This window comes from Coffea arabica, chromosome 6e, assembly GCF_036785885.1.
Source record: "Coffea arabica cultivar ET-39 chromosome 6e, Coffea Arabica ET-39 HiFi, whole genome shotgun sequence".
Lineage (NCBI taxonomy): Eukaryota > Viridiplantae > Streptophyta > Magnoliopsida > Gentianales > Rubiaceae > Coffea > Coffea arabica.
This window is the reverse complement of record NC_092321.1, coordinates 59532980-59605068: the sequence shown is the minus strand read 5'-3', so window position 1 is coordinate 59605068 and position 72089 is coordinate 59532980. Positions and strand designations below refer to the sequence as shown.

The 72089-nt window shown below is 34.1% G+C and overlaps 5 protein-coding genes and 3 long non-coding RNA genes across 9 annotated transcripts; 7 read left to right on the top strand and 1 right to left on the bottom strand.

Moving 5' to 3' along the window:
• Nucleotides 1-1348: 1348 nt before the first annotated feature.
• On the bottom strand, nucleotides 1349-2331 carry LOC113697387 (cysteine-rich repeat secretory protein 55-like). Its single transcript, XM_027216983.2, has one exon. The coding sequence runs from the start codon at nucleotides 2306-2308 to the stop codon at nucleotides 1550-1552; it is 759 nt and encodes a 252-aa protein (XP_027072784.1). The 5' UTR covers nucleotides 2309-2331; the 3' UTR covers nucleotides 1349-1549.
• A 19907-nt stretch (nucleotides 2332-22238) lies between these two features.
• Nucleotides 22239-24531, top strand: LOC113695227 (dynamin-related protein 4C-like). Its single transcript, XM_027214247.2, has one exon. The coding sequence runs from the start codon at nucleotides 22332-22334 to the stop codon at nucleotides 24354-24356; it is 2025 nt and encodes a 674-aa protein (XP_027070048.1). The 5' UTR covers nucleotides 22239-22331; the 3' UTR covers nucleotides 24357-24531.
• Nucleotides 24532-37503: 12972 nt separating this feature from the next.
• On the top strand, nucleotides 37504-38871 carry LOC113696271 (F-box protein At5g07610-like). Its single transcript, XM_027215708.2, has one exon. It carries the CDS (start codon nucleotides 37504-37506, stop codon nucleotides 38869-38871), a length of 1368 nt encoding a protein of 455 aa, XP_027071509.1.
• A 4817-nt stretch (nucleotides 38872-43688) lies between these two features.
• On the top strand, nucleotides 43689-44938 carry LOC140009689 (uncharacterized). Of its 2 annotated transcripts, none has more exons than XR_011817209.1 (2): nucleotides 43689-43808; nucleotides 43948-44938. It is a non-coding gene; the product is annotated as an uncharacterized lncRNA (long non-coding RNA). The 2 variants fall into 2 exon arrangements; XR_011817210.1 differs by having other exon boundaries at nucleotides 43754-43867.
• A 1899-nt stretch (nucleotides 44939-46837) lies between these two features.
• On the top strand, nucleotides 46838-49241 carry LOC113696273 (uncharacterized). Its single transcript, XR_003449723.2, has 2 exons — nucleotides 46838-47618; nucleotides 47727-49241. It is a non-coding gene; the product is annotated as an uncharacterized lncRNA (long non-coding RNA).
• Nucleotides 49242-52118: 2877 nt separating this feature from the next.
• On the top strand, nucleotides 52119-53480 carry LOC113696899 (F-box protein At5g07610-like). The gene has a single exon (XM_027216287.1). It carries the CDS (start codon nucleotides 52119-52121, stop codon nucleotides 53478-53480), a length of 1362 nt encoding a protein of 453 aa, XP_027072088.1.
• Nucleotides 53481-55936: 2456 nt separating this feature from the next.
• On the top strand, nucleotides 55937-57515 carry LOC113696272 (F-box protein At5g07610-like). Its single transcript, XM_027215709.2, has 2 exons — nucleotides 55937-56357; nucleotides 56848-57515. The coding sequence occupies exons 1-2, from the start codon at nucleotides 56207-56209 to the stop codon at nucleotides 57321-57323; spliced, it is 627 nt and encodes a 208-aa protein (XP_027071510.1). The 5' UTR covers nucleotides 55937-56206; the 3' UTR covers nucleotides 57324-57515.
• Nucleotides 57516-62968: 5453 nt separating this feature from the next.
• Nucleotides 62969-63867, top strand: LOC140009688 (uncharacterized). The gene is made up of 2 exons (XR_011817208.1): nucleotides 62969-63441; nucleotides 63579-63867. It is a non-coding gene; the product is annotated as an uncharacterized lncRNA (long non-coding RNA).
• Nucleotides 63868-72089: the final 8222 nt, after the last annotated feature.

Here is a 72089-nt window from a genome sequence, read left to right as displayed (position 1 = left end):
GCCATTTATATTTTTCTTTGTACATCCCACCAACCTACATTCACCCAAATCAAGTATTTAGTTAACAAGAATCACATAGTTGATTACAGGGAAAGGCCACACACTAGAATTCAAAAAACCCAGATCAATGCAACACAAAGATATCGACCCCATAAAAGAAAAAAAAAATCTGATAATGCTGATCCAAATCATGGACTATGCAGAGAACAGAATAGTTTGCCAAGATACTAACCATGAAAAGATGGCAAGCACAGGTGCAAGGGGAGATTATATTGTTACGAGGACATTAGGAGCAATTTTTAAATTTTAGTCAGAGAAGAGGAGAGAGAAAATTTTGAGAAGCAAAATAACGTTTGAGGCCGTAGGGTTTATAAGATTTATTCTTTTTTACTTGAAAATTTTAATTTTTTTATATATATATAAGTTAGAGAACTCGAATCCAAGACCTTTTACTTACCCTCTCTTCCCTTCTAGAGTTTATAAGATGCTTAATTATTTCAAAACATCGGATGAAAAACATGCTTAATCATTTCTTGCGAAATTTTGCAAGGTATACAAGATTCGTCCCAAGCACTGCAAAACACCAGATTTAAAAAAAAAAATGATCATTTCCATTTTTTCCGTGTATTTGCCTGCAAAAAAAAAATATATAGCGGTGAAATTCCACACAGCACTTAAAAATAGGCTAGATGAAACCCTCCGATCCACCATACTTTTGGACTTACTTTGGATTAATAATGGCCACAACAGATTGGACAAATATCAGGTACAACCAACCCAATTTAGACACTAGGCTTGTCCCAGATGAATCAAATTTTCTTTGTTTGGACTTTGGACTTTCGAAGCCTCTGAATGACCTCGTGGGAGTAAACTTTATGAGTAAATCTTATATACACTGATAATGTATACACTATTACTAATTGATTCATAATATGCGTAAAAGTTGAATTTCAAATTTAAATTTCATATGGTTATCATTCATCCAATGCGAATAGTGTATACACTGTCAGTGTAAGAAAGATTAATCCAAACTTTATAGCTTTGCTTTGAAAAAAAAAAATAGAATAAAGAGAGAGTTTATACATGGCAAACGAGAAATTCACGAAATTTGTAACTTTCAAATTCTCCCAAAAGAATAAAAAAAGAGTAAATCTTATATATACTGATAGTATATACACTATTATGCTTGGATACATGATTTATGAGTAAAATTTGAATTTTAAATTTAAATTCATATGAGTTATCATGCATCCAATAATAATAGTGTATACACTGTCAGTGTATAAAAGATTAATTCAAAAAAAAAATTTGTTTCTTTGAATGTAAACTCTTATGTACTTTATTAGTGTTTACCTTAATGTAATCTCTCCATTTATTTGCAGACATGTAATTTACACGTAGTAAATCAAATGTAAGAGATACTGAGAGAAATGATTAACACGGTACAGAATACAATTTCTTGATTTGACTCCTCTTTGGCATCACCTTTTAGTTCAAGGTTTAGTGAACTCTGGAGGAATTTTATTTCTTTTTACACTGACAAGGGCTCTCACGAATCAAGAGGATAGTAAAACTGATATGTTTCATAATGAACATAGCAGCCGGTAGATGCAACTCGACATCCTACAGTTTTCTCGTTGTTGCAGAATTTGAGTAAGTTGCCAGTGACTATGTTCAGACAGTCGTTGCAAGAATGCTGGGACAAATCCCTGGTGCACTGGGCCAAGGCATAAATAGTAGCATTAGATGCGACACTGAAACTCCTTCCCTTGCCAACCGCTTCATTTGCAGGCACAATAGCCTCCGAGCTGACCTTACTTATAAGAGCATCTAGCTGTTTCTTGAAAGCAGTGGGATGTTGTGGATGATCACCTAGGTAGAAGTTGGTAAAGGTAGATGGATCAACTATTCCATAGAATTTGTTCTCGGTAAACCTTAGAAAGCAGGTATCATTATACCACATCCAGACATCAGCCCGGTTTGCACAATATGTGCGAATGGTTTGTGTTGTATTATGAAGGCAGGCTGTGCAATCTTTACCATTCAAGTCTCTTCTGCATTGTCCCAAGCCGTAAACTTGGTCTGTACCTTTGCCATAAGTGGCAACACTGAAACGATTCTGAGAAGCGCTTGATGCTAGATGAGCCACCAAGCTATCAATGTTTGCTGACATTTGAGGGGTTGATATTGTTGAATTTTCACTGCAGCTATAAACGCTAACAGCATTAATATCAAAGAGAAAATCTGCAAGTACTGCAGTGCAGCTGCTGAGGAACAGCAAGAGAACAAGGCGAAACAAAGCCATCATGTACTGATCTTAGTTATCAGCGATTTGCAGTTGCACTTGCTTTCTAAATGCTATCCAATTTATAGGAGAAAATAACAATGTGCGCCCGCGTCCCTATTGCTAGGTTAGCTGGAACATGACACTGGTTGCAGATTTTTCTTGAGGTCAAAGTAAACTATTCAATCTTTTGGAAATCCTTCCTATCCTTCCTATCTAAAAGAAGCAATTGGAGTAACATTTATTACATCCAACAAGCGATATCCTTCCTATCTAAAAGAAGCAATAGGGGCTGGCACGTTTCTGCTTGGTCCACAGAACATATGGGTTCGGGCCATTGAAAAGTCTGGCAAATAATAAATCCAGCATAATAATTATACAGTTAAAATACTGGAGACTATGGGTGCAAATGAGTTAAGCCGAACCGAGTTTTGATCTAATCGAATCGAATCTTGATACAAAAGAGAGGGTTGGCACGCTCCTGCAAGGTCCACACGCTTCTAGGGATGATAGCAGACCAATTAGAAGAATCAGACAGGACGAGCAATGCCCCCCACAGCCAAATCTGACACAACCATTGTTTTCCTTCAAGTGGCATGGTACCGACAGCAAATTTTCTTGACTTGCTAGTCAAAGTAAATTATTCAATCTTCTGGAAATCCTATCCAAAAAAAAAAAAACTAGCATTATATCCAACAAAAAATCAACTAGCAAGTCAAGAAAATCTGCAACCGGTATCATGCTCTAGCAAATCCAAAGAGAAGGGCTGTGTAATTTCATTCATGCTTCTGCTAGGTCCACAAAACATGGATTTGAGTCACCGAAAGGCAAGCAATATATATATATATATATTGTAAACATGGTTATTTACAAACCCATTCTAAACAAGAATTTATAAATTTGCAGCTTCAAACCTTTTCTTAAGCTTTAGAAGTAGCAAAGAGAATTTATAAATATTAACAAAGGTTTAAACTATAATATTAAAACCTAGAGGGGGAAGTAGGGTCAATGTGTTTGCTTATTTTATTTTTATTATGCTAGGACACTTGTTATGTTATTTTTTCACCCCTAAAATCATTAACCAGCTAGAGTACAAATATGTCTTTTTGGAAAAAAAAAAAAAAAAAAAGTAAAGTCCATAATGAACTTTCAAGTGAAATCAAAAAATTTCAACAATTAAAAAAAAATTGACCAAATATTAAAGGATTTGACAAAAGTATCAATATTTTGAATGGTATATACAATGTGCATACTCCTTATTACTTCTTCTAGTTTCTTCCTTTTTCTTTTTGTGCCATAACAAACAAATTGAGATAACACAATTAAAATAGTTTGATTTTAAAATAAATATATGAACAATTTTTGTTTCTCCTTTGGAGTTGGATAACCCAAACTCACGATAAACAAAATTTAATTGTTTGCATGTTCTACCATTACTATTTTTCATGTTAAGTGAGTTGAATTTGGTAGTGTCTTAATGAAATTCCTTAATATGAAGTTACGTGCATAGTTTTTTCAAAAATAAAAAAAGATGTATAAACTTTCAAGTTCAAATGTTTATATTCTTTTGTGTGTTGTTTTTATTAATAATGGAGTGTAAATGATTCACCACATATGAATTTTTTTACCTAACTATTCAATTTTTTTATTTGAAAATTCATTGGTAGAGATAATTGATTTTTGTCATTTCTCTTTTGTTTTCTTTTATTGTTTTATTTTTTTTTTTGGACAGAATATAACACAAAGCACAAACAACAAGTACTATGTTATTTCAAGAACACCATGTTTTAGTATCAATAGCAAAATCTTGGATGATTTATAAATTGGATTAGATTATGACTAATCAAGAATGTTAAATTGAAACAAAAACTAAAGATGGAATGCAAAAAGACAGATTAAATTGGAGTGTCTTATTTTGGGAATAGCAAAGAGAATTTATATATACTTATAAAGATTTAAACTATAATACATTAGGATCAATATATCTGCTTATCACAAAGGTCCATGGCAATTATGAACAAATTCAAACTAGGTACGACAAAAAAGGAGCACATCAGAAAACAACAGCAACAAGGCATTAAGGGACATAGATGGGCAAATTGTAACGCACTCATTGATGATCAAAGCTAACCTGAAGAGTTCTCGTGGCAAATTCAACACCAATCGTGGGTTTAGATTCCAAACAGAACTCATTTCACGTAAACCTAGAAAGTAAGTTTGATTTTCCAACACCAGAATTTCCGATCAGCACAATTTTAAATAGGTAATCATAGTCATGATCCACCTTGTAAGCCATTTATTTTTTTTCTTACAGTTGAATTCAAGAACCAGGATCAATGCAACACAAAGAGATCGATCTTCAAGAAAAAAAAAACTGATAATACTGATCCACATCCTGGACTATCCAGAAGTAGGCCTAGTAGAGAACAGAATAATTTGCCAAGACACTAACCATGAAAAGATGGCAAGCAACAGGTGCAAGGGGAGATTATTTTGTTACTAGGAAATTAGGGGCAAGCCTTAAATTTTGGTCAGAGAGGAGGAGAAAGAAAATCTTGAGAAACAGAATGACCGCAAAAACGAGAGTCTTTATGCATGGCAAACGAGAATTCATGAAATTTGTAACTTTGAGATTCTCCCAAAAGAACAAAAAATTTCGTCTTTGAATGTAAGTTCTTGAGTACTTTAATTAGTGTTTACCTTAAATGTAAACTCGCCATTTATTTGCAGACATGTAAATCACACTTAGTTAAATGTAAGAGATACAGAGAGAAATTATTGATACAGTACAGAACACAATTCCTTGATTTGACTCCTCTTTGGCATGACCTTTTAGTTCAAGGTTTAGTGAACTGTGAACGGATTTTATTTCTTGTTACACTGACAAGGGCTGTCGAGCATCAAGAGGATAGTAAAACAGATTTATTTCATAACGAACATAGCAGCTGCTATAGAAAACATGATATCCTACAGTTTTCTCATTGATGCATAATTTGGGGAAGTTGCCAATGGGTATTTTCAGACACTCGGTGCAAGAATGTTGGGATAAATCCCTGGTGCACTAAAACTCCTTCCCCCGCCAAGCCCTTCATTTGCAGGTACAGTAGTCTCCTAGCTGACCTTACTTATAAGAGCATATAGTTGCTTCTTGAAAGCAGAGGGATGTTGTTGATGATCACGGCAAAGCTAGATCGATCAACTGTTCCGAGGAATTTTTTGCTCTGCAAACCTTAGAATGCAGGTATCATTATACCAAATCCAGGAACCAGTCTGGTTTTGACAAAGTGAGTGAATGATTTGTGCTGCATCTTGCATGCAGGTTGTGCAATCTTTACCATTCACAATCTCCTCTGCATTGTCGCAAGTCGTAGACTCCGTCTGTACCTTTACTATAAGTGGCAAGACTGAAACGATTCTGAGAATTGCTTGATGCTAGTTCAGCCGCCACCAAGGTATCGATGTTCGCTGACATTTGAGTGGTAGGTAATGTTGAATTGTCACTGTTGTAGCATTTTAATAAAATATTTAATTTTTATGTTAAATGCATAAAATAGAAGGAGAGAATATGGTAACAGTTTTTTAAGAATTATTAGTATTTGACTAATGCTCATGAATTCACCTTTGTTGGTAGAAATTAAAGGTTTTCAATTGCAATAAGTCTTGTAACCTACAATTCTAATTTAAATATAATTTGAATAGTCAATAACTCCTACATTTATCTTGCATATTATGCAACTTATGGCTTTTGATTAACTTTTCATTACCTATAAATATGTGTAGTTGAGATAGAAAAAAATACTACTACAACGACTTATGACTTGTGAGCTTAAATTTATATAATTACTATTATTTTCTATTTCATTACTAGGTAAGAAAAAGAGGTGTTTGTAGATTTATACTCTCTTAGTTGTACAGACTAATGAAAATGATATCAAGTGTGGCTGGACTATTGTATCTTAGGAGTGACAAACTAGAGATCCTACTGCATTGAAGTTGATTCTTTCGCAGAAACTTGAATCACCTTAAAGAGAGCCAAATATCCATGCCTCAACCCATTGCATTTGTTTATTTTTATATTATTATCACTTGCAATTTTTTTACATTTGATGTTATTATAGCTAATTTTGTAATTATTATAACTATCGTTATAACTACTGTTAATTTTTCTATTTGACATTTGTATTTTTCTATTTGTCTGTGCTTTTAATTACTATTTCATATAAATGATTGATTCAAAATTCAAGACAGGGGTATTTTTGTGTAGTTAGCAAAATTAAAAGTTCTATGTGAATTTTTCTTAACAATAAGAGAGTTCCATTATCAGTTTGTAACTACACACATAGTAAATAATTGACATAAATAAAAGTACTGGTAGGGCATTTTTGTCCAAAAAATCAAGGAGTGCGTTTGTTAAAGTGCCTATTGTCTGAAAAATCAAAAACGAAGTAGTGTTAAAGTGTCTATTAAAAAAGTTTAGGAGATAAAAGTGCAACTAGAGTCAAAGTTCATGGTGGTTTAATGCATTTAACCCTATCTATTTAAGCTCAAAGTGCCTATTCAGCAATAGCAATGCCATTTCCATCAATTCTAAACCATAGTTATTAAACTCGACCCGATAAGGAACTTGCAGTGGGACTAGATCAATAGATCACTGGTTCAACCAATGGGTCATTGGTTGAACCGGTGAGTATTAATTTAATATTTATAAATATAAAATAGTAATTTTAATATACATAAAATATATAATAAAGTGCTTTTAGATACTAATTATTATACTTAAAATATATATATAATAAATACATAGATACTAATAGAAGATTTAACTTCATTTTATTGTACTTTTAAATAAATAAATAATATAGTGCAAGTATAAAAAAAATTATATCAGCATTATTTTTTCATTATTTTATTTTTTGTTTAAAAAAGTAATTTTCTAACTAATCAAATATTGCCAGTTTAAAAGTTAAAAGGACTGATTATATAATAAAAAATAAACAAGTTTATTAAAAAAAAATTAGTTATCAAATAAAAACTAAACAAGTGGTAAAGTCCTATACATATTTAAATGAAAATCCAATGCACAAATTTTATTAAAAGCATATATACATTTTGTTTAAAAAAAAAGGCCACAATTATTAAAAACAAATAAAGGTAAACCAGATCAATTGAAAAATTGAACCGGTTCTCGGTTGAATCACTAGATCAAACGGGTTTGTCCGAGTTTGACCAGGTCAATTGCTTATCCAGTTAAACTAGAAACCCAGCCCGGTCTAATGCCCAGGTCACTAGGCCAGACCAAATTTAATAACTATGCTCTAAACTCGATTATGGGCCAAATTTTTGGCTTTATTGGTTTTTTTTTTCTATATCTCCTAGAATGTAAAATTCATTCGACTTGAACAAGATTTTGTGGAGATCAATAAAGTCGACTTTTAATGTGATAAATCATCCAGGGTTGATCACAAAGCTTGAGTTTCATTGTTTGTTATCAAATTTTATACTAGCTGTAATAAAGGAAAACATTCAATGAAGGATAAGAAAAGTATAGATTCTGAAAAAATTGAGTGCTTGCCTAATGCCAAACACCTTCTTCTTCTAGGAGCAACTCATTGATGTATAATTGCAACAGCAGAAAGAGGGTCTATCAAAAAAAAAATAAGGACCATGAAATTTAGGCCCTGTTTTGAATTAGTTTTAATTCATTTTTGCTTTTGTCGAAATTCCTACTTCCTTAAAATTTCTTGTAAAGTACAATGGACAGAAACAAGCAGGCGTACTTTGTCTTGTTATCAATTTTATTTGTCAGAAACTCTTGAGAAAGAGGTACAACGAGGACTCATCGTTTAACTAGTCCTAACATATCCTCCATTTAGGACAACGTATTAGCACACTGAGACGCAACTTAGGGAAACTAGTGAAATTTCCATTTCTGTGGTTTATGAAGAAGCATTCCAACTCAATGAATCAAATAACTGAAAGAGATAGGGATGAAATTGAACATCTAAGGCTTCAAACTAATATAGATTAGGCCAAGAAAAATCCTTATCCCCAATGCTTTTATCGTCAACTGCTCCAGTTGGTGGAGAAGCTACACCTCTGGCACATGCTACCAGGATAGATCTTGTGACCTCGAGGTCAATACGAAGCTTGGCCAGATCGCATTTAGCTGCGATGTTAAAGATAGCTCTGCAACAATTCTTGCTCAGTGCATATTGGTTGGCGTTCTGGCGTCCCTCAAGAATGTTCAAAATATCAGCACCGCATTCTGCAATCGCCGGCAGGGCAGCCAAACATTCCAGTATCCTGTTAAAGTCAGTTGGCTTCACACCCTGAATTACTAGTTGTTGCTCTTGGTCTTGGGCTAGTCCCATTTGAAAGTACGTGGCTAAAATACCCACGATCAAGAACATCTGCATTGCTGCTGAAAATGATGCCATCTTATGATTGTGGCTGCAGGTGTTGTTAAAAACCACTAAGAGAAAACCAGTACAGCTATGTAATAATTTCTATTGATAATACACGGCTACTGGTGCTTGCTAATTGTTGCAGACTGAAAATGAAAGCGTGAGATTTATACTCGCATTCAGGATGGATTAGCAAGCGTACAAGTGCGTATTTTTCTCCCTTCGGGAAGTCTATGTAAGGTCACTCAATCTGTGTTGGACGATTTATGGTAAGTTAAGGAAACCAAGGATATACGCATTAGATCAGATTTGTTGCAGCTTGGGAAGTTAAGGAAACCAATCTCCAATTGATTGATGCAACGGATCTTCTGTCCCATTTTAGCTACTGTACCTCAATAGCCAAAATGTGTGCATGTGCTCGAATCACAAAGGAAACAATTATCTCATGTATGTTATTTTCTGTCTCATTTTTTATTATATTGCTATTTTTTCTGCATAAATATCATGTTTTAGTTCTTTTTGTTTCTTTAAGATCCAATAATGATTAACTAAGTAATACAAAAATTTAACAACTCAAAAAATCAAAATTCATAAAAATGAGATTTTTTATGAATTTTCTGATGTATTTTTTAATTTTCTACTATATATATATTACTTTATTGAAGCTGTTGTATTTATTTTTTATTCAATTAATAGTTATTGAATCTTAAGGAAATAAAAAAAGAACTAAAACATGATGTTTATATAAGAGAAATAGCAATATAATAAAAAGTAAGACAGAAAATAGCATAGGGTGTGGAACATAAGATCTCTTGGCCGTTTCGACTATTGAGGTACATGAGTGCACGCAAATGCATGCTCAGTTTTCACCTTATACTTACCATAAAGAAAGAAATACTATTTATAGAAGAATAATCTTGAAGCAACGAGACACAAACAACAGCAGAATCCAAGGTATGACAGTGGCCTCCACCTCCTTGTATTGGGAAATACAGAGCAGATTAGGAATCATAGACTGCATTAGCAACAGAACATTTATCTGAGCTCCTAAACTAATGGGACAAAAAAAAAAAATTACTGGCAAGTGATTGTACACTCACTCAATTAATGCAACCCCTTATGGTACAAACGCAATTCTGCTGCAAAATTTCACCACGTAAATTGGAAAGACTTAGGAGGCAAATTTACATATTTAGCTGCTCTAGAGTCCATACTTGCAAAGTTCAAAATTTCCGGAATTCCTTGAAGTCATAATTTTAGGCAACCGAGAAAGTCTATTACTGGAGTTGAAAGAGAAAGAAACTGCCAGAACCTAATCCATTAGAATTAGCGGAGGAAAATCCTATCCTTTCTTTTTCTTTTTTTTTTCCAAACGCCTATCCTTTCTTTATATCGTGGAAACTTGTGTTTCTTCCAACCTCCCTTTACCTACTTTCTGAAACTATATACTTCTTTTTGGGATAATTTCACAAACCTCCTCTGAGATTTTTAATAATTGCAGAGAGCTCCCTTGAAGTTTTATAAAATTATATATACTTCCCTTACTTTTACTATTTATATAACAATGTAGGTCCAACAAGCTAGATCTTCTCTCAAAAATCCTAAATTATCCTTTTCCACAAAACTAAGAAAGAAAAACATAGTATATTCAATCGTTTTCTTCCATGTTTTACACAAATCGACAAACTTAATTCCTAACAACCATCCAACCATAAGTTCCAAATCTAAATAGATATCTAAAAGATTTCAAATTGCATATACAATATCAATGCTTGCCATGCAAAAAAATAAAAATACAATACAAAAAATACACAAATAGAGACACATACCATTGACAACCAATTTTATACCCCAATATTAAATCTCAATACTCAAATATCTTTTTAATACAAGCTAATCTAGCCTAAAACCACCATTTCAAATATCTTATGACCTGAAAAATATTAATATCTCAAAAGCAGAAAATAAATTCTACCTCCACAATAAAATCATAATAAAAAATTTCTAATTCAATTGAAGAAATCCTTATGCAATTATTGACATTTTACAAAAAAAATTTCTTGCCAACAAGCAAAATATGACAAATTTCACATCTTTGGTTTTTCTTCCTATTTCAATAATTAATTTCATTATTTATTTCTCTATTTCTGCGAGACTTTTCATTTCTCTCTAGTTTGACACATAATCTGCTCCCTTTGTTAATTTTGCAATTTCAATTTGCTAATATCCATAAAATTGAAGATAATAAAAAAGGGTATAGTAGTATATTAACTAGAAAAGAAAGGAGCAAAAATAGACAAGAAATAGAAAAACAATTTTTTTTTTGGGTTTTGTAAATCTATTGTTTTAAATTGAGAATTGTCTACCAAGTGAAAGGTATTTTAGGTACTTTACTATGTTAGGGGAGGTAAGTGTAATTTATTAAACCTAAAGGAAGCCGAGTGAAATTGTTTGAAACTTTAAGGGAGGTTTCTGAAATTATCCCTTCTTTTTTTTTTTTGTGTTGTTAACAGCTACACAGTAGGTGTATAACAACGGGCAAGACATGTCGTACACATGAAATTGCATCCTCAAGCAAAACGAGCTTTTTTTTTTTTGGGGTTAAGGGAAGTAGCGAAACGAGTTTAATTACTTTCTATCCGTTTATATACGGCAAAGAGGATGATGTAGGAGAAATGGATAGATGTATGAATGGTTTTTGCACCATATTTAATCATACTTTATAATGATTAAAGCTCTTTAATCTTTCAAACAAAGTATCCACGCTCAAGAGTTTTCTGCTTTGCGATTAATCTATTTACTTTTTGCTGCGTTAGGATTTTAATGTTAGCCATTTATACAAGTGCCATGCAAAAAACAAAAGGTCAAAACAAATAAATAAGCTAATGGTATACTTTAATAGTGTACGCCTTGTTTGGATTGCATTTTTCTAGATTTTTTATAAGATAAAAAGATGATTGAAAAATATGTTCAAGAAAAACGTAGCAATTTTTCTTGCTGTCCAAACAAAGAGAATCCTTCACCTTAAACATTTAGCTAGGTATAGATAAACGCAGAATGAATAAATAGAGGAAGTTAAATGGAGAGAATCGATCAATTGGCAACCCCATATTACTAGCTCATATTTGTCCATATTTGTCCCTTGTCCATATTTGTACTAGCTCATAACCTTACCAGCTAGTCTTTTCCCAATAAGATAACAAGTTTGTGGGCATCATTCAAGATCAAGGCGAGCCATATGTTTATTTCACGACTTCTTTTACTTACAGCTCCAAGATTTTGATTCGGTGAGCTGTCAGAATTTGTTCAGGAAAAACAATTGAATATGAGATTAAACCAAAAAAAGGAACCAAGTTTATTTATATGGGAGGGAAAAAGGATTTTATAGTATATATGGGACCATTTTAGAATTTCACCTTTATACTGGGCTAGTTTCAAAACAAATATTATTTTGAAAAATAATCACATACGAATACCAGAAGATCGGCCCCCTTCTTTTTTGTCGTAACCAACATTCAGCAAAACCTCTAATCAACTATATTCCTCTGGACCCTCTTCCAATTTGCTCCCCAATTTTCCAAATTACAACACTTAACTCCATCTAATTTTCAATTTGGTTGAAATGATTTCATCTCACGAGTTGTACGATAGTTAATTCACTGAAACTAATTTATACTATCAAAATTACCCTTAACATTGAGCTCTCTTGAATTAATATTAGCATCAAATCTTTCTTCAACGGAAAATATAAACAATAAATAGACTAAATTTTATTATATACACTGACAATACATACACTATCATCGTTAGATATATGACATATATGTAAAAATTAAATTTAAAATTTAAAATTTACATTAGTTATTGTCATCCAACGCTAACAATGTATACACTGTCAATAGAAGAAAGATTAATCCTAATAAATACATAATAAAATACTTATTTAAATTACAAAAAACAACAGTCGTTAACGCAACAAATCATGAAATATAACGTTTATATTTTTTCCATAGATGTTCTTTGAAGAAAGAGTAACAAGATGGTACACTTTGTGAATTTGGCTCCAAGAACAACTGTGATTGCAAAGGCTAATTTCAATCAATTAATGAATCAGAGCATTTTGGTACTATCAAATTATGAGGGGTTAGATATTGCAATTGAAAGGAAAGAATAAGGGGTTAAAGTGGGATGGGTAGATAGTTGAAGGTCTTTTAAATACGTCCTTCCAAAAGTGCAGCTCTTCATTTTTGAGCGATCAGATAATTTGGAACGCGGCTTTAGCGATCACACTCCACCACCGGCCACCGCTCCAAAAATGCTCTCCGGCGAGGCAGGAAATGCAGATTCTTCAGCCGAATCGTCGCAAGAAGAAAAAGCAAAATCTTCAGCCGAATCATCCCAGAAAGCAGGATCAAGAGGGCGTTTCATTAGGCACCTAAGCAGAGCCAGACGAATCTCTCTATCTTCTCAACCGCCGGTTCCGCTTCCCCTCGAACCAGCGAGCAAACTCTCACCATCAATACCAGAAACCCACCACTCTCAGGCAGCAGCGATCTTTATAGCCAACAATATAGATATCTTGCAACAAATTTTGCTTTATTTGCCCCCAAAATCCCTCCTTCGCTTCCAATGCGTCTCCAAGCAATGGCTCTCCATCATCTCGGACCCTGTCTTCCGCCGTCTGCACTCGCGGTTTTATCCCACCACCGTCGGGACTTCCTCTTCTGCCTCCGCTGCCACCGAAGCACTCTTTGTGTTCCCGTGGACATACAACAAGACCCCACAAGAGCTCAATTTCATCTCCCTCTCGGATGGGTATGTAAATCCAATGGCTAAAATGGTTTCCCACTTGAACAATTTCTTTGATAATGGTGCAATTGTGGATTTTCATTCATGCAATGGGTTATTAGCTCTGGTGTTCAAGTTAGATGATTGTGACGATCATAGAGAATTTGTGGTCTATAATCCTACTACTTGTCAGCATAGACTTATTCCTAAGTTCAATGGTTCTAAGCCCAATGATCCTCAGCTCAATGATCCTCATTTCAATGATCCTTATTATGATCCTTACTTCGATGATCCTCATTTCTATCATTTTCAAATAACCCGTCGTTTTGAGGCTTTGAATATTGTGTTTGATCCTTCAAAATCTGATCATTTCAAACTTGTGTATATATGGCGGGATGATTACCATGGTGACACTTGGGATAGATGTGGATTTGCTGTCTATGCATCTGAAACTGGGATTTGGAGGGAAAGTATGGACACGTTGGAGATGGATCCTCCTGATTTACCTACTACTTATTTCGGGAATGGGGTTTTGTGGAATGGTGATCTCCATTGGCTCAACGATTTTAAGTATATGATATGTTTTGACTTGGATAAAGAATGCCTTCACCGAGACATGCCGTCACTTCCTGTCGAGTTCAGTGAGTGGGAATTTTGGTACTTTGGGGAGTGTAATGGGTGTTTATATGTTATTGAGGTCAACAACCCATTTGGGTTGTTGTTTGATGTTTTTGAGATGGAAAGGGACTATTCTAAATGGGTTCTGAAATACCATATCGATCTTGCTCCTCTAAGAATTCTATATCCATCAATGGTAGTTGAGTTCGTTGATCGTGCTGATAGGAGGCAATGTACATTTGGACCATTTGGTATGCTTTTTCTCCTCGAGGATGAGAAAGAGAAGAAAGCCAGCCTTGTGACAGCTTTTCCAGATAAGGTGATGCTTTACAAAATTAATGATGCTGTTGTTATAGAGGTTGCTGAAGTAGGGCCAGTGGACTTTGGGTATAGTTGGAAGAGTCACCTTAATCAATGGAAGGACATCTATAGACATATGGAGACCCTCGCTTATGTTTAATTTGGTCGTAAAATGTTACTATCTTCTCCAATGTACTTTGCTTTTGCCTACCAATTAGATATCCCAAAGTTACAGAAACTTTTGTGGATCTTAATTATGATAATTCTGTTTGTACATATGGTAATGAAGTTATGGTTTCAGAATGCTTTAGAAATCAATCTTAAGATTATATCTTGATACTTTCATATCCTCATATCACCATTTATTCCAACTGTTCTTGAATAGTTTATGCAAATAATAGGACTAGCTGGTTGTAAGTTCTAAAGAGTTTGTTTTCAGGACACTTATCTTGCTGTTTGCTAAATGGTTGTGATTTTCTTGAATGCGTGATTTAGCTATAGATTGCTTAGATATGTAAAGATTCTGTTTTGTGCATTGCTAGCTTTTTGGCCTGCTGTGCCACTGCCCCATTTGTTTTAGGCTACCTGAGTTTTGTAATTGATTGCTATCATCTGAATCTTGGATTTTGAGGGACAATACGGACACATAACCAATGGGAGATGTTTGTTTTCCTCCTTATTTTGGGAATGGGGTGTCGTGAAATGGTGATCTGCATTGGCTTAGTGATCAGACGTATAATTTGTGCTTTTGGTTGGATAGCAATGGTTTCATCAGCAGATGCCATCTCTTCTTTCCAAGCTTTCCTACTTATGTTAAATTAGATTTTAAAGTATTATTGGGTTTTCCAAGTAACTTGATGTACCTGTTTTTGCCCACCTCTTAAAATATTTCAAGCTCTGGAAATTGTTGTAGATCTTAACAATGACGTGATTCTGTGTGATACAATGATGGTATTGAAGTTGGGTGATTCTGTGTGATGCAATATTTGGCTTTCTAAGTAACTTGATGTTGCCTGTTTTTGCCCGCCTATTAAAATATTTCAAGCTCTGGAAATTGTTGTGGATCTTAACCCTGATGTGATGCAATTATGGTATTGAAGTTATGTTAAGGATCTCACAACAAATTGTGGAAAGCAGGTCAGAATCACATCTGAGGTAAAATATATCCAACTTGCTAACTGTAGCTTTTGGTGCTGCCCCTTTTGCTTCAGGCAGCATTTGCTTCTGGCTTGATTGCCATCCAGTTTTCGCCTCAGATTTTGGAGCTGCTTTGGACCAATATGTGGGGAAACTTTTGGTTTGGTGCCAAATGATTTACTGCTAAACGATACACCTATAATGTATAGGATATTGGTGGAAGTTAAACTTCTTTGTAGATTTATGAGCCAACTGCCCCAATCACAAATAGTTTCACTGATAGAAGAGGCTGTGGAGAGGGTCTCACTCTGAAAATCGAACGATACCAAACACTTGCCGTGATTTCTCCAGTAATAAATTTTTTGTAAAATTATAGTGTCAGTATTGGCTAGGAGTACTATTGGTTTTCTGGTAAAAAAAAAAAAAAAAAAAAAAAAAGGAGGCTTGTTGGCTCTTAAAACCAGATCATTCTCATTTAAGTCCCGTTTGGCAGGTGAATTTTTTGAGTGTTTTTCTAAAACTTTACTGTAACTTACTGTAGAAATTTTTTAAAAAAAATTTGAAGTGTATAGTTTAAAAAATTTGAAAAGTTTTTTGAAGTTACTGTAGCTAAATTTTTTACAAATTTTGTAGCTAAATTTTTTAAAAAACTTGTAGTAGACAAACTTGACAAAAAATTCAAATGCCGAACAGGCCTTAGTTTATGAATGGCAATATTACTGTAGCAGGGGCTTGACTCCATGGGAGTGAGAATTTGTGTATGAAAGAAGAAAATTGAAGGAGAGATTGGCGTGAGGCCCAAGCATTTAGAAGCTCGGATTCACACCCTTCTTCTTCCTCCTCGCTTCTTAAGTCTCATTTTCTTCTCGCTTTTCAAATCTCACGTCTTCCTTTTTAACAGGAAAAATTAAAGGAAAAAAAAAGAGAAGAAGAACTTAGCAGCATTTCCATGACCAAAAAGGAAAAAGTAGCAGCATTTACAGGGAAACTTTTTTCTTTTTGGTGTATTAAGTCATAAAACGTAATCACATGATATGATGCTGCCTATTACTTTCCTTATTTTTTGACACGTCCTCTCTAGTCTTAAGGTAACAATTCTCATAAGCAATTAAGCATGACTAACTAGAGCTGAAAAGCAAGCAATGTGAAAAAGAAAAAGAAGACGACTGACTATAAAGGGAAGACCACTTTATAAGTGACAAGACAATATGTGAAAAAGAATAAGAAGATGACAATAAGGGAAGACTTGGAACTTAGAGCTGGATCGATTCAACAAACAATTTCCAGCCTTTTTAACTTATATTAAGTGAAAGTTTTAAAAGATTCATGAAGAAAGAAGAATCCAAAGAATTAAGAACAACTTTTAAGAACCCCTTCATTCTTCTCCTAACGTATGATTTATGTAGCATGAACTTCCCAAGCGTATTTTTAGCATGAAAGAAATGTATGGATAATGCCAAAAGGGAATTTTGTAGTTCAAAAAGGGTAAATTACAGATTCTGTAAAAAAAATTTTTGAGGGCCATAAAGTGTTGCTGCATTAATTTATGGATATATAGCCCAAAAAACAAGGGCTATAGACACAAAAAAAATGCCCCGTTTGGGTTGCATTTTTCTGAATTTTTTGTAGAAAAATTACCTGTAGCAATTAGATATATGTGAGGTAAAAAGGTGATAGGAAAATGTGTTCACGGAAAACGTAATAATTTTTTTCTGAGGAAAATCGCAATCCAAACGGAAATATTCTGAGATATACAAAGAAACTGCTAACAAAATGACAGACACACACTCACACACAATAAACAATTTTACGCATTATGGTTTTTGTTTTCTTAATATTTACCTCCTTGGATTCTTCTTCACATTAATCTTAGTTGCATTTTTTTCTCTCACCATTAATTTCCTCTTAAAAAAGTTATAGTTACATTGAATTGGGTTCCGAATCCTCTGCAATTGTCCATGCAACCGCAGAGGACGGTTTGAGAGATCGGATGATTGAGATCAGCCTATCCGAACTTGGGTTGGTCTCGATCATTGATCTGAAATTTATTTAAAATTTTCAATTAATTGTCGCGACCAACCAAACTTGGAATGGATCGATTGCGACTCTCAAGTCTCAACCGTCTTCTGCGGTTGCAGAGGATCCGGATCCTTTGGATTGTGGGATTAAACTGCAGGGCAAGCTTCCGAAGTCATGTTTCATATATATGATCGATTTTCCATGCCTGCCATGTTTACGTACCTTTGTACGATCGAACTCGTTCCTTTGCCTTTGGGTTCGCTTAAGCATTTCCAGAGAAGTCAATTGACTCCAATGCCGTGTTTCCACTTTCCACCACAAGGAAACATATATACACTGTAGTTTCAATTGAAAAGCTGAACAACTAACAAGACAAAAAAGAAAGCAACTCACATGTTCATGCAACTAACAAACCACTGGCCAATGGCTCACCAGGGAGGGGCTTAAGTCCCTCTTTGAGCTGTAGGTGAGGGGTCAAATCTCACCTGTAGTAAAAAAATCTAAGGATTGTGTCAGAACATTCCTTAATTTAGTTGGGTCTGTATACCCACTAGCCCCCTACCACTGCCTCCTTAGGCTCCCCCTTCCCCCTAAATTAGGATAGAGTAGGTTATACAAATGTATCATTGCTGACAAAAAAAAAAAAATGTTCATGCAACTAACAAACATGCAAGCAACTTAGTTTTAATTGAAATGACAATTCATGTCACACAAATCCAAGCAAACAATGAAAAATTTTCTTATATTTCACTTATAACGAACTAACTAATTTTGATATCACAATTAGAGTTATTTCTTCTAAAACAAAAAGGAAAAAAATCTATGGATTAATTTAAATGTACATATTAGCACGGAAAAGGAATGGTTGTTGTTTGTGCTTTATGTTGCATTTGTTTTCAGACAAAATTATAAAGACAATAGAAGATAAATAAAAAAGGAGAATACTCAACTACATCTGTCAATGAAATCTCAATCGATGACAATGAACATTCACATAGAAATAATTAAATATGATGGATTGAAAATACCCTTGTGAATCAAATAAAGAGTCCATATACAAAATGTATATATGTAAACAATTCAAAAAATGGTGCAAAAAAATTTAAAAAAAAAATAATACAGCTCACTTCATACTACTAAAGAACTTCATCAAAAAGCTAACTAATTCAACTCATATAATATGATAAATAATAATCGTCTACTCATCAAAAAGACTTAGGTTTTATACGAAATGAAAATTATAGAAAACCTAAGTCTAAAGAAATAAGAAATACCATCATGTATTATATTCTTATATAATTAACTAATTGTAATTCTACAATTAAATAATCAGTAATCATAAGTATTGATATTGCAAATACTATTCAGGAAGTGTTTAATAATTTAACCAAATCTTAGTTTCTTGGTTGTTAAAATCTAAATAATTTCACTAGAAAGTCCATCATAGATTTTACTTTCAATAGGAAAAAGACATATCTAGACAGATTACTAAGCTTGCAAAAGCATCGAATGAAGGAAAGTAGATGCATAGTACAGTAATCGGAATGTTAAAAGTCTAACAAGTCAATTCATGTTGTATTCTAATGCCCCTTTTAAAATTTTAATAGCACTCAAATTAGATTTGCCTCTCCCATGCTTGATATGTGCATATATATATATTTCCTTCTTAATAACATTAGTTTGAACTATATAAAAATGTGCAATTTTATAATTTAAGGGTAATCACAACAACCTTGATAAAACATGATAGTGTCAACAATTGTTATCAAAGTTCAATCCAAATTTAAATCAATAAAAGCTCAAAAAAAGTTCTAATAGCTTGAGGTCAAAGAGTTCAAATTTAAATAATGTTTGTAGCCAAAATTAGTTAAAGAAATTGAAAAATATACATAAGTTTATTATGAAGTAGATAATCAACAAATTTTAGTAGCTACAAAAATACTAGTAAATTTTGATTACTATATTCACATGCAAAGCATGTGTAGTATTTACTAGTATGTGTGTTATATATATATATATATATATATATATATATATATATATATATATATATATATATATATAAATTCATATCCACATGTTTCACTTTATATTGTGACATTATTAAAGATGTCTATACGTATACCATAGGAAGCCCCTATACCAAATTAGGTGAACAGACTTAAATGAAAAAAAAAATAAAAGTAAAAACTAGTCGTAAATAATATTATTCCAAATAATATTTTGCTTGCATAATAAACATATTTCCCAACCCACCTTTTTATATTTTCAACCATCTTTTTATCTCACATACATCAAATCACAAAAAATGTTACGGTAATTATTCCAAATAATATTTCAAACTATCCAAACAAAACTCTTGTTGATTCATCATAAAATACAAGAAATCTTTTTGGTGTATTAAGTCATAAAACGTAATCACATGATATGAAGCTGCCTATTACTTTCCTTATTTTTTGACACTTCCTCTCTAGTCTTAAGGTAACAATTCTCATAAGCAATTAAGCATGACTAACAAGAGCTGAAAAGCAAACAATGTGGAAAAGAAAAAGAAGACGACTGACTATAAAGGGTAGACTTGGGAAGACGACTTTATAAGTGACAAGACAATATGTGAAAAAGAATAAGAAGATGACAATAAGGGAAGACTTGGAACTTAGAGCTGGATCGATTCAACAAGAAATTTCCACTCTTTTTAACTTATTTAACTTATCTTAAGTGAAAGTTTAAAAGATTCATGAAGAAAGAAGAATGTAAAGAATTAAGAACATCTTTTAAGAGCCCCTTCATTCTTCTCCTAACGTATGATTTATGTAGCATCAACTTCCCAAACATATTTTTAGCATGAAAGAAATGTATGGATAATGCCAAAAGGGAATTTTGTAGTTCAAAAAGGGTAAATTACAGATTCTGTAAAAAAAATTTTTGAGGGCCATAAAGTGTTGCTGCATTAATTTATGGATATATATCCCAAAAAACAAGGGTTACAGACACATAAAAGTATGATTCTGAGATATACAAAGAAACTACTAACAAAATGACATGTATATAAATTAACTCATATCCACATGTGGCACTTTAAAGATGTCTATACGTATACCATAGGAAGCCCCTAATACCAAATTAGATGAACACACTTAAGGCCATTTGGGATTGCGGTAACTTATTGAAAATTACTTTCCTAACAGAACTTTTAATAAAAATATTTATTAACTGAATGCTTTTAAATATATTGTTTTATCTCTTTATTTGATTCATAACATAGGGTAAAATGATTAAATTTGATGTTTTATTTTTTAAATCACAAAAGATACTTTAAAAGTACCAAATTTGATCTTTTGTTAAAAGTACTTTTAACATAAAAAGTTCAACTCTTATTTTTATGGGATGATACTCACCAAACATTTTAAAAGTATTTTAGCACCTAAAAGTATTTTTTTTAAACTAAAAGTATCGCAACCTCAAACAGGACCTAAATAAAAAAAAAATGTAAAAACTAGTCATAAATCTTGTTGATTCATCATAAAATACAAGAAATAACAATCTTATAGAAAACAATTCAATTTTATGCATTATGGTTTTTTTCCTTAATACTTACATCCTTGGATTCTTCACATCAATCTTAGTCGCATTTGAAAGATTTTCCCTTCATTTTTTCTCTCTCCATTAATTTCCTCTTAAAAGGTTTTATACATTATCGAATTGGGTTCCGAATCCTCTGCAATTATCGATGCAACCGCAGAGGACGGTTAGCAGATCGGATGATCGAGATCAACCTATCCGAACTTGGGTTGATCTCGATCATTGATCTAAAATTTATTTGAATTTTAAATTATTGGTCACAATCAACCAAAGTTCAAATGGATTGATCTCGGCTCACAACCGTCTTCTGCGGTTGTAGATGCAACCGCAGAGGATCTGCATCCCCTAGATCGTGGGACGAACGTGCAGGGCAAGCTTCTGAAGTCATATTTCATTTTTCCATGCCAGCCATGTTTACCCACCTTTGTACGATCCAACTCGTTCCCTCACCTTTGGATTCTCTTATAGTTAGTTTGGGAGTTTAGAATAGAAAAGAAAAGAAGAGAAATGATAAGTTAGAAAAGAAAAGAAAGAATCAAAAGTTTCTATCTAAGTTATCTGGGAATTTTAAAAAAGAAAAAAAAAAAGTGAGTAATTTTCTTTTATTTAGAAGTTGAATACAAAAGAAAGGAAAAGATACTTAAACAAATTATTTTATAAATATGCCCTTTCTATAAACAAATGTGAGAGGAATTCATCCAGTATTAAAATGTTTTATATCAGGATTTTAAGGGTAATTTGGTCATATTGAAAAATTTACTTAAACTTCTGTCCATTCCTTCCCTTTCCGCCCAATATTGGATGAAAAGTTTTCCAAAAGATGGAGGGCAGTGGAATCTTTCCTAATCTTTTCTTTTTCTTCTCATTTTAACTCCCAAACAACCTTCTCATTTTAACTCGCAAACAATAGAAAAACTTTTTTATCCCTTTAAAACCTTCCTTTTCTTTTCATTTCCCAAACTAGCTATTATTAATTCTTAAGTCATTTCCAAAGAAGTCAATTGACTCCAATGCCGTGTTTCCACCACAAGGAAACACCAGTACAGTAATTATTGGATCCCTATAAATTCAGCCACAAGTCCCCATTTGCTATCACCTGACCTAGCTCCTTTCATCTCTTTCCTTCCCTCTAAACTTTCCGACCTTTTTCACCTGCAACATTACAGTCGAAATTCTGAAAACCAACAACCACAAGAAACATGGGTGCACTAATCAATGGCTCCGATTTTGCTTCTGAAGAAATCACCAAATCCCTCGTTGAAGTTGATCATGATCAACAAGAACCACTAGCAATCCAGGCCCCCATTGTATCATCCTACAATGAACGCATTAGGCCATTGCTTGACTGCGTAGACAGGCTGCGAAGCCTCAAAGTCATGCAAGAAGGAATCCAGCTTCCAACAATTGTTGTTGTTGGAGATCAATCTTCAGGAAAGTCTAGTGTTCTAGAGTCGCTAGCAGGCATTAGCCTGCCCAGAGGACAGGGGATTTGCACGAGGGTTCCCTTGGTTATGAGGCTGCAAAGTCATCCCAGTCCCCAGCCGGAGCTGAGCTTAGAGTTCAATGGAAGAGTTGTTTCAACCGATGAGGAACATATTGCTGAGGCCATCAGCGTTGCAACTGACGAGATCGCTGGCAGAAGTAAGGGGATATCAAATGTTCCCCTGACTTTGACTGTTAAAAAGGATGGTGTCCCTGATCTTACTATGGTGGATTTGCCTGGGATTACTAGAGTTCCAGTTCACGGGCAGCCTGAAGACATCTACGAGCAAATTTCAGCAATCATTATGGAGTATATCAAACCAGAAGAAAGCATAATACTTAACGTTTTATCTGCTAGTGTCGATTTTTCGACCTGCGAATCCATTCGGATGTCCCAAAAAGTGGACAAAACCGGCGAAAGAACTCTAGCAGTTGTCACCAAGGCAGACAAGGCCCCTGAAGGCTTGATGGAGAAGGTAACAGCCGATGATGTGAACATTGGCCTTGGATACGTCTGCGTGAGAAATCGTATTGGCGACGAATCATATGAGGAAGCTCGAGCTGAAGAAGCTATGCTTTTCCAAACACATCCGCAGCTGTCCAAGATTAGCAAGTCTATAGTTGGCATCCCTGTTTTAGCTCAGAAATTGGTGCAAATTCAGGCAACTATAATTTCAAAATGCTTGCCAGATATCGTGAGGAAGATCAATGACAAGCTAGCTGCAAGTGTAGCAGAGCTGAACAAGTTGCCACAAAAGCTGAACTCAGTTCCTGAAGCGGTGACTGCTTTTATGCGTATCATATCTTCAGCCAAAGAGTCGCTGAGGAAAATACTTGTCAGAGGGGAATTCGACGAGTATCCAGATGAAAAAGAAATGCATTGTACTGCAAGACTGGCAACGATGCTGAGCGAGTACTCTGACGAATTGCAGCCCATCTCTATCAAAAGCGAACAGAAGCAGAACTTCTTGGAGGAAGAGATTAGCATCCTGGAGGAAGCTAAAGGTATAAGCTTACCTAATTTCCTTCCTCGCGCTGCTTTTCTAGCTTTACTGCAGAAAAGGGTCAAGGCCATTTCTGCTACACCAGCTGAATTTGTGAACAAGTTCTGGGAGTATTTACAAGGGGTGCTGGTCCCTGTCTTGATGAAGCACTCTGACAACTACCCACCACTCCAATCTTCAATCAGAAGAGCTACCCAAAATCTTGTTTCCAAGAAAACGGAGCAGTCAGTGGATTGGGTACTGCAGATTATAGACATGGAGAAACTCACCGATTATACCTGCGATCCTGAATACTCTGCAACCTGTCATAAACTGATGGAAAGCCAGGACACATTCATGGAACTTATTAATGATCAATGGAAGCCAACAAGCATGGAGATCGATGGTTTTGGTGTGGTTGAAATCGGGCATCTAAGAAATCATGTGCTTGTTGCACGACAAGCTTTTGATCTGAAAATGAGGATGACTGCTTATTGGAAGATTGTTCTGAGGAGGTTGGTTGATTGCATGGCTCTGCATTTACTCTTCAGCATCCAAAATCTGGTGAACAAAGACATGGAAGCTGAAATGGTGAACGACTTGATGGGACCTTACGGGGGTGGAGTGGAGCGGATGTTGGAGGAATCTCCATCTGTTGCTGATAAACGTTGCAGATTGAACAGAAGCATCAAGCTGCTGAGGGAGTCTAAAGAGACTGTTGCAGGGATAATGGACGGTATCGCTGCTTATGGCGATTAGATTGATCATAAATCATATTTAATAAGCATTGTTGCTTTGTTGCCTTTTTTCTTTTAATTGTGGTTTCTTGGATTCCCAAGAACTTGAATGGAGTTGTTAGTACTGGTACAATAGAAGCTACTGTATTATGGTATCTGCAGAATTAATATAATTTTCAGTTGGGCAATTTAATACATATTAGTTGATATGGTTAATATAATATGAAGTCGTCTAATTTGTACTGCTGCTTTTAAGGATTACTAGTTACCGGGGGAAGCCCAAATAGAGCTTGAAATTGTTCAATTACACTAAAACTGGACTGTAATGGGGACTTGTCATTTGCCTTTACTTATATGTAGTACAAGAGATGCACATAAATTCGAGCGACAAGAAACACACAAAGCAGAAAAATCAAAAGGGCAATTACCTTGTCAACTAGATCATCCAAAAAAGGCCCCAATCCAAGGAAAGATATGGCGAGCTCACCAAGAACACCAGTTCCAACTTTGTATTTCTTGATAGGGCAAAAAAATCTCCGTTAAACTAGTGCTCGTATCTGACTTTTGACCATCAAAGGGGACAATGGCAAACCAAAATCAAAGCCTAGGAACGATAGGAAACCAACTGGAAGAATGACAAGCAAAACCCCACGCCAAATCTGACACAATGCCTTTTTTCGGTCAAATGCCATGATAGCGGGTGCAAATTTCTCGGCTTACACGTCAAACTAGCTTTAAATCTGACAGAGAAACAATCAGCAAGTCTGCGACCAGTACTGCGCTCCAGCAAATCTAAAGAGCAGGCTGCAAGCAAGATCATGGATCATTGGTAAGGAGGAGGGGGGAGGGGGTCGGGCCGTCGGGTGGGGTGTCACTAACCCACATCGAAACATCGCAGGATCTTTATTTTACATTTAAGGTCTATCTATCATTAATTGATTAAACATGAATTTTTTGTAAGATTTTTTAGATTATTTTTAGATCGAGTTAACTCCTAATTGTTTCTAAACTAATTAATTACATATCTTCGAAAAAAAAAAAAAACAAGATCATGGATTCGGAGCATCCAAAAGGGTAGCAACATATATATATATATATATATCGGACGGGACGGGACAAGCAAAACCCCACGCCAAATCGGACCCAATGCCCTTTTTCGTTCAAATGGTATGATAGTAGGTGTAAATTTCTCGCTTGCTTGTCAAACCAGCTTTAAATCTGACAGAAAAACAATCAGCAAGTCAACAAAATCTGCGACCAGTACTACGCTCCAGCAAATTTAAAGAGAAGGCATGCAAGCAAGATGATGGATTTGAAGCATCCAAAAGGCTAGCAACATATATATATAGGTTAATTACATTTACCTCACTTGAGGTTTGATCAAATAACGAATCGATCCCTGAAATTTGGACAAATAACAGTCTATCCTTTTGAATAACCAGACATTGAACAATTACTCACCTGCTGTTAAGAGATGTTAGTGATTCTACTTGACATCAGGAAAAAGAAAACTCGGAATAACGAAATTGCCTTTATTGTATCCAGCTGTCATCAAGATTAATTATAGTTTCGAAAATATCCTTTTCATTAAAAATATATATATATAATATTGGGATTATAATTCTTTATCATGTACATCCCAATCACGTTTGACTTGCTTACCTTTATCTGTACAAAAAGAGAGAAGAAAAAGACTTCCCCCATTTTTCCCCAAGTTTAACGAGCATAAAACCTTCAAGATAAAATTGGTTAAATAGCGTCCAAAGGAAAACTAGTATGTTTTGTATTTAACATAAATTAAATATGTGAAAGTTAAAAAAAAAAAAAATTACCCATAACATACCAGTTCTTTATAGGAAATTGGCAGGTTTTGTATTTAATGCGCTATTTAACTAATTTTTCATATTTAAACAAATTTACGAAAATTAAAATAATGTATTTGAAAGTTGTGCTTTTTAAAATAACGTATTTGAAATTTACGAAAATTAAAATAATGTATTTGAAAATTTGAGTCTTAAATATGAAAAATTGGTTAAATAGCGCATAACATACCAGCTCTTTATGAAAAACTGGCAGGTTTTGTAGTATATTTTGTACCAACTCTTTATAGGAAACATACCAACTCTTTATGGGAAAAATTGGTTAAATAGCACCCAAAGAAAAACTAGTATGTTTTGTATTTAACATAAATTAAATTAAATATGTGAAAGTTAAAAAAAAGAAAGAAATTGCCCATAACATACCAGCTCTTTATGGGAAACTAACAGGTTTTGTATTTAATGCGCTATTTAACCAATTTTTCATATTTAAACAAATTTACGAAAATTAAAATAACGTATTTGAAAGTTGCTCTTTTTAAAATAATGTATTTGAAATTTATGAAAATTAAAATAACGTATTTGAAAATTTGAGTCTTAAATATGAAAATTTGGTTAAATAGCGCATAACATACCAGCTCTTTATAGAAAACTAGCAGGTCTTGTAGTATGTTTTGTACCAACTCTTTATGGAAAAAATTGGTTAAATAGCGCCCAAAGGAAAACTAGTATATTTTGTATTTAACATAAATTAAATATGTGAAAGTTAAAAAAAAAAGAAAAAGAAATTGCCCATAACATACCAGCTCTTTATGGGAAACTGATGTTGGGATTATGGGGGTTGAAGTGATATTGTTTCCCGCCTAAAGGCTAAAATGGTAAGTACATATTACTATTTTTATGTCTTTAAAAATTGATGGAAATCAATAAGGATTGTTTAGACTTTAGGCTATTTCCGTTCCATATAACTGACAAACTTAGCGTGGGAGAGTAATTTGTTATTTGTCCAAATCTCAGGGATCGATTCGTTATTTGGTCAAAACTCAAGGGAGGTAAATGTAATTAACCCTATATATATATATATATATATATATATATATATATATATATATATATATATATATATATAATAGATTGGTCTTCCCGCCCTTTGGTGCCTGTGAGTTGTGTTTTGTTGCATGTATTAGAAAAAAATTTGAGGATCAATTGAATAGTAAAATGAAATATTTGAAACAATTGAGGGGCAAAATTGAATAGTTTAAAGGCTTACAAAATTTTAAACTTGTCTTTATTTCGTTTTAGTTCTTTGAATTTTTAATACTTTTATTAAATTTGTCTTTTAATGTTGCATAAAGTGTTTCTGGATTTTAATATTGATAAAGTTTTTCCACATGGAAGTTTTAGAAAATAATGGTTTGAAGTTGCTAAGACAATAAGGGTTTGAGAGTGAACTAACCAAAAGTTGAAAAGTGACACAGAGGCAAATCCTCATGCGATTGTCTTAACAATTGAGGTAGCTTACCTATTCAAAATGGCAGTCAGGAACCTGAGGTAGCTTATTTGATTCGTTAGTAATAAATCTGAGAGCCTCTGTTCCCTTAGTTACTTGAGCTGTAATGTAATTATAAATTGAAAGGTCAAGGTAAGTAATGGTATATTTAGTTAAATTAGAAGCCATGCATAAAGTAAAAGCAGTGAAATTGAAAGCCTAATCATATGTTAAGAACCTTTTTTCCTCATAACCTTTTTATTTTGAGATCTTGTAAAGCGTTACTGAGCGGTACATTTAGTTGTAACAAAAATCATACTAGTTAAAAGAAAGTTATTCATACAGAACTACATTTAGCTGTAAGATCAATGAGATCAGTTAAAAGGAACTTATTAATGCAAAAGAGGTAATATAATAGAAACTCAGAATAGGTGTATAATAAACCTTTAATGGCAATATAATTAACTGTCATTGACATTTTGTTGTCTCACATTATTCAGAGAAGGCACTACAGCAATTCCTATAAGAGTACAAATGAATGTATTTGAGGCAATATTTTAAAACAATTGCTAAAGTAACATTGGCTAACAGTACCAACAATGAATGTGTTCATGGCAAACCTGGTGTACTTTGTATTGCATCTGAAAGATAATTATAACAATTGTTGCAGATTGGAGATTGACCTGCTGGATAAGAGTAGTTAGTAAGTAATGACACTTAGAAGATAGAAACAGTGTTACACAGTTAGGCAAATGAACCCGAATTTTGCAGTGTATTGGATTGCAAAGGCTAGATGGAGACATTGCAGTTTTGAAGAAGAACCTAGAGAAGATAAACATGAGCAAATCAAATTCATAGCGAAGAAGCATGGGCTTTAAGCAAGTAAGACATGGTATATTAATTGAAAGTAATATGACCTTGCTCATGTAGTAAAGAGTCAAAAAAAGAAATGTTGAGATTTCCTTTAGACTGCTCAGGAATGGTTGCAATAACCACAAGTTAATAAGTATATAATCAATCATCTGATCGTTATGCAATGGCTAAGTACACTTACGAACTGCTTATAAAAACTATACAATGCATGATGAAACGAATAAATAACTGAACAAAAAACAAATAACTAAGCTTCTGTGTGTGTGTTTCTGTGCATGTAACAGTATGGATAAAGCTTCATTTGCTGCAAACTGGACTTCAGTGGCCTGCAAAACTTCATTCTACAGAAACTTCATCAGACTGTAATTGTCTTTGCACATAGTTGGACCTGATGCAGTTCTGAGAATGGACACTTTCTTCGCAAGACTGCTTATCAGCAGGTTGCAATGCACCTAAAGAAAGAGAAAATTGCAGGTAATTACGATTTGTACACCCAAAATTGAGAGACATTAATTGTCCAACAGTCTAGACATCATTAGATGAAGTTTCCCTTATTCCCAACTAAAATTCTTAAACAATAGCAGAAATGAAATGGCAATGCAGTAACATTAAATCTACCTTTTTTCCAATTAAAAATAGTCTCATCAGTACATAAAGGCATCTTAGCCTGCAGTTGGTGATCAAAATTGTTGCCAGCTGATAAATTCTGAGCACTAATGGATTTTTCACAGCATTTGTTAGGTTGGTTATCCACCACTCCTAACAGAAAAACAATCACACTGAATAATTATCATTCATACAGATGAGAATTGTGATCAATACTAAATTTCAACGAGTCATTACAACGAATAATATCTGTACCTGCATCAGGACTAACTTCCATGTCAGGGCAAAGCAAAATCACAGCTTTACTGCTGGTTTCTCTTCGATAACTTAAATGAATAGCTTTTTTTTTTTTTGCTTTCCTTTTTTGATATGCCTCTCTCTGCTTGAGACGGCTCAATTCTTTCTCCTCAGATGATAACATAGCACATTTCTCCCTCAACTTCTGATTACGAATAGCTTTCGATGCAGCTACCTTATCGCTATCACTATAACTACTAATCCTATGATATAGTTAACTATGCTTTGCTTTATACATATAATTAACAGTGAGTACAAGCACTTTAATATTACTGGCTAAAATTCACAAACGAGAGAAAAATATATTTAGTTAATGCTTCTTCGAAAAAGATGGACAGGAATATAAATCAAATTTCATGCAACCATGCAGATGGAGAAAATCAGAGAAAAAGTTACCAAATATGGGTGAGGAAACATTACCGATCAAAAGATATGCACAAGTATTAAGTAGCTGCTGGAAAAAAGAATAAAAACGTCAAAAACACATGCATGCAAACCATAAATTCACAGTGACCGGAACCATGCATCCAAAGCAAGAGGAAAATAACTGATTAGTAGTTATTTATTGAATAATATGCATACAACAGAAAAATCATCAAAAAAAGTGGATGAGATTGAAGCGAAAATAAAATCTTAACATCTATAGCAAAGAGAAACAAAAAAAAATCATTACGAGCAACGAAAATGCAGACAGGCAGATGAATTTAAGTTGAAAGTAACCAGAAGCAACAGAGCACCCAAAACGTAAATGCTAAAAGAACAGAGCTATATTCATGAGGCACAGTACATCTCTATCTCCGTATTGAGTTTTTACACATATATGATTGTGATTCTGCTGAAAATGGCATTGGAAACAGTAGAAACATGCAAGTGGATACAAAAAAACTAACTTTCCAATTTTACCCTCAATAAAAAATATCATAACCCATAAGAAAAGCATCTTTGAGGAGGAATTAGTAAATTGGGGCCTCAAATTACTGTTTAGTGATTTAAAATAGCAATCGTGTCAAACTAATTGATCAAAAAGCCCACTTCATAAGAGCTAAAGGACCATACAAAGGGATCTTTTGAGAGTATACAAGGAAACAATGAATAAGCAAAGGACAAAAATGTAATATAAGCTTAAAAAATCTATGCTTTTCTTACACGTATAAGACAACAAAATGCACTGGAATCACCAAATAGGGTATAAGGATATATATATACACATATATATAGACACACTCATATATGTCATCTATCTATTATTAATTATTATGGTAAAATACACTTTATCTCCTGTGATTTGGTGCTTTTTCACGTAACTTCTCTATGATTTCAAAAACTATACATAATTCTCTTATGATTTGAACTAAAGTATCAAAACGATAAAATTTGCATTCCATAATAGAGTCAACTAAAATGTCAAAAATACATCTATATAAAGTTGAAAACTATTTACTAAGGAGGGTTATGTATATATTTCGAAAATCATAACGGGACTATGTGGTAAACCACTAAATTATAAAAGAGTTATATGGTAAAACATTGAATCATACGGGGTTAAAATGTCGTACATATTATATTTATATACTTTGCTCACTTCAACCATTTTTATTTTTAAATAAGGATAATTTCGACATTTTCATGAGTTCTATTACATAGGATCATTTCTGCCACTTTAACACTTTAGTTTAAATTTGAGGGGTTTAAATATAATTTTTGAAACTATATGGGGTTATGTGAAAAATTGCTAATCACAAGGGAATAAAGTGCATTTTATCCTAATTTATTATAGGGTTAATCACATTTTATCCCCTTAAAAGATACCCCATTTCTCAGTTTACCCCCTAACCTTTAATTTTGCTCACTTAACCCCCTTTAGGACAAAATTGCCCTTGCATTATTTTGACTTTTCATTTACCTTGTTTTCCTTTCTTTTATTTCTTTTTCTCTTTCTTCTTTATTTAATTCTTCCTCTTTCCCACAAAAAATTTCACCTTAATGATTGAAATTAAAAAAGAGGAATTGCAAAGATCTATTTTCTTCTTAAATGATTAAAAAAATATTCAAATCACTTTCCTAAAATACAATTTTTTTAGCCTTTCAATTCTTTTAATTTTGGATTTTCCTCTTTCCTTTCTAGTTTCTCATTTTATTTTCAAGAAAATATCATAAGATGAAATTGTTTTCCTTTCTTTTATTTTTTTTTCTCTTTCTTCTCTCTTTCATCCTTCCCAATAGAAATTCCATTTCAACGAAAATTTTTGTTTTGAGTTTATAATTGCATATTTCTGGGTGAAGGTTTAAAAGACATCAAAAACTAATTTTGATTTTTTGTATGATGCCACGTGTCACAAATTTCAATTGATGATTATTAATCCGGTCACAATTTCATCTTAAGATATTTTCTTGAGAATAAAATAAGAAACTATAAAGGAAAGAGGAAACCCAAAATTAAAAGAATTGAAAGGCTAAAAAAATTATATTTTAGGAAAGTGATTTGAATATTTTTTTTAATTTTTTAAAGAGAAGATAGATCTCTGCAATTCCTCTTTTTTAATTTCAATCATTAAGGTAAAGATTTTTGTAGGAAAGTGGAAGAATTAAATAAAGAAGAAAGAGAAAAAGAAATAAAAGAAAGGAAAACAAGATAAATGAAAAGTCAAAATAATGTAAGGGCAATTTTGCCCTAAAGGGGGTTAAGTGAGCAAAATTAAAGGTTAGGGGGTAAACTGAGAAATGGATATCTTTTAAGGGGATAAAATGTGATTAACCCTATAATATAATGGTATTCCTTCTCTTTTTTGTGATGATTAATATATCCTCACTTATTGTGGAGTTTTCTAAAATACTCTTGCTGCGTTGTTGCATTAAACACTCATAGATATCCTACATAAAATAGGGTCCTAATTGAAAATTTTTTCTTCATCCGATCATCACTTTATACAACCAGCATCTCTTAGATTCCTACAAGATCAAGACTTCATTTATTCAGTTGCTTCAAAATAATGATTCTTTTACCTTCGTTCTTAAAGCAAGCAACCAGAGAAGAAAAAACTAGTAGAGAGCAACAAGAAGAAGAATAACCCACAGGTTTTTTTCCTTTATTTTTAGGCTTTACTTTAAGAACAAAGCACATAGTTTTTGTGAACTAAAGTGCTTGGATAACAATATGGCTTTTAGGATTTAAAATTGAAGATAACTCCGATGGTTAAAGATTGAAGTGATTCTTATAATGTTTATGTTGCAAAATTGTGACAAGGATTATTATATAATCATTCCAAGCTCGAGTGTTATATCCATGGCTTTCAATAAGCAAAGATGCATCTTTTCAGCTTTTTGATTATCATTTAATAGTTTTTTTCTTATTTTTTGATTATCATTGTTTGAGAAGACGTAGATTTTCTTGATGAGTAAATACTTCATACTTCAAACCATACATTATGTATAATTTATATGTGACCGTTTATGAGTTAATTTACGATCTTTATTTCAGATTTTGGTCTTTTTTTCTATGACTAAGCATATTGTTCCACTTTCATTTAATTCTTCTCTCAAAAAGAAACCAATTACATTTGCTAAAGAAAATAATTTAATTCTTATTGTTCTACTTTGTTGATCCAACTACATTTGCTAGAGAAAATAATTTAAAATTATAGTTCAGAAAAAATAGAATTCTGCAATGTACTTCATACATATATTCACTAGAGGTTGGATAACAAAACAGGGGTTTTATGGGCCTTACTTACTTTCAAATATAAAGAATTTTTTCCAAAATTAAAAATGGACAATTTTTGCTCACTAGATAAACATTTGTACATGGTATAATATCGAACGCAACATATTAATAGACTTCATGCATATATTCACTTAAGGTTGGGATACCATATAAGTTTTGACTAATCCTTAAATGAGCTTTAACAGCTTCAATGGCTATAGCTGGATTATATTGAAAATTGTTACTTTTGTTTGAGTAGCCTTTACTTACTTTTGGATAAAAAATATTAATTGGGTAAATTTTATGAGCTAAATGACGTTTTATAAATGGTGTCCTATGGAACACACCATTTTAATTTTACCTGCATATTTTTTAAGTGAAAAAATTTATCAAGACATAAAGATTGTAAACCTTTTAACATTACCATCTTAGGAACAGTCTTTGCAATATTTCAACTGTTGTCACACTATCAATTGGAGCAATAGCAATAACTAGCTTCTCATATTCTATTATGAGATATGTCTAAACTTTCAAATTTTAAGACACATGAAGTGTTTAAATTTCCATTGTTGAGTTTGTATTAGATATGCTTCATATACATAATGTGTAACGAACTTAATCAATATTTCTATTAAAAATTTTCCCTTCATAATAAGCTTGATTTTTTGCCCCTGAATTCGCTCTCTATTATGTAAATATTTGTATATTTTGTTAACTTTAACTCTCAGAGGAAATCATCTTCAAGGGCTAAAAAGCCTAATCGGAGAGTAATGAGATACAATTACTGCACTCTTTCAATAGAGTTGTCCCTTAATGGTAGCTAGTGACGCAAAATAAGGGGAATTTGTTTGTGATTAGCAATTAAGATTTGAACATCTGACCAAATGAATAGAAACACCGTTTTGCATGGGGTTTCCATAGAGGAAAAGCAAGGAGATTAATGTGGTACTATTTAAGCTGTATCATTTTATGTGGCAAGGAATTTGGTTCTATATTATCTTGTCTAGGTTTTACTTCTTAAACTAGAGATTTTCAAATGATTTTTTAGTAAATTTGCATATTAATATATATTATCTATATTGCAACTTCTAATATCTATTTCAGCGATTTTGCAACTAATTAAGAAGTTGTAATCATAAGTTAAAAGATTTTGATGGTTTTCAACTTAACTAAAATTAGTATGGACAGCACTTATTTTTCTCTCAATAGAAGAAAAAAATCTACAATCAATTACCATAGAAAGCCAAGAAAATGTGAAAAGCTAAAATATAAAATATCAAGCAACAAATTGTTACTGGTCTTAATTTCTCTCTTATTTTTTTTTTAATGCCACTACTCTTAGGTGAACTTAAAAGGTGTCTTAAGATTTATATGGTAAACAATGAAGAGAGGAAAATAGTATTGATAACTGATAATAGTACATAGAACAACAAGATCAAAAAGTTGGAACCAAAATAATTCTAAAACAATTAGGATATAAGCTTAATCTAATTACTAATTTAGTTTTAAACTAATTAATAATTCAAGAATAGACTAAGAAATACTCTCGAGAACCTTTATTTGGTTCATACCTTTTTTAAACTCAATCATGTGATTGGATATTCTATAAAAGGAAGGAAGAAAATAGATGATGACACTAAATGAAGTAGAAAAAAATTATGTAGGGTGGACACTTGGTGCATGTTCCAATTTGAACTTAATGTATTGTTAATACCTCCTGAGCATAAAAGTAGAATTTAGCGGAACCTGTAATATTAGAATTTCTTTGTTGATGTCATATTATCACAGTTGTATATAGGAGTTGCAGGCATGAAACTCAATAATTCGAATATATCTATTGAAATCCTTTCAGCAAATATTTTAATCCATGGATCATTTTTATTAGCTTTTTTATGGTAATAATTAAGTATGATTAACCAATCAATTGTGGAGGTAGGAAAATTAAATGATATTGCGACGACATTGGATATTTAACATATTTAAACCTATTACTTTGAGATATTCTTTCCACTAAATGTTCATTTTCCTTATGATATTTTCATGTCTTTCTATAGTATTGAAGAAATAAACAATATATGCTTTATTTTTAAAAAATTATATGCATTAGTAGCTTTTAAAGTTTTTTATATTGGACTTGAAAATAACTATTATGGGAGTATGAGTGGTAGCATTTTTTTAAGTGCTAATTACTTCAATTAATGAGTTCTTTTCATTTGCTAAGTCTCGACTTATTAGTTATTAGTTAAAACTCTTAAGGTATTACATATAGAACACAATTAGCAACTAAATTAGTTTTCAAGGTTACACTGTAATACTTAGGAATGTGACAAATGAATTTTTAGCCAATAATAAAGAGTAAGATAGGCAAAGGGGTTATATATCAATGTGAAGCTTAAGATAGATAATAAGAATGAACTATTTAGTTTTACTAAGGTTTTGAGAAGATAATTCATATTTGAAGAACCATTGGAATTTGTCTTTATAAGTGTCTTATCTCTTTAAATAAAATACATTTTCATTTACCTCCATCACATTTAAAGTTGTCTTTGAACAATAATTAAAATGTAATAATTATATGCATTGATGAACCTTTTTTTTTATATAGTTTTGTGTAATAGGTCTTAATATTATTACATATGTTTGTAACTTGTAAGGTAAAATAACTAAATAAGCAGTACATAATTAAAAAAAGAAGTTTAAGATTTCTAACAATTGCAGCCACTTCTCTTAAGATTTAAAAAATTACACTTACCTCCCATGGTGTTATGAAAATACTATAATAACCTTGAAAACTTTATAAATTCTAAATGAATATGGGTATAAAGAAAAAAGAAAATCACATTCTACAAATATTTCTTTATCCAAAATCTGTAAGCTCATCTCAGTTAATACATGATATTCAATTCTTAGGTCATTTAAATAGATTTCTTGTTTAGTTGTATAAATAGATTCATTTGTTAAAAATAGTTTCTTCACAACTTAGTAAAAGAAAGAAAAGAAATCCAAACATTAAAAAATAATGCCTTAAAATATGGCCTAAATTTTACTACAAAGAGCTACATTAAAATTTTTTACTTAGCAAATAATGCTAATATTTGATTTCTTTTATCATTCAATTTGTTTTATAAATCAAATAGGGGTAATATAGGATATTCATTAGATGTTTTGTGCTTACATCACTATTTGTCACCAAAATATACTTTTAAGGGATGTTTCTATAATTTTTCAAACATCAAGAGACATGGCTGTAATTATCAAAAGCCTTAGGGGAGGTTTCCGAAATTCTCCCTTTATATAAGGGATAATTTCACAAACCTCCCCTGAGGTTTCTGACACTTGCACTGAGACCTCTCTAGGTTTTAAAAATTTCACCTAGCTCCCTTGCTTTTCAAATTTGGTAATAATTCAGTCCAATTAGGATTAAAATATTACTATCATGATAGAGATGACATTTATATTCCATGTATACCCTCTTCCTCCCTATATTAGTACAAGATTGCTTGTTAAATTTTTAAATTTTTTTTGCTGTAAATGAGATTTGAACCCTCACCTAAGTCCCTCCCTGGTTGCCACTGAGCCATTGGCCCAGTGGTTCAATCGGTTTTATAGCCACTTCTGTACTTCTTTGGGATGGGACAATGGAAGAAAAACCAATGCTTGTATTACCTCTGGTTGCCTGTACTATTGGGTGAGGTGATTTTGTACGACACGGATATGACTTTTAAGAAGCTTCCAGAAGTATTATTGGTGTCCAAGTTAATTTTCTTATTGGCTCAAAATAAATGTCGGGATTAATATAACTCCATTTACTAATACACACATTATGTATCGAGATTGTAACAATGAATTGTTATTTCCTACCTTTTGACGACATAATTTAGGTAAATTATATCATTTCTTTTAATATTATATTTTACCATAATTATAATTCAATAAACTCTTACCACAGCGTTCAATAATTTAAATTTTTAAAGTCATCTAAATACAAATCATCGGTAAAAAAAAAAGTATCGCAGAACTCCCCACTTATATGATACTACTATAAACATTTGCACATGCACAATCGGAACTATTTATGAATTTAAGTCGCTTTTTGAAGTAATTAAAATTGAGTAAATTTTATAGAAACTGATAGTTTATATATTATTAAAATTAAATTTTAAATTTAAATTTTACATAGATTGAATTTCAAAATTAAAATTTTTATAATTGTTATTCATCTAACACACACTAACTATCAACGTGAAAAAAATGAATCCGTTAAAAATTTTAAAAATTTATACTTAGAATATTACATTTGAATGCTTCTAGTATATGCCAAAACCCATTCTAAATCAAAATCCCCAATTCTGCCTTTACACAATAATAGAAACAGAAATTTGGAGCAATGTTTCCCGACGACGGCGGTTCTCCCGCCACAGACCCGTTGACTGGGCACCTATTTGAAGCCGAAGAAACCCTCCTCCGCTCCTCTACTGCTTGGCCGCTTACCGGTAAATCAAGATTCAGCCTCTCACCTGATTCCTCAAACACCCTCAAAAACCCACCTCAAGATTGCTCTCATATATCAGCAGCAGGGATCGTCGTAGCCCACAATGAAGATCTCTTGACACAAATTTTACTTTGTTTACCTCCAAAATCCCTCATCCGCTTCCAATGTGTCTCCAGAGGATGGCTCTCGATCATTTCCAACCCCTCTTTCCGCCGTCTCTACTGTGGCAGCAGCAACACTCGAGCCCTCATTTTGTTCCGCAAAATATGGCGGAGCTGCCCGGAGCTCAAATTCATCTCTTTCTCCGACGAGTATGCAAGTTCAATGGAAACTGCCATCTCCCACTTAAGTAGTAATTTCTTTACTGATGGTGAAATTACGGATTTACATTCTTGTAATGGGTTAGTAGCTGTTGTGTTAAAATTGAGCCATGGTAGTCGAGAATTTGCTGTGTACAACCCCACAACTAGTCAGCATAGGCTTATCCCACAGCTCAATCTTTTGGAAGATAGGCATCCCTTTGTGGCTCTGAATATTGCATTTGATCCTTTAAAATCTGATCACTATAAATTGGTGTGTGTTTGGTTGGGACCCCCCACGATGAGAATCATGAATGTTAATTATGGATTCTCTATATATGAATCAGAAACTGGGACTTGGAGGGACAGTGGGGACATTTTTGAGATAGATTATGCTCATTCACCTACGCATTTCAGGAACGGTGTGTTATGGAATGGCTGTCTTCATTGGATTACTCATTGGAAGGCTATCGTTTGTTTTGATTTAGATAAAGAAGACGCTAACTTCACATTGCCTTCTCCTCCTGTCTCAATGGAGCACTCTGAAATTTGGTACTTTGGTGAGTCTGGTGGATGTATGTACTTTATTGATATTAACAACCCTGGAGAAATGTTGTTTGATATTTTTGAGTTGGCAAGTGGATGTTCTGAGTGGGTTCTGAAGTACCATCTTAATCTTGCTCCTCTAACTATTTTATACCCCTCAATGGTGGATGAAGAGTTCGATCACTCTGATGATTGGCTATGTAGATTTTGGTTAACTTATTTTGTTGAGGATGAGAATGAAAAGAAGGCGAGGCTAGTGATATCTCTTCCAGGCAAAGTAATTTTGTATGACATCAATGACACGGTCGTTAAGGTGCTCGCTGAAGTAGGGCCAACAGATACTGATGATGGCTGTAGAGATTACATTTATCAGTGGAAGGATGCCTACCCTATTATGAAGACGCTGGCCTATGTTTGACTTGTTTCTCAAACGTTCCTGCATGTACTAACTACTAAGTAGCGTTATGTACTTTCTTTTTGCCTGCCTACCACTTGAACACTTTTAACAGTATGGAACCATTACTTGGTTTTAAATGGTGGTGTTTATTATGGATTAATGTAAACTTGGAATGGTTGTGGAATGCTTTAAGGATAAATTTTGTGAACTAAATTAGTCTTGCAGCTTAATTCCCAGATGTTTTAGTTGTAATTTCATTGTTATATTTATTATTCCTCTGATTGCCAAAATTTTGGAATAGGTGCCCTCTAGCTTTATCTGGTTTTCTATTAAAGTTCTTCTTTTGCTTCCTGATAATTGAAAATACATTTTTGAAAGCATGTGTAGCGCTGGATGGTTTAGAATACATAGAAAGTCTGTTAGCGTGGCAACAAGTATTGCATCTTACTAGCTTCTTGATGATTTCCTCCTGCAGCTTTAACCTTATAATTCACCTGTTTGAGATAATAATTTAAGGAAATTTAGTTACACATGCTAGTTTTCATAAATTGGATAGCAGTAAGTATGGTTCAAAAGTACTCTAAGAATCAATAAAATGATTTGAATGGATCTTGTGGCCTTCTTGTGAGATTCAACTGTTATGCTTCTTCTTTTCGTGGAAAAATTTTTGCAACTGGATTCTAGCTATAGATACCTTACAATTATAAATTTTTTCTACATCACAAGGATTTGAGAGGGTTTTCTCCATTCAATTTAGGCAGAAAATATTTCACTCTAGTAGTTTATTAATGATCTCAGTGAAGTTTTTAGCTTATCATCATATTGTAGACCAATTCCTTGATACATTTTTAGATTTCGACAGACATTTTACATTTAAACATGTAATGTTCACCTTTAATGTACTTGAGTTAAGCTGGTTGAGGTTCTTATAATTCTAGCTTTAAAAGAAACTACATTTGTTTCAATAATTCGGCGAGTGCAGCTGAATGTGGATGATAAGCTCAAGTGGAATTCCATTTCTTATTAGTGGGTGTTTTCATGATTTTCGGGAAAGCATATTCATGGTTAGGCTCCTTCTGGCATCACCTGTATGTATCAGATTTATGCTGAAGGTATGCGTGTCCATAAGGCATATCAAACTAGAAGCTGTAAGTTATTCTTCACTAGTTTCTTAAACCAGATGTTTGATTATTTCCTTCAACCCAATTATTTGTTGTATCTTCACACAAGTTGTTCCAAACCCATACATATTCTGAGTAGTTGCATCCCCAGTGTTATGTTGTGAATAAATTCTCTGCTAACGTGAGCATAGGGAGTAGTTGTAACTGGAATAACAAAAAGAGAGGTCTTTTTAACTAATGAATCTAGGTAGAGGTTAGTGTAATTTGCCATATTCCTGAATGCCAATATCCACTTAGTTCATTGAAGTTTGTTTTATTGATCATGTTCACATTGACTATGTACTAGATACTAAGGAGAGGTGTCCGGATCTTAAGGAAAAAGTATCCATGATTAGCCTCCTTTTGAGATCAGTTACATGTTTCTGCACTGCACAAAGTGCTTTATGTCCAGGATGTATGTCTTTGAACCAGAAGCATGAACCTACTTACCTACAAGTATCCATGATTAGCTTCCTTTTTTATCAACTGAATTCTTCATTTTTATTTCTTCCATCATCTCCTTCCTTCATCCATCACTCCCACCACTTCCCTCTCCCTCCACCCCTGCCACCCTACCCCTTCCACCACCACCTCCCGTCATCTGCCACCCCCCTCATTCTCTTCCCCCTCCTCTAGCGCCACCACCCTCCCCCTCTTCCTTCCTCCCTTCTCCTCTCCCCCTCTCCTTCCCCCCCCCCCCCTTTTTCCTCCTCCCCCTCCCTCAGCCGGCGAATAGGAGAGGGAGAGGGGGAGGGGAGGAGAGGGAAGAGGGGGAGAGGAGGGAGGGGAGGGGTGGGTGCTTGTCTTCCACCTCTGATCTCTCTTTCTCAATGCCAGCCAGCCTTCCATTCGTCAATTCATCCAAAATAGTCACCACCAGAAAAACCAAGAAGACTCGTGAGAGTATTAGCAATAGGGTGGCTCCGGTGATGAAGAACGGCAAGACTGTTCTCACGTATACTGTGGGGTGTGTAAGAATGTTCTCAAGTTAGAACAAATTATTTGTGATGCTTTGTGGACTATCAGTTTCCATTTGGCAAAAAGGAAAAAAAAAATGTAGATCCTTGGCTGCGGAAGACAAGTAGTGATGCTGATGCATGGCTTTCTTCGGGCTTTGGGGAGAGGCAATTGATGGGTGTGATGGTGCCTCCATGGTCTAAGCGATGTATACTGCATTGTTTGGTATTAAAGTGGTAGGCTTGAGCTATACTTGACGTGCCTAACTTGTATATTTTTCGTGGAAAATTTTGCATCCGGGACTGCACATGAAGTTGTGAAATCAGGATTTTGGCCTATATTTTTATAAATCAGGATTTAGGGGAAGATGATATTTTTATTAAAATTTATTTTGACCTATAAAGTTTTTTGTTAAACCATACAAATTTTAAGAACACGATTTTGGCAGCTTAAGCTTTGGTAAACCACAAAATGCTTATTTTTATAAAAATGAAAATAAAAGGCAGAAATGAAAAAAAATAAAGATGGTAGCATGGACATTACAATTCTCTCCGTTAATTGGGATGGTTTTCATCCAATTTCCAAATAAGTTTAAAACATAAAGGGGTTATCTGAGGGTTTTTAAATAATGAGGAGGTATCATGGCCAAATCCCAAATTATAAGGGGGTTCTTTTTATATTTTACCTTAATCAATATGATCCTTTGAATTATAAATAGTGACAACTATGGCTTATAAGATAAAATAATACTTTGAAATAAATATACAACAAATATGTTCCTGTATAAATTTTTCTTTTTGCTTTGAGCACTCGATATTTCCACCTTCAGTGAGATTAATCCGGATTCGGCTGGAATATTTCTAATTGTTCATGAGGATGCAAATCGTAGGAATTGTTGCTTGTGAGTTTTGCAAGAATTTGTTTACATGGATTCATCTTTTGCTTTTCCAAAATGGATAAGAATCTCTTGAATGTGAGATTTTGCCACAGGTCACGCATTTCAGCCTGCTGTGCCACAGCCCCTTCTATTCTATGCTACCTCAGTAGTTTTTCATCAATTGCCATCAAGTTTTCACCTTACTTTTCACCTGCTTTGGGCTGATAACAGGGTTCACTTCTAGTTTGGTGGCCAAATGGATTACCTTTAAACCTGTAATATACACATGCAATGTATTTGAGTCAGGAATAGGTCGAAGTTAAACTTGATTGTGGCCTGATGAGCGAACTGCCTCAATCACAAATAGCTTCATTGATAGAAGTTGGGTTCGATGATTTTATTGGCATGCAATACAAGTTACTCAAAAGTACGTATTCACATGTTTTTATGGAAAAAGCCATTCATGATTGGGCTCCTCATTGACAATGCTCATAGTGCATCAGGGCATTACTGTGTCCAGGATATATTTGTCACTTGAAGCAGCAATTACTTTGTGCTGCTTTTCACTAGCAAGTCTGCTTTTGCCTTTTCCTGAGTTTTCATTTTTTAACTCTCATTTGAAAGGATGACAACTGAAATTTTATTACTGAGGTAAGTTTTCAATCCCCATTGACAATGCTCAACAGAAGTTGGTGATGCCCTGTTTTGAAGGTTTTTTTTTTTTTTTTGGTTGACACGGGGGTATCCTGACTTACACCAGACTAATCCCCTGCGGTGGTGCAAAGTTCGCCCCAAAGATGCACCACACGATGGACAAGCAAGAATCGAAACGGTGACCTCCAGGTAGAACTTAGAGAGCCAACCAGCGAACTACCCGCTTGGGGGCTGCCATGTTTTGAAGTTGATGAGTGGTTTTTATGTGTGATGGGATTTGATGCGTCTCTTGAATTACCCATATGTCTTGTAGAAGCTGCAGCTCCAGAAGCAGAGCAGTCCAAAATTCTGATTTCCTAAAGCCTAAAACATCATCAACAGAATAGATTACATGAACTCTGTTTCCTGTTAACACCATAACCTTCTCTGAATAGTTAATGGCATTACTAAAATATACCATCTTAGCTACAAGACTCAATGGATGCATAGTTTTATAAGCACTACAAAATATTCAAAAACAGATTTTTTTTTTTTTTTTTTTGGCTTAGAGACAGGACATTAAATGAACTCTCTTCAAACCAAAAGTTAGACAAACCAACATTATGTAAATGTAGGGAAATTCTTTAATTGTCTTATATAACACCAAATACTCTTTACCAAAATGTAAAATCTACCCATTATTATAGATAATAGGTCTCTTAAACCCAATTAGTCTGTATGCTTAAGTATCTAATGAAATTAAACCCGAAATTGAACTAGAATACCTTTCTAATTTGATCAACACTATCGACTGCATTAATTATTTTGGATAGAAATCATCATTTTATACGTGAAAAAAATTATATATATTATCACACGTCATAGAAACAACAAATCTTAAGATGAATTTTCTCCAAAAAATATTTAGAAAATGCAAAAAAATCATCAAACATGTCACAGAAATAACAAATCTAAAGGTAAAATTTTCTTCAAAAACTACGCAGAAAATACAATCCAAACGGGCTCTTAAGTTTTCTTCAAAAACTATTCAAAAAATGCAATCCGAACAGGCTCTCTCATGTGGATTGCTATTTTCAAGAGTCTTTGTAGAGTAATATACCGTAGAGATTTAATATACGTAAATAAAAAAAAAGATAATTAAAAAAGTGTTAACAAAAATCTAAAAATTTTTTCATGGAAAATCAGGGTCCAAACAAGGTACGGTATTTGCCGCCATTAATGTGGAGTCTTGTGTACACTCCACACTTGACTGGAGTACTTCTTGTCTGTGTAATTGCATCTACCCTTTACCTGTTCTCTGCTGGTTTCAGGTAAGAAGTACCATATTCTCGTCACATTTGTATCTTCAGAAACCAAATAAGCACAGGAGGTAAGCCACCGATTCTTCACCTTCTGACAACCCTTTTGTTTCCTAATTTCTGTTTTTCATTTTTTTCCCCTGTTCTTTAGGTTTTGGATGGGTTCTTGAGACCAAAAAAAGCCAAAAGCAGCAGCCGGAAACCCAACATCTTTGCTGCTGCAGCAGCCCAGTCAATTGCCGGAAAATCAAAACTCATCCTCGGAGCTCCAGGTCATGGACCCTTCTCCTTCTCCTCCTGTTCATCATTTTGCAGCAGCGAGTGTTATAGGCAACAATGAAGAAATCTTAACATGTCTTTTACTTACTTAACCCCGAAATCCCTGGGAAGGATTTGATGTATATTTATTTTGTGAATGGAGTGTTGTGTGATGGTGATCTTCAATGGCTAAGTGGATGGAGGGACCCTCTGTGTTGATCCAGACAAAGAATGCCTTGACAATTTTTTTTCTTCATATGCATTACAGTAAGTGGGATATTTGGTACTTTGGAGTGTCTGGAGGCTGTTTGTATCTTATTGAGGTTAATGACCCACAACGGCTATTCTTTGACATTTTTGAGATGAAAAGGGACCATTCTGAATGGGTTTTGAAGTATCATATAGACCTCAATCCTCTTTCAATTTTATAACCTTCAATGGTGGACGAAGGCCTTATTTCATTTGATGAAGATCAATGTAGATTTTGTATACCTTACTTGGTTGAGGATGAGAAAGAAAGGAAACCGAGACTTGTGATTGCTCTGCTGGGTAAGGTAATTTTATATGAGATCAAGGATATGGTTTTTAAGGAGCTTGTTGAAGTAGGGCCTGTGGATGTTGATCATGAGTGGAAATGTAACCCTTATTACTGGACAGATGCTTGCCGGTTTGTGGAGACTCTTGCTAGTGTTTGATTGTTATCTATAACATGCTATTATATGTATCAAGGGGCTGCCTTGATGTACTAAATAATATCCTCCTGGTTGAATATTCAACAGTATCATTACATTGTAAGTTTGGAATTTTTTGTGATATTGTTTAAGACAGTAAATGTGTTATTTAAGTTATGGTTGCAAAATGCTTGGATATATGAATATTTTCAATTACGTGAGTCTTGTAGCTTGCTGAAATTTTGCTTTGTGATTTCATTTCTTGACTGTGGAAATTATTGTTTACATGCCTCAAGTCATATTTTAATGCGCAATAAAGGATTGTTCTTTCCTTCTATATAATTGAGAAGACTACTTTGGAAACATGTTTCAGCTATAGATAACTGGGAAAATAGGCTAGCTAAAGATTTGCTACTATGCATTACAAAGAGTTCAAAGGTTTCCCCTAGTGATTTGGGCAACAATTATGGCACCTACATAGATTATAATCAATTCCTAATTATGATTTCACATGATTGTTTGCCTGTTGTGAACTAGTGAGATGAGAGATTTTTAGTTTACTGCTAAAATATTGAATGCTAAACAGTTCTAGCACAACTGTGGCATCTTCAAGTTTGGAATCTGCTTGAACTATTCTGGACCATAGGTTTGAAAGCAAACTGATTTTGTCATTGGTATTTATTCATTGAAGTTTGTTTAATTGATCATGTTCACCTGTAATATGTACTACACACTAAGAATTTGCCTCAGAAAATGTATAAGATATGAAAGTTACGTGTCCAGATGTTAAGCAAAACGCATCCGTGATTAGCGTCCTTGTGAGATCATCTATACGTTTCAACAGAATACTTTTAACAACCGCAAAAACCATATCTAAAGTCGCTCTGTTAAGCACGTTCAGATTCCTTCTCCATCTAAATTCTATCTATTTAACGCCTCTCCTATTCCTTTTCATCATTGCCTCTTTCTTCTTCTGCCTAATGTCTCTTTCCTCTCTACTTGTCATCATCACTGATCTTCTTGCTTCTTTTCTCCCTCTGACTTTTCTTGATCTCCAACAACTCATATATTGAGTCTCACAAATTCATGGTCCTTTTTTGCTCAAAGTAAGTACTTTGTTTAATTGATGCCTTCTTTTTGTAATGTATTCGCACCGAATCATTTGATTTATATTATAGTTTTGTGAAAATTGCATCAGGGGTTGTTTTCACTCTAATAAAAAATTAATTTAATTATTTCCTAGCAAGCAATCCCCCTTAGCAAATGATGCAGAGTTGGTCAAAAAGCTTTGAATATCAGCTTGAACTTGATAGCCACAAGTACCGTATTTTGTATGACTTCTCAAACTGTCTTTAGCCAACAAGATTTTGTGGCATAAATTTCTAAATCCTAAAATTCAGCTCATTAATTGTCTGAGTATTCAGATTTCAGAATTAAGATTCAGTTTTATCAAGCGGGCCCTTAATATCAAGACAGTTTTTTGAACTTTTTTGTTGATGTACCTTTGCATTTGTAAGTTGCATATTCCTTACTGATGTTTTTATGACTTATCTTTTTGAAAATCTTTTCCCCTGGACCGTTTTGCAGAAATGCAGTGGATCAGTATTCTTTATTTTTCTGTTTGAGAACTAGGTTGGCAAGGCAGTTGAATAAGTCTGTTGTTCACGCTTGGTTTGATTTCCTAAAGAGCTTACATCTTGATCTTCAAGTTTGGCTTCATGATTCGAGCCAAACTCAAACAAGACTTAATCTAGCCCGGTCGAGATCTGGTTGTTTAATTAGGAGCATATTTTAAGGTTTGTGATGCTTCATGATTTAAGCTGGTGTGATTGAAATGTCTCTTGTGTAGTTATTCAAATTTTGTGTTTGTCAGAATGTAGGGAACATTAAATGCTAGGAAGACTCAGAACCATATAATGCAGTTGAGTTTTGCATACATTCTCCAATTTTTACAGTGCTTGCGCTGTATTAGCTTGGTCTTGTGTCTCAGGCTTGGTAATACAAACATATTCAAGTATCACAGCACTTTTTCTGTTAAGTTGTATGTTATTTGTAGCATTTTTGGTTAATCTAAATATCATCAATTCGGCATGTTTATTCATTGTGCACCAGACAGCTTTCAATGGCTTTCCAAAGAAACCATGGAAATGTATTGTTGGTTAAATGCATTTTTGCTCGCTCAACTTCCTTGAACTTCTAAGGTAGACACTGTATTTTTGTTTTTTCTTTTTCTGAAATTCATTACACATAGATCCTGAATAGCTCATAAAGTACATTATGGTTGATCAAATAAGGTAAGCAATATATTTTTCTCCCCATATAGAGAGACAGCAAATGATGGTAAAATCAAGGTTGCAGAAATAAGACTGTGTGTAATACAGGGCACCCTTTTGGGGGTACTTTTGCCTCCATCAGGGTTTGACTAACATTTCTATCTTACCGTCAATTGAACTTTTTGCCCATTTGCTTCTTGGATTTACATTGTACAACCTGTCGGTGGAAAATGTGGTAGGGAGTTCACATAGTGAAAACTATTAGATACACCATGCATGTTACATGACAATGCCGTGCCATGTACTAACATTGATCATGGATCACAAGTAATAGTGGTGGGCTATTCCTTATTTAAACCCACCACCATTCTTGTTAATATTCGTGGATGATCATGGACCATCCACGTGCAGTGTCACATGGACCATCCGCATGGCAATGTTCGTCAAAGGGACCATCTACTTTTTCTTGTATTCATTACTTTGCTTGCACTTCTTCCTTTGACTACATTGCTGTTGTGGAAATAGTAGTCACACTCGCTTCTTTTAATTCTCTGGATTTAGGTATGAAGTTCCATATTTTCTTGATCTGTGTGGCCTCATATGTCAAATGATCAGAGGAGGTACGCCCACTAAATCTTCAAATTTTGTTAACTCTTTATTTCTTAGTTTCTGTTTTGCAGTTTTCTTTTTTTCTTTTTCACTTTTTAAGGTTTTGATGAATTTTTCAGCTCCAAAACCAATAAGCAAAAGCCAGAACCCCAGCTACTCTGCTGCAGCAACAAACTAGCCAATTGCCCAAAATAAATAACTCAGCCTTGAAACGCCAAGTCATGGAACCTTCTGATTCTCCTTCTGCTCCTCTTAATCATTTTGCAGCAATTATTATAGGCAACAACGAGGAAATCTTAAAGCATCTTTTACTTCACTTAGCCCCAAAATCCCTCATTCGATTTCAACCCGTCTCCAAGCAATGGCATTCTCGATTTTATCCCACCACCACAAAGACAACTTCCTCCTCTGGCACTGCTGCAGACTCTGGAGCCTTTGTTTTCATCCACCACAAGCGGGGGACAGGCTTAATTTCATTTCCTTCCACCAAGAAAATGCAAGTTCAGTGGGTACCACAGTTTCCAACTTGAGCAATTTCATTTCCTTTCAAGATGGGCAGTTTCAGGATTTCATTATTGCAATGGGTTATTAGTTCTTGTGTTTCAATCAAAAGATGATGGTCACAAAGACTTTCTTGTGTATAACCCTACTAGCAGTCAGCAGAGGCATATTCCAAGGATCAATCTATTGGAAAGGGAACGTTGCTTTGTGGCTCTGAACATTGTGTTTCATCCCATAGAATCTGATGGCTACAAAGTTGTCTGTGTATGGTCAGAACGTTACATGCCAAGGAATGACATGAGTCGAACCCCTTTAAGGAGATATGGATTCTCTATATATTCATCTGAAACTGGGACTTGGAAGGACGCTAAGGCCATATATGGGAGGGACTTTGTGTATATTTATTTCATGAATGGAATGTTGTGTAATGGTGATCTTCATTGGGTAAGTGGTAGGAGGGAGACTTTATGCTTTGATTTAGATAAACAATGCCTTAACTTAACCGTGCCTTCTCCTCGTATGCATCATAGTGAGTCGGATATTTGGTACTTTGGAGTGTCTTGAAGCTGTTTGTATCTTATTGAGGTCAATTGCCCACAAGCGCTGTTGTTCGACATTTTTGAGTTGAAAAGGGACTATTCTGAATGGGTTTTGAAGTGTCAAACAGACCTCACTCCTGTTACAACTTCGTATCCTTCAGTGGTGGATGAAGTTTCTGGTCCGTTCGGTGATGGTCGATGCAGATTTTGTATAACTTGTTTTCGTGAGAATGATGAGAAAAAGCCGAGGCTTCTGATTTCTCTGTTGGGGAAGGTAATTTTATATGACGTTGAAGATCTGCCTGTTAAGGAGCTTGTTGAAGTGGGGCCATCGGATATTGATCATGGCTGGAAGAGTAACTAATGGGTGTGGAGTTACGTGTCAAGATAATTTCAAATGCTAATTTCTTTAGTAAGAATAAAATTAATTTGGAAAAGTATCTAAATTGAAGAGGTAATTAATATAATTGTGTATATTCACATTGTAATTTTGTTTGGCGTATGGTAAATTAAGTGTAATTAAAGTGTTGGGAGCACTTGTCAGAAAAACCTTTGGTAAATTGGAATTAAGAATAGCATGAATCATAACATGAAGTCCCAATGGAGGTTAGTATGATGTGCATTTGATCTTACCAACAAACCTCATAAAAAAAGGCTGTATTTGTTTGCATATCGAATTTAAGTAAGTCAGAGAAGCAGAGTTATCAAAATATGAACATCTTTGAGCTTAAAGTTTTTTAGTCTAGAATTTGAATATGGTTATCTCCATGGACTCTAGTTAAAATCCTCACAAGCTTTTTGATGAAAAGTCAACCCATAACCTCAACTCAATATATATCCAAATTCTTTGGTGATGTGCCTTCGCATTGCAATTTGCATATCCCCATCCCTAATTGATGTTCTGATTTTAGCTTTTGCAAATTTTTAATTTCCGATCTGGAAATCTTTATCAGTTGTTAATTTCTTTTACACGAATCTAGTGGCTTAGTTGGGGTTGGTGCTTGGTACTTTTTTGGGATAATTTCACAAAACCTCATGTTTTCGAGGTTTCTGACTATTTCACTAGACTCCCTTCAAATTTTGAAAATTATATCAATCTCTCTTGAGATTTATTATCTTATAATATTTAGGTCCAATCAATAATTAAAAAAGTAATATTATGAAAGAGAAGATAATATGATTCCATCATTGTCTCGCATCTACTAAATTGTTTAATAAATCTAATACCTGCCTAAACATTAAAAGAAAACTCTAGAATTTGTTGTTTATCATCGAGAATTAATTCACATAAAGCATCAAAAATAGTATATCATTTTATATATTTTATTTAATGTAAGATTCAAATTGTTCTTTTTAGTTATAAACTCATTATCAAACATGATCAGCAACAGATAATCAAAAAAAATTGTAACCAAAATATTACAAAAAGTGAACTTTAACCATAAAAATCTCAGCAACTAACCTTAATATGTTGACAAGAATATTTATGATGTTAAAGTTTGTTTTCTATAATATTTTGGTTGCTGATTTTTTGATTATTTATTGTTCACCATGTTTGACAATGGGTGTGTAACTTAAAAGAGTTATTTGGATCTTATATTAAGTGAAAAATATAGAATGATACACTATTTTTTGATACTATATGTGATCTGATCCCTAATGATAAATGACAAATTTTAATGTTTTTCTTTAATGTGTGAGTTGATATTAAATTAATTAAATAATGTAGTAAATGTGGGTATTGATGGAATCATATTATCTTCTCTCCCCTAATATCACTTTTAATTATTGATTGGACTTAAATTTTACAAGATAATTAACCTTAAGGGAGGTTAGTGTAATTTTGAAAACCTGGAGGGAGACTAGTGAAATAGTTAGAAACCTCAGGGGAGATTTCTAAAAGTATCTCTTTTTTTTTTTTTGGTTTAATATGTAGGGCCTAGACGGACAAAGGGAAGTTGAATACAATTTTGGTATACCTAATAAGCTTAAGACTTGATCTTTAAGTTTGGCTTGATAATTACAACCAAACCTAAACAGGATTCAAGCTAAGTCAAACTCATGAAATTTGGTTGTTTAGTATGTAATAATTTTGTTTGATATCAATGATATGGTTGAAAAGGAGCTTGCTAAAGTAGCTCCAGTTGGTACTGGTGATGGCTAGAGGGATAACTTTGGTTAGTGGATCCATGCCTACCAACAGAGAATGATGTTGGCTTATGGTTGGATAGTTAAGTCGCTTGACTTGGGAAGGGTTCAGTTGGATGATACGGTGAAAGAAAGTATAAATGGGAGAAATTATAATTCAGAGGTTCTGCATTCAAAATCTTTCACTCATCAGAAAAAAAAAGGCTTGGTTTACTTCTATTTAGCTACACTGGATTTTTTTTGGGGTGTGGAAGTATCACTTAGTTTGGCTAGGATAAATGTAATTCTCAATTGCAGTTAAAGTTGTAGGTTGGTTTGATTGAGAATGAAATGAAGCTTGCAATTTATATGCCAGACACTATGGCTCTAAATTTATGGTTATGGTTAGATGATTGTTCTGATTGTGAAAGTTAAAGTGAGGGGTGCCATCAAGCTTTGGATCTGGGAAAGATTTAATCCCTGGCCATGTTCCTTGCTTAAAATCTATTAGCCTTACATGAACTTTTGTCTTCTTTCAATTATTGTTATTCCTAGTTTAGTGCTCTTCCCTATAGTTTCAAGACAATAATTTTTAGTAGACGTTCAAATCATTTATTTTGGGGATCAAATGTTAGATGGTAGATAAGAGTTGAATGGTGTGGCTAATGGATAATGTTTTATTATTATTTTTTGAAGGCCTAATTCATATCAATGCACTTTCAGTCCAATGAAATTCTATACTGCTTTTTACTATTTTTCGAAGGAATGTTAGAAGGAAGAAAAGGAAGACTTGAGAGTATATGACACGTCTAATTGGCTAATATTTTTAGATAAAGACTTTTTACTTCTTTACCACTGTACTATGCTTAACTTAGCAACTAATAATATCTGAAGGATTAATCTTAGATTAATTTTTACTATTCTGACAATGTATATACACTTTTATGCAATTATGCATATACTCATAGTGATAAATGATAATTATGTAAGATTTAAATTTGAAATTCAACTTTCGTACATTTGTCATGAATTCAATGGTTAATGTATAAACTGTTACTATGTATAAGATTTATTTATCTAAATTTTAATTTTGAGATAAACATATTGATCCCTAGAATTTAGCAACATCTTGATGCTGGAGTTTAGCAACAAAAGCAGATAAGTTTAGGGTGTTTTCTTTTGTTAAGCAAGGCTTTTGAAATTGCAACCTGCAAGTACAAATAGGGTAAGGTAGGGTTTAGCGTGAGTAGGAGGAGATTGTTGATGCATGCAACACAACCAGCCCAACAGCGATCTCCTTACAAAACCAACCTACGAAATTTCCATCTTTCCCAGCCGGTCACGATGAAATCTTCAGGCCTAAAAGATCCCACAAAAATCTCCGGCGGCTTCTCTGCAACTGTCAAGTCAACTGCCGAAACATCAAAATTTGAAAGCGGAAAACCAAATCAAACCCTCAAAAACAAAGCCTCAGATGATGATGAAACCTCCTCTTTCTCCTCCTATTCATCAGCATCAGCATCAGCATCAGCAGCAGCAAATGTTATAGGCAACAATGGAGACCTCTTAATACAGATTTTACTTTACTTACCCAGAAAATCCCTCCATCGTTTCCGGTCCGTGTCCAAGCAGTGGCTTTCAACCATATGCAGCCCAGACTTCAGGCGTCTCCGTTCTGTTGTTGCCTCTGGAACATTGGTTTTCTTCCTCCTCGTGGGTGACAGGCTTAATTTCATCTCCATCCACCAACAAAAGTATGCAAGTTCAAAGGGTGACACAGTTCCCCACTTGTGCGAGGATCTCAATTTGAATCCAGAGCCAGAGGGTTTACATTATTGCAATGGGTTATTAGCTCTGGTGTTTAAGACTGAACATGAGTATGGATTTGGACCACACTACTTTGTTGTGTACAACCCTACTACTTGTGGGTATAGGCTTATTCCCCGTTTGAAATCTTTATATCTAGATCGTGGAAGCCGGTGTTTTCAGGCTCTGAATATTGTGTTTGATCCTTTAAAATCTGATCATTACAAACTTGTGTGTGTGTGGATGGAAGCTAATTACCCACATATGTCTAGATATAGATTTTCCGTGTATTCATCTGAAACTAGGATTTGGAGGGACACTGAGGACATCTCTTCTTCAGGCACGTGGTCTTGGACGTCTTTCAATAATGGGGTTTTATGGAATGGTGATCTTTATTGGATAGGTGATTCAAGCCGTATTTTGTGCTTTGATCTAGATAAACAGTGCCTCAACTTCACAAGGTCTCCTATACCTCGAATACCGGGGATGCTTTGGGAATTTGGAGAATCTGGCTGCAGTTTGTACCTCATGGAGGTTGTTGGCTCTCAAGCGCCACTGCTCGACATTCTTGAGCTGGCAAGGGACTGTTCTCAATGGGTATTCAAGTATCGTGTAGACCTTGCTCTACTACAAAGTCTGTGTCCCTCATCGAAGGATGAAGTCTTGAATCGGTTTTATCCTCCATTTTGTATTTCTCGTCTTCTCTGGGATGGGACAGAAGAAAAACCGATGCTTGTATTATCTCCGGAGGAGGGTGAGGTGATTTTGTACGACATTGAGGATATGACTCTTAAGAAGCTTGAAGAAGAAGAGCCGAAGGATACTGATCGTGGCTGGAGGGGTAGCTCTTATGACCGGAGGAAAGTCTATCAATTCATGGAGACTCGTGCTTGCGTTTAATTGCTCTCCCTAGCATGCTCTTACATGCATTGGGGACCAGGTCGACATATATGCTCGTGTTGCTCTTCAGGTAACAGTGGCAGAACGCTTGAGGAAATTCTTAAATTATTATGAAAAAAAAAAATTTTTCTACAACAGAGGCTATTTATGGGGTGATTTCTAAAATTAGGTGGTTCGCATTTGCTGAATGCGAACTAGCTTAGCTCGCATTCAGCAAATGCGAGCTAACAAAAAGCCAGGTAGCATTTTTTTTTTAAATAGACCTCGCATTTGACCTCGCATTTCTCAAATGCGAGGTCCTTTGTCTGTCGGTGAAACATGAAAACCCAGCTCCTTCAACCCCAGTCCTCTCTTTGACTCATTTAACCAAAAAACCCAAAGAAACAACAAAATTGGGAAATACAAATTGAAGGGAAATTGCATCCCAAATCCATCATTGAAATCCTCGGAAGTAGCAGCATTCATCAAGAGTGCAGCCGTTGGAGGGAGGGAGTCCAACTCTGGTCATTTTGGAAGCTCTCGCCAGAAAGTTGAAGCCCCGGAAAGCTGCAAAATGGAGACCGGAAAATGTTGAAGCTACAGCCAGCTTTCAGTGAATAAGTTAAGCTTTCTGATGCTATTGTCCAGTGACGGAAGAAGATGCTGAACAGATGCGATTGTCCAGGTAGCATTTAACAGATGCGAGGTAAGTGACCTCGCATTTTTTAAATGCGAGGTCTGGTTTTCTTTTTTCTTTTTTTTTTTTGAATTTTGTGGGTCGAAAATTCAAGGGGACTTCGCATTCAGCAAATGCGAACTCCTGAGCTCGCATTTGTTGAATGCGAAGACCCCTTGGACGGAATTGTATACTCAAAATGCCCCCTTTGTAGAAATTTTTTAAAATTCATCATAATTTTAGAAATTTCTCCAGAACGCTTGGAGGATGGATATTGCCAATTACGGGAATCTTGCAGGCCTGTTTTTGTTTTGTGATTTCGTTGTTTTATTATTTTTGTCTCTGTGGAAATATTCTTAGTAACATCAAGCTTTATTAGCTTGTGAACTTGGGGATTTCTCTTTTTTCTGCTTTATAGTTGAAAAGACTTTCTGATAACAGGTTTCTGACAGTAGTCAAGAATTGATGTCAAAACAATTCACTGAGTTCTTAATTAAGCCATCTTTAGAACTTGCATATTCCTTATCAAATTTCTGATTTTCCCTTGATGAAATTCTCATTTGTGAGTTTATGAAGCTTTGTACCATGGATTGTGTTGCCAACATCCAGTGGATGAATGCTGTGAATTTGCGTTTTGTATCAGGGCTGCAAAAATGTCGAAGGCAAGCGAAACACTATGCTATTCAAGCTTGGAACCGGAACGTTCAAATTTTTTGAAACCCAATGGGTTCGCAGGAATTTCAGTTTTTTTAATCTGCTATTATCAGTTTTATGGTTGAAACTGTCAGATTCTTGCTTGTTTGCTGGTTCAAAGGTTATGCTCCAAGTTTTGTCTGTGCTTCCAAGGATCGACACGAACATATTAAAGCAATATAGCATTCACACAAAGGAGAAAAGAAAAAAAGGAATGGTAATGAGTGCTGATTTTTGATAATGATTAACAATATACTACAATTATTGTTTTTCTTATACAACTTAGGATGGGAAAATTGGAATATGCAAATCACATTCAATTTTCTTAGTGGCTCAAAATAAATGGCCAGATTAATATAATTCCATTTACTAATACACAACTCTTTTTTTTAGTATAAGTAAGTAGGAGAACTCGAACTCGAATATAACATCTCTCATTTATACTCCCTCTGTCAGAACTATTCAATACATCTTTCTCCCCATACTGATACAGACCTTATGTATCGAGATTGTAACAATGAATTGTCATTGTTATTTTTGTAAGTTTTGACAATATAATATAGGTAAATTTTACCATCTCTTTTAATATTATACTCTAGTCATTATAATAATTCAATAAACTCTTACCACATCGTTCAACAATTTAAATTTCTAAAATCATCTAAATACTATTCATCGATAAAAAAAATAAAATTCGCAGAACTTCCCAATTAGATGATACCATAAACATTTGCATATGGTGATACCAAAACTATTTATGAATTTGAGTTACTTTTTGAACTAATTAAAAATAAGTAAATTTTATATAAACTGACAATGTATCCATTATCAAATATGAATTCAACATCAAATTTTTTATAATTGTCATTTGTGCAATGCATGCTAATTATCATTGTCAAAAATATTAATCCAATAAAAATTTTAAAATGTATACCCTTAGAATATTACATTTGAATGCTTCTCAAGAAGCTTTTCAAGTCACATCATTCTCAAATAGTAGTAAACCAAAACCCATTAGCTGTACTAGTTTCTAAATCAAAATTTCAGTTCTTCCTTGTTTCCGTATCCCCAATTCTACCTTTGCACGATAGAAACAGTAATTGGGAGCAATGCTTCCCGACGGGGGCGGTTCCCCCGCCACAGGCCCGTTGATTAGGCACATATTTAAAGCTGAAGAAACCCTCCTCCGCCCCTCTACTGCTTGGCCGCTTGCCGGTAAATCAAGATTCAGCCTCTCACCGGATTCCTCAAACACCCTCAAAAACCCACCTCAAGATTGCTGTTATATATCAGCAGCAGGGATCGTCGTAGCCCACAATGAAGATCTCTTGACACAAATTTTACTTTATTTACCCCCAAAATCCCTCATCCGCTTCCAATGTGTCTCCAGAGGATGGCTCTCGATCATTTCCAACCCCTCTTTCCGCCGTCTCTACCGTGGCAGCAGCAACACTCGAGCCCTCTTTTTGTTCCGCAAAAAATGGCGGAAAAATCCGGAGCTGAATTTCATCTCTTTCTCCGACGAGTATGTAAGTTCAATGGAAACTGCCGTCTCCCGCTTAAGCAGTAATTTCTTTACTGATGGTGAAATTACGGATTTACATTCTTGTAATGGGTTAGTAGCTGTTGTGTTAAAATTAAGGGATGGTAGTCGAGAATTTTCTGTGTACAACCCCTCAACTAGTCAGCATAGGCTTATCCCACAGCTCAATCTTTTGGAAAAAAGGCATCCATTTGTGGCTCTGAATATTGCATTTGATCCTTTAAAATCTGATCACTATAAATTGGTGTGTGTTTGGTGGGGATCCCCCGCTATCACGGATAGATTCGCGATGGGAATCATGAATATTAGTTATGGATTCTCTATATATGAATCAGAAACTGGGACTTGGAGGGACAGTGGGGACATTTTTGAGATAGATTATACTCCTTTACATACGTTTTTCAGGAACGGTGTGTTATGGAATGGCTGTCTCCATTGGATTACTGATTGGAAGGCTATTGTTTGTTTTGATTTAGATAAAGAAGACATTAACTTCACATTGCCTTCTCCTCCTGCCTCAATGGAGCACTCTGGAATTTGGTACTTTGGGGAGTCTGGTGGATGTATGTACTTTATTGATATTAACAACCCTGGAGAAATGTTGTTTGATATTTTTGAGTTGGCAAGTGGATGTTCTGAGTGGGTTCTGAAGCACCATCTTAATCTTGCTCCTCTAACTACTTTATACCCCTCAATGGTGGATGAAGAGTTCGATCACTCTGATGATTGGCGATTTAGATTTTGTTTAACTTATTTTGTTGAGGATGAGAATGAAAAGAAGGCGAGGCTAGTGATATCTCTTCTGGGCAAAGTAATTTTGTATGACATCAATGGCATTGTCGTTAAGGAGCTCGCTGAAGTAGGGCCAACAGATACTGATGATGACGGTAGAGATAACTTGTATCAGTGGAAGGATGCCTACCCTGTTATGAAGATGCTCACCTATGTTTGACTTGTTTTTCAAACGTTCCTGCATGTACTAACTACTAAGTAGCTTTATGTACTTTCTTTTTGCCTGCCTACCACTTGAACACTTTAACAGTATGGAACCATTACTTGGTTTGCAAATGTTGGCATTTATTATGGATTGATTTAAACTTGGTACGGTTGTAGAATGCTTTAAGGATGAATTTTGTGAACTAAATTAGTCTTGCAGTTTAATTTCCAGATGTTTTAGTTGTAATTTCATTGTTATAGTTATTACTCATCTGAATGCCAAAATTTTGGAACAGGTGCCCTTTAGCTTTGTCTGGTTTTCTATTAAATGTTCTTCTTTTGCTTCCTGATGATTGAAATACATTTTTGAAAGCATGTGTAGCACTGGATGGTTTAGAAATTCGATATATGGAAAGTCTGTTAGCGTGCATTCATGGATTTTGGTCTTGGCAACAAGTATTGCATCTTACTAGCTTCTTGATGATTTCCTCATGAAGTTTTAACCTTATAATTCACCTGTTTCAGATAATAACTTGAGGAATTTTAGTTACGCATGCAATTTTTCATAAATTGGATGGCGGTAAGTTTGGTTCCAAAGTGCTTTAAGAATCATTATAATGAGTTAAATGGGTCTTGTGGCCTTGTTCTGAGATTCAACTGTTGTGCTTCTTCTTTTCAGTGGAAAAATTTTTGCAACTGGATTTTAGCTACAGATACCTTACAATTATAAATTTTGTGTATATTACAAGGATTTGAGAGGGTTTTCTCCATTCAATTTAGGCAGAAAATATTTCACTCTAGTAGTTTATTAGTGATCTTAGTGAGGTTTTTACCTTCTCATCCTATTATGGACCAATAACTTGACACAGTTTTAGATTTCGACAAACATTTTACATTTAAACATGTAATGTTCACCTTTAATGTATTTGAGTTAAGCTGGTTGAGGTTCTTAAAATTCTAGCTTTAAAAGAAACTGCCTTTGGTTCAATAATTTCGGTGAGTGCAGCTGAATGTGGATGATAAGCGCGAATGGAATTCTATTTCTTATTAGTGGGTGTTTTCATGATTTTAGGGAAAACATATTCATGGTTAGCCTCCTTTTGGCATCACCTGTATGTGTCAAATTCATGCTGAAGGTATGCATGTCCATAAGGGATATTAAACTAGAAGCAGTAAGTTGTTCTTGACTAGTTTCTTAAACCAGATGTTTGATTATTTCCTTGAACCAAATTATTTGTTGTATCTTCACACAAGTTTACAATTCTCCTATGAGTTGTTGCATGATAGTGCTGCAAGTTGTTCCAGCCCCATACATATTCTGAGTAGTTGCATCCCTAGTGTTATGTTGTGAATAAATTCTCTGCTAACGTGAGCATGTACGTGTGTCAAAGTTCTTGAGGGAGTAGTTGTAACTCGAATAACAAAAAGGGGGGTCTTTTTTACTAATAAATCTCGGTAGAGGTTAGTGTAATTTGCCATATTCCTGAATGCCAATTGCCACTTAGTTCATTGAAGTTTGTTTTATTGATCATGTTCACACTGAATATGTACTAGATACTAAAGAGAGTTGTCCAGATCTTGAGGAAAAAGTATCCATGATTGGCCTCCTTTTGAGATCAGTTACTTGTTTCTGCACTGCACAAAGTGCATTATGTCCAGGATGCATGTCTTTGAACCAGAAGCATGAACCTACTTACCTACAAGTTTCAAACTTTACCCTAATATTTCTTCAAACTGCTGATTGTTAAGATTACATCTCTTTATAATTATTTAATTATTTACTTTTTTTTTTTGGAATTAAACATAGCATGAATTATGATTTGAAGTTGCTGAAACTTCTAAATTAGAGAGGGAAGTGATTGTAATACAGATTTTTCGGAGGTTACTATGCTTTACCTTCGATCTTGCCAGTAAACATGAGGAAAATATATTTGTTTTTGTAACAAGTTACAGAAGCAGAGTTATCAAAATACAATACATCCTCATATGAAATTTTCCAGGATAAGAGTTGACTATGTATTCTTCCATGAGGCTCATAAGCTTTATGATGGAAAGCAAGCAAACCATTGATGTCAAAACAGTTTACTGAAATTCTTGGGTGATGTGTTTTTGCAATCTGCATATTCCTTATTTGATGTTGTGACTATATAATTTGAATAGTCTGCATTCTCAATCTGGAAATCTTTACCTCTTGGCTTGTTTCACACAAATTCAGTGCTTTGCACTTTTCTGTTTAATGTCTATGGTTTAAGCTAGCAAGGCAGTTGAATAAGTACATTATTCAAGATTGACCTTATTCCTTAATGAGTTCAAAACTTGATCTTCAGTTTTGGCTTTATAATTCAAATCCAACTCAAACAAGGTTCAAGTTAGCCAAGCTTAAGAAAATAAGAAGTTGCTTTCCAAACAGACCTGATTGAGGTTAAAACTTTTGTACACTGACTGCATGGCAGACAGTCATAGGTATATGGTGGGCATGAACAGTCATGGAATCATAATTGGATTAGCTATTTTTGGGGGTGTTTTTGGAAAATTTTACTGTAGCAGAGTTTTTAGAGTATATTTTGAGATATTTTTAAAAAATATTTTGGAATATTTAAGATTAGAAGAGTTTTTAGAATATGTTTTGAGATATTTGTTAAATATTAAAAAAAATTTAAACTATTTTTTAGAGTACCTTTTAAATTACTTTTTAAAAATTTTTATAGTATTTGAAAAACTAATTTTTAAAAAACTGAAAAATCCAAACAGAGCTGTTAATGAAATTTTTTTCTTTCTCATTTGCAACTTATTAATGGAAATTTTTTTTCTTCCTCTTTTTTTCCCTATAAATTTCACATAGTACTTTATTTCTCAATTTTTTTGCCTTTCAATTGCAGAACAATTAATGATTCAGACTGAACCGGATGTAGGGCTGCAAACGAGTCGAGCCGAATCGAGTTTTGAGCTAATCGAGCCGAGCCTCGACTAAATTTTACCAAGCTCGAGCTCGACGAGTCGGCAATTTTCAAGCTCGAGCTCGACTCGAATCAAGTCGAGCCGAGCTCGAGTCGAGTTCGAATTCGAGCTCGAGCTCGAAAAAAATAAAAAATAATTATTTTATTTTTTAAAAAATAAATAAAATAATATTTTTTTCTTAATAAATAATAAAATATTAAGGATATATACATAATTTTACTATGAAAATAAAAAATAAAAAATATATATAATATACGTAATTTTATTATTAAATAAATAAATATATATATATATATATATATATATATATATATATATATATATATATATACTCAAGCTCGCGAGCCGGCTCGCGAGCTAACGAGCTTAATATTTTGAGCTCGAGTTCTAGCTCGAGTTTGACTCGAGCCGGCTCAAGCTCGACTCGAGCTTGACTCGAGCCGCTCGCGAGCGGCTCGATTCGTTTGCAGCCCTAACTGGATGTGACGTGACATTGAACTGACCCTTTCATCAAAAATAAAAAAAGAAAAACAAGAACTATTCAAATTGAGCATTTTTTTAAGGGAAAATCGTTCAAAACGTCCATCACATTTTGTAAAATAATTTTTTCGTCTCTTGCTTTTAAAAATATAATTTTACGTCCCTTACAAATTCGCATTGGTCAAATTTGTCCCTACTTAGGTTTCCGACTAGTTTTTGGTCAGAATTCACCACATGCCTTGTATGTGATCATATTTTAAGGGCAAAATTATCAAATCAAATTTGATATAATTCGATTTATAATCCCTCACATTTCATAAAATAAATTTTTTCGTTCCTTACATTTCACAAAATGAATTTTTACATCCTTCACATTTTTCAAAATGAATTTTTTTATCTTTTATTGATCATGTGTGTGAATAATTTTTTTAAATCTATGTATATATATATTTGATTTCACTTGAACAGTACGAATAGCATGTGAAATCAAATTGAGATATATTACATACTATTCATACTGTTCAAGTGAAATCAAATAGATATACATATGAGTTTAAAAAAATTGTTAGTTTTTCACTTATATTCATTTTCTTTTACTCAAAATTTGAAATAAAGAAGACATTTAATCTTAAATATTATCGAGTGTTTATATCGAATTAAATTTGGACAGAAGAAAAGTATGACAAAAAGAAATAAGTGATTGGCACTTTCAAATTTTAAAACAATCACAAAGCAAGTAATTCAACTGTTGGTCTTAAAAGCGTCGAGTAGAAATTCAGATTTAAACTGAAATTTGTTAGCACAATTATAGAATTCAAGTTAGGACCCATTAATTAAATGACCTTATTATACAACTCAATAAATAAATTATTACCAAAAGAGAAAGGTCACAAATATTGAATAGGTTCAAATGGTAAAATCATATAAATATATTCATGGGTTTCAAACAAAATTATTAGGTTAAAACCCCTATATATATATCTATTGAATAGCATGTGTATAACTACGATTAGCATGTTTAGATGAAATCCAATAGAGATAAATTACATGTTATTCGTACTTTTCAGGTAAAATCAAATAGACATATACGTGGGTTTATAGAAAAAAAGTTATTGATACACATGATCAATAAGGGATGGAAAAATTCATTTTTTGAAATGTGAGGAACGAAACAATTCATTTTGTAAAATGTTAAAACCGAAAAAATTCATTTTATGAAATGTGAGGGATTATGAATCAGATTATGTAAAAATTTGATTTGACAATGTTGCCCTTAAAAAATGATCACATGCAAGTCACGTGGTGGATTTCGACCAAAAATTAGTTGAGAACCTAGGTAGGGACCAAATTTGGTAAATGTGAATTTATAAGGGACGTAAAATTATACTTTTAAAAATGAGGGACGCAAAAAGTCATTTTATAAAATGTGAGGGACGTTTTGAACGATTTTTCTTTTTTTTTTTTTTTAAATTAAAAGTCAAATTAAGATTGAGCCTAACTTGATACTTGATAATGGTGCAATTGGGTTTGTCCCCTTTCCCCACAAGTTAGCAGTAATTGTAAGAAAGGAACATTTTTGTGTTTGGATTGTAAGTTATTTGAGATATTTTTACTGTAGCACTTTTTGTGATGTGATGTATGTGAGATAAAAAGGTAATTGAAAAGATAAAAAGGTGTATTGGAAATTGTAATGGTGATGTAAGCAAATATATTTGGGCAAATAACTTACAATCCAAACACACTAATTGGTACCAAACAAGGAAATAGTTGTCCGTCCCACTTTGATAGTTTCAATTTTTGTTTCGATTTTTCTTTCTCATATAGTTTAAGAAAAATAAGTTTAAAAAGTAAATGTAGCCTAATGCTTTCATAAAATACCTTTATATTAATATTAGAAGTATCACTAATTATTGTATCTTTATATTAATTACAACAACAATAATATGATATCATATTGCACCATTCAAAACATATATTAACACAATTTGAGTAGAAAAGTTGACTACATTAAATAAGGTAGGCTATATTTACTTATTCCGAAATATATTAAATAAAGGCATGTTAGAGAAGTTAAGATTAACTATATTCTTGAATTAAAAGGTGAACTATAATTTGAGAAAGACGAAAAAAAATAATACCGTCAAAGAGGGACGAGTGAGTAATAATAATACTAATGATAAAAAGTAAATAAAAAGATATGGCCCCATTTGGGCATAAGGCTTGGGCTGATTCTCTGGGCTTTGGATTCTGTTTTCTGGGTTTTTCTTTTACTCCTTGACGACTTCTTCAGCCCCAAATCAAAAGTAACAGCCACAAAAATGCCCCTCTGCTCCGCTGCTGCGGCAGCAGCAACCCACCTGACTGCCGGAAAATCAAGATTCAGCCTCGGAACCTCAGGTCATGCGATCTTCTTCTCCTCCTGTTCATCATTTTGCAGCAAGTATTATAGGCAACAATGAAGATATCTGAACACATCTTTTACTTTACTTCCTCCTTCGATTTCGGTCAGTCTCCAAGCAATGGCTCTCAATCATTTGCAGCCCCATTTTCAGCCAGTCTCCATTCTGGATTTTATTCCTCCACCACCACCACCGCAACTTGTTCCTCCTGTAAAGATGCTGCGTTCGTTTTCGTTGAACTCGAAAGGGACAGGCTGAATTTCATCTCCTTCCTCCAAGACTATGCATGTTCAGCGGGTATATAGTGTTTCTGACTTGAACAATTTCAGTTTCTTTGAAGGTCGGCAGGTTCATGGGTTAAATTATAGCAATGGGTATTATCAAAGGACCCGATAGATTTTTTGTTTGCTGCTAAACTACTGGCTGCTAAACAGGTCTGGCACACCTGTGACGTATTCAAGTTGGAAGTTGCTTGAATTATTCTTATAGGTCTGAAATCAAAGTGCCTTCATCCTCTGTATTTGTTCATTGAAGTTTGTCTCATTAGTCACGTTCACTTGGATAATGTTTTGGATGTTCCCCAGGAATGTACTAGATGCTAAAAAAGGCGTCCAGATGTTATGTAAAACTTATATATGGTTAGTCGTCTTGTGAGATCACCTGTGCGTTTCAGCATTGTTGCAAAGTGCTTTATGTCCAGGATTTACAACTTTTAAGCTCGAAGTGTGAAAGCCACTTTTACCTACTTTGTTGGACGCAAATATTGGTTGAAAGAACATAAATATACAAAATATTAATGTTAAATGTTGTGAAAGGTTTGTGATTCCAGTGAATCAAATTAACCACATTGTTGGAAGGACATCATACTACCTCCCTTAATATTTTTTAATTGTAGGGACTTCCCTTTTGATCTTAAGATTACATAAACTCTGCCAGATTTTTGAAATATTGTTTCTTTTTCATTCAGTTATTGTTATAACCTTCCACGTATGAATAATAGGACATATTTGGAATTACACAAAGCATTTATCGTAACTTGAAGTCACTGCAAATTCTAGCTTTAGAGAGGAAATGCTTTTACTACAGAGTTAATGGAGATTACCATAATTTACCTTTGCCCTTATGAACAAATCTATTTAAAATTGGTGTTAGTGTTTACATATTGAATGTAAATGTGTTTCACAATTTATCAGTTGTTTGTCCAACAAGTTTCAAAAGCCGAGTTATCAAAAGAGAATACATCTGTGACCTGAATCTGTGAGTATAAGAATTGAATATAAACATTTCTATGATTTTTAGTTAATAAGGCTATAAGCTTCTGATGTAAAACCAAGATTTAATATCAAAAAAGTTCATTAAAATTCATAGTTGCTGTATCTTTGTATTTGCAATTTGCATATTCCTTATTGATGTTTTGACTTACTTTTCTGGAGTGTTTTCCCATGGATCGTTTTACACAAATCCGGTAGATTGGTGCTCTCATTACTGTGTTTGATATCTAGGGTCTAAACATTGACTGCTAAATGTGTTTGGCACAACTGTGACACGTTCAAGTTGGAATCTGCTTGAATTTTTCTGGATTAATAGCTTTCAAAGCAAACTGCCTTCATCATCGGTGTTTGTTCACCGAAGTAAGTTTGATTGATCATGTTCACACGGAACATGCACTAGATTATAGGTATACTAAGAATAGGTGTCCAGATGTTAAGTACAAGATCTCCATGATTAGCCTCATTGTGAGGTTATCTATATGTTTCAGCATTATGCAAAGTGCTTATGTCCAGGATTTACAACTTTAAACTAGAAATGCGAAGCCATTTTTACCATTTTGGTTACAGGCTAATTTTGGTTGATTAAGGTATGAGTTCTCAACTCTCAATGGAAGTTATGGCATGAATCTAACCAAATTTTAATGTTAAATGTTGTGAAAGATCTGTGGCTGCCATGAATCAAAAAAATGATATTCTTGAAAGGACATCATACTAACCTTTTCTAAATCCTAACTATATAAAAAAGGCCAATGCTTTTCTGCAGTACTTTTAGTCTGCTACGCATTTTGGTAATTTTGTTGCTTTTTGTTACTTTTTGGGGTTATAATTGTCTGTTCATCTTATTCTTGTGGTGTCGCCTACCTGAGAATTAGACCCCAATGAGGCAATGACGCCTTCACTTTCCATCATTTAAACATCTCTTCAATTCCCAATACCTTATTCACCCACGCAGCCCTAATTTATTTCTCCTTGGCCTCCCCCATCATCCTGCTACAGAAAAATCTACATGAAGCCCACCTACATACACCTCCCAATTTATCTCTTCTCAACCTCCGTTGTCTCCACCATCCAATTTCCTCTGTCTTACTAGTGAAAGCAGTAAATTTTGCAGCTTTTGAGGTGCTGACTTGATTTAGTGCATCAAGCCTTTGAGTTTGCTTAGCTTTGGTATTTTTATGGTAATTAACGGTTCAAATTTTTGCTATTTATTTTGTTCTATAGTTCTAATGTTCCATTTGTGCCTTCCATTGTTTAAATAATTAATGTGGCTCAGAAGTTGTAGGTCTTTAAGAAATTTTCTCTCTTTTTTGGTTGAATTTCTTTACTGTTTTGGTGGAAAGGGTGTGGCGATGAATTATTTTGTTTTATTGTGGTGTATTTGATTGAAATCCTTAATAACTTCTCTTGCTATTTATTAAATGGATAATCACCTCTATTTGGAGCACTTTCTGAATTTTATTTTATTTTTATTTTTTAACACAATAAAACAAGAAGCAGGAATTTGTACAATTCATGTATTGCATGTAAGTTTTCCCTCAGTTCTGCTGTAACTTTTCAAATATCTACCAAGCTATTTCTATCCTGAGTGTTTTAAGGATTACGTAAGAATTTAATTGTTATAGTCATCGCCTGGATGTTTTTGGTTGCATGTTACATATAAAATGATTTCTTTCTGAATTTAGCTTTGTTGCTGCTGTGTGGTTATCATTATGCTATTAAATGTAAGATGTACACTGTAATTCCATTTAATTGACAATATCCCTGTTACCTACAGATGGATCTCTTCTTATTAGTGAATGTGATTATTTTTTAGATTGTTTCCTTTTCATATATAGTACTTTAGTTCAGGAGGTCCTAAGGTTGCATTGTGTTTGTTGTACTCTTTTTCTTTGGTCATGTCCTTTGTGAAGTACATTACAGCTTTTGGTATCATCTTGACTATTCCATTGCTCGTTAAGGTATACTGCATCCTACCCTATCTGCATGCTTAAAAGTAAGGGTAATTGAAAAGATAATATTGGAATTATTTAGACATCTATGGTTAAAATTTTTCTACTGCCTCAACTTTGTGTTCTGTTGCAACTTCTACTATAGGAATTTGATTTAAACTTTTTCTCTCAAGATGTTTTGCTCTAGGGTCCATGAAACAACTTCAAACACGAATACCCTTCTCCATTAAAGGCTATGTAGTTTCCCTTTCTGTTTATTGCATACTCTACAAGTCTAGAATTTTGTATTGCTTTTGTTTTTGTTCCTGTTTATTGATCTTATATTTCCTAAATGACTGTTGCAGGTTAATTTGTGTGAACCTCTCTGATTAAAAGCTGGTGTCGCTCTGAATCTAAATGCTGTACCCTACAGTGCTGTAAGAGGGATGCATGCAATCGAGGGGTTTTTCAATGACAGTGGTATGTAACCACTAATTATTCTATTTTAATATTCCAGTATAATGTTTGATATTGTTTTCCTTTAAAAAATGAACTTGCAAAAGTAAATACTTTGTTTTTTCTACACTTGTTTGTAAGTAGATAAGTTACATCACAATATATATGGTGCTACTCACCTACAGAGAAATTTTGAGAACTATCCTGCAGTGCCGCTTTAAAAGAAGCTTTTTTGCGGTGCTAGGCTTGACTGAATTTGCTTAAGTTGGCATATTTTTATGGCTCGAACACTCAGTAGATGTAGTAATTGGGTAAATCACATATCTGAAGGAGCTCCCGTGAAATCATACAACATGCTAATCTGATATATGCAGGTTTAGTATATTTAGATGTGCTATCCAAATTTAAAGATGTCAGGCCTGTTCAATGTTTTGTGTATTGCTGATTGCATGATCTTAGAATGCTGCACCAAGCAGCATTAGGATTTTTTTACCCAGGTGAATAGTGAAGCATCTTTTCTATAGACCTAAATGTGTCCGATTAGTTCTGAGTTATAGAAGCTAATTTTAAGCTATTGTTCAGTTGACTGTACATAGTTATTGGTTTTTAATGATGAAATTATCTGTTGAGGATTTTTTTTTTTATTTGAGTGAGTGTTGGATTCACAAGAGAATCGCTTCTGTATGAAAGGAATTGCAGGACAAAGTGAATCATAAGAGCTATTCATAGCATTTTCTTGGCTCCTTCCACCTGGAAATTACTGTTGTTAGAGTTTACTTATTCTCATCATTTCAATTGTTTATATTGTCAAGCGGTAATATGTAGGCCATTTTGCCATGGTTTTCCCTTATTTTAACGCTGGTTCAATAACTATTACTTGGACATTGAATTCTTATAATATTGATAGGCTAGTACAAAACTTTTACTAATAATATTTTATCCTTTTCATAGCGATCCTGATGGTTATAAAACTTTGCTCATTTTTCTGTTTTCCTTCCCTGTTGTCGAATGATTTTGGTCTAATTTAACTTTCCAATTTGGTTTTTAATGCAGAGAAACCAAGTATTGGCGTATCAGCTAGACTTCTGCTCATTTCTTTGGTATATAATATCAACCCTTGAATTATTGTTTGTCTACATAGATCAATGAGTTATATTTATTTCAAAGTACTCGGCTCTATTTCCAGCTAGACCTTTCCTTAATTAATAAATGAGTACAGTTCCAAGGAACAACATCATTGCATCTTTGCCTTCTCCAGACACCTCACTTGCCAGTACTTCCTTGACATATCCTATGGTTTGTAAATATGCTTAGTCTTCCCTTAACCTATCCAAACTTGTGTAATCTGTAACTGATCCTACAGATACTAAAATGCTTTTGCTATCACTCTAGGTAAATTACTTTAGCCTAAGCTTTCTAAGTTCTGACATCAACCTTTCGTCAACTATCAAAGCATACAACCAACATAATTATGCGACTGTAATCTATATGTGATTATGCCCAGGGTTGCATGAGGCAAAATCGCCTAGTATTTTTAATTGCAGGGACTTCCCTTTTGATTTTATGATTAAATAAACTTTGCCAGCTTTTTCAAATTTCTTTTTCATTAATTTACTGTTATAACGTTCCATGTATAAGTAATAGGATGCATTTGGAATTATAAAAAGCATTTATCATAACTTGAAGTCTATAGATTCAGAGAGGAAGTGCTTGCAATTTGCATATTCCTCATCGATGGTTAGAATTTCCTTTCTGGAGACCTTTCACCATGGATCGTTTTACAGAAATCCAGTGGATTCGTGCTCTTATATTTCTGTCCAATATGTACATATTAAACAAGCAGGGCAGTTGAGTGAGTACGTTATAAGCTTGGTTTAGTTTTTTAATGAGCTTAAAACTTGATCTTCGAGTTTTGGCTTCATGATTTGAACCAAACTGAAACAAAACTCAATCTAGCCATTCTCAAGAGATTAAGTTGTTTGACTGGGCATCATCTTTGAACTTTATGTTACTCCATCATTGGAGCTGGACTAGTTCACATGTTTCTTGTGTAGATCAAGATTTAGGAAACAATTAAGACCAACGAAGACTCAAGAACTATGTGATGCATCTAAGTTTATTATGCAGTCTTCAATTTCTATCAGTGCTTGCCCTGTATCAACAGCTCAGTCTCAATCTAAGGCTCAATAATATGAATACATTCAAGTATCACAGCACTTTCTCTGTTAAGTTATACTTTATTAGTACCATGTTTGTCGAATCCATACCATCAATTTGGCATGTTTAATTATTGTGCACCAAACAGCTTTCAACAGCTTGCTTAAAGAAACCATGGAAATCTCTTGTTGGTTCAAAACGCTTTTGCTCACTCAACTCTTCCTGGAACTTCTGAAGTGTTTCAGTTTTTTTCACCCTTAGAATTTCAATGCACATAGAGACCCTGATTAGTTCATGATGTACATCGTACTCCATCAAATAGTGTATGGAATGCACTTTTTTTTTCCCATATAGAGAGAGACAATATAAATTTGATAGCAAATATGGGGAAATTCAAGTGGCAGAAACAAGTGTGTGTGATACAGGGACTGGTTTGGAGACATTTTTCTATCGAGTCGGTCGATTAGGATTGGACTAGCAATTAACATACCCCTCATTAAAACCTTTTGCCCATTCTTGCCTTCGGTTTACATTTTGCGTGTTGGTGGAGGTTTGTATAGTGAATTCACGTAGAGAAAACTATTGAATACACCATGTGCTTTACATGACAATGCCATTGCTTGTTATTTTTCGTGGATGATAATGGACCATCCATGTTCTCATTGCTTTACTTTACTTGCACTACTTTTCCGGACGCATGGTGTAGAAGGAATAGCAGCCTCACCATCTTTTTTTTAATTCTCTGGATTTAGGTACAGGTTACCATAATTTCTTGATCTGTGTGTCTTTAGAAAATAGTCAGAGGAGGTACGCTGCTAATTCATCAGTTTCTGTCAACTCTTTATTTCCTAATTTCTCTTATGTGATTTTTTCTCCTTTTTTTTTAAAGGTTTTGATGATTCTTCAGCCCCAAAAGTAAAATCAACAGCCAGAACCCAGCTCCTCTGCTGTAGCTGAAACCTAGCTGATTGCCCAAAAATAAATTACTCAGCCTCAGAATCTTAGTCATGGAACCTTCTCCTTCTCTTCCTCTTATTGATTTTGCTGCACGTATTATAGGCAACAATGAGGAAATCTTAACTCATCTTTTAGTTCACCTACCCCCAAAATCCCTCCTCCAGTTTCAGTCTGTCTCCAAGCAATGGTTCTCAATTATTTTCATCCCCTTTTAGATGTCTGCATTCTCGGCTTTATCCCAGCACCACTACCATGGCTTCCTCCTCTGGCACTACCACCGACTCTGGTGCCCTTATTTTCGTCCATCATGGGCAGGGCAAGCTTAATTTCATCTTCTACCACCAAGAAAATGCAAGTCCATTGGGTACCATTATATCCGACTTGAGCAATTTCAGTTTCTTTCAAGGTGTGTACTTGGAGAAATTACATCGTTGCAATGGGTTATTAGCTCGTCTTTGGGTCAAAACTTTATGGTCAAAAAAAGTTTGTGTATAACCCTACTACCCGTGAGCATAGGCGTATTCCAAGGCTCAAATCTAATGGAAAGGGACCTTCGCTTTTTTGCTTTGAACATTGTGTTTGATCCTGTAAAATCTCATCACTACAATCTTGTCTGTGTATGGTCAGAGGAATCTTGCATGGAAAGGTATGAATTGAGTCAAGCCCCTCTAGGGAGATATGGATTTTCTATACATTCATCTGAAACTGGGATTTGGAGGGACAGTGAGGTCACATATGAGAGGGAGAAAGTGTATATTTATTTCACGAATGGAGTGTTATGGAATGGTAATCTTCATTAGATAAGTGGTTGGAGGGACACTCTGTGCTTTGATTTAGATAAAGAATGCCTGAATTTGACCATGCCATCTCCTCATATGCGCCATAGGGATGTGTATTTTTGGTACTTTGGAGTGTCTGGAGGCTGTTTGTATTTTATTGAGGTTAATAATCATCAATCTCTGTTGTTTGACATTTTTGAGATGAAAAGGGAATATTCTGAATGGGCTTTGAAGTACCACATAGACCTTATCCTCTGTCGATTTTGTATCCTTCAATGGTGGGCGAAGTCCTTGGTCCGTTTGATCAGGATCTATGTAGATTTTACATGTGTTGTTTTCTTGAGGATGAGAAAGAAAAGAAACCGAGGCTTGTGATCTCTCTGCCGGGTAAGGTAATTTTGTACGACTTTAAGGATGAGGATGCTAAGGAGCTAGTTGAAGCAGGGCCCAATGATATTGATCGTGGCTGGAATAACTATTATGACTGGACAGAAGCCTACCAGTTCATGCAGATGCTTGCTAATGTCTGATTCCTTTCTGTAGCATGCTCCTACATGTTGAAGGGGCTGGCTTGATGTACTTAATATCACTCTCCCATTTGAACATTTTAAGATTTGTAAATTTGCATGATATCTTTTACAAAATTAAATGTGGGATTTAAGTTATGGTTGCAGAATGCTTGGAGTATGAATATTGTGAATTCCTTGAATCTTGCATCTTACAGGTTGCTTTCGTTTCCTTGTTTCATTGATATTGCTCTTAACTGTGAAATAGTTTCTATTGGTGACTCTAGCATTATAGCACATGTTCTTGAGGATTATTCTTTTCTTTCTTCAAAACTTGATTCCTTAGTAATTAGACAAGTAAAAAGTATTGTTGCTATGCATCACAAGGAGTTCAGAAGTGCCCCTTTCCATTAGGCAACAAATATAGCAACCAGAGTATATTCGAATGATTCCTTATGATGTTTTCACGTTATTGTTTACCACTCTTTACCTGATGGTACGAGGAATTCTTAGCTTGTGCTAAACTATTAACTGCTACACAGGTCTGGCACAGTATAACATACATTCATTCAAGTTGGAATGTTCTTGAATTATTGTGTCTTGTAGGTTTGAAAGCAAACTAGCATCCTCATTTGAAGCCTGTTTGGCTGTTCTTAAAATAGAATACAGACTAGATACTAAGAATGGGTGTCCAGATGTAAAGGAAAATTCAGTCAAGATTAGCCTTATTATGAGACCATCTATATGTTTCAGCATTACACACAGCCCTTCATTTCCAGGGTGTACATTTTCAAACTAGATGCATGAAGCCAGGTAAACTTTCGGTAATCTTAACATGGTTTTGTGACTCTTCATGAAAGTTTTAGCATGATTATGACTATAAATTATATA

What these genes read in the sequence shown, in the direction of transcription:
- LOC113697387 (XM_027216983.2), bottom strand. Translation starts at nt 2,308, where the DNA reads ATGATGGCTTTGTTTCGCCTTGTTCTCTTGCTGTTCCTCAGCAGCTGC.
- LOC113695227 (XM_027214247.2), top strand. Translation starts at nt 22,332, where the DNA reads ATGGGTGCACTAATCAATGGCTCCGATTTTGCTTCTGAAGAAATCACC.
- LOC113696271 (XM_027215708.2), top strand. Translation starts at nt 37,504, where the DNA reads ATGTTTCCCGACGACGGCGGTTCTCCCGCCACAGACCCGTTGACTGGG.
- LOC113696899 (XM_027216287.1), top strand. Translation starts at nt 52,119, where the DNA reads ATGAAATCTTCAGGCCTAAAAGATCCCACAAAAATCTCCGGCGGCTTC.
- LOC113696272 (XM_027215709.2), top strand. Translation starts at nt 56,207, where the DNA reads ATGTGTCTCCAGAGGATGGCTCTCGATCATTTCCAACCCCTCTTTCCG. An exon ending in TCTCTTTCTCCGACGAGTAT is followed by an intron (nt 56,358 to 56,847) that starts GTAAGTTCAATG and finishes GTTTTGATTTAG; the next exon opens with ATAAAGAAGACATTAACTTC.